This window comes from Sturnus vulgaris, chromosome 14, assembly GCF_052056855.1.
Source record: "Sturnus vulgaris isolate bStuVul1 chromosome 14, bStuVul1.hap1, whole genome shotgun sequence".
Taxonomy (NCBI): Eukaryota; Metazoa; Chordata; class Aves; order Passeriformes; family Sturnidae; genus Sturnus; species Sturnus vulgaris.
The window spans coordinates 11,823,470-11,893,627 of NC_142256.1; the positions used below are offsets into that span (position 1 = coordinate 11,823,470).

Consider the following 70,158-nt stretch of genomic DNA (forward strand, 5'->3'; position numbering starts at 1 on the left):
CACCTTGACTAAATTGGAAAATACGCTTTTTAGAATTTATTTAATCTCTTCCATGATTTTAAATATGTTACTTCCTGTTCTGGATTATTTCATGATGTTGTTGTGAAACACTGGTGGCTGCTGTGTTTATTTCACCATGGATGTGCATTCATTTCACTGAGGGATAAAGCTTGGTAATGGGTAAAAGATTTTGCAATCCTGTACTGGGTGGCTCAATATAAACCTTAATTATCCACCTTACTTGCAACAAAAACATTTTACTGCATTGAAGGTCTTGAAGTTTGGGATGATAATGGGTGGTGATTACACATGGATTTGTTTGTATTATACAGAGGGGAAGTTGGAAAAAAAAAAAACAAGGGAATATAGAGGATAATGCATAGCACGAGCTGAAGTCCACAAACAGTCTAATTGAATGGAAGCACATTAAGTAAATAAGAGGAATAAAGAACAAAGGTAACAGCATGGAAGAGTTTACAGGGACAGGGTGTCCCATTTAAGCCATGCTGCTGGATGAGCAGAGGTCACGCCTGGATGACCGGGTCGCCAACAGTTCCATCCCGATTCAGCCGGGGGTGACACTCGCCGACCCTTCCCTTCCAGCGGGACCTGCCAGCGACGGGGGGAATGCAGGTGAGCCCGAGCTGCCCTGGGACCCGCAGGGCAGAGCACACGGCGGCCCCGAGCGCAGCGGGAGCCGGGAGAGGGGCAGGAACCCCTCCGGGACGGGGCCAGACCTCGGGAACCGTGCCATGAGGCGAAGCATTATTAAAAAACACCGCCCCGCAGCTGAGAGGCACCGGGCCGGCCGCACAAGCCGCGCTGTCCGGGGAGCCGGCACTGCCGCGGGGCCAGGCCGGGCGGGGGAGAAGCGGCACCGAACGCCGCGGTACCGGGGCCAGGCTGGACGGGAGAAACGGCACCGAACGCCGCGGTACAGGGGCCAGGCCAGGGGGGGAAGCGGCACCGAACGCCACGGTACCGGGGCCGCCGGAGCCCGGCGCGCCGGGGCAGCCCCGACATGGCGGCGGGGGCGGGCGGCGGGCGGGGCGGTGACGCGGCGGCGGCGGCCGGTCGGTCCCAGCAGCCCCAGCGCTGCCCGCAGTGACGGGCGGACAAAGGGGCGCCGCGCCAGCCCGCACCAGCGGCCCCGGGCGGGTGAGTCGGGGCGAGGGGCGACAGCGGGCACGGGGCGGGCGGGCGAGCGGAGCGACACCTGCGGCCCGGCCTGCGGGGCCGCGCAGCTCGGGACGGGCCAGGCCTCACGCCCCTGCCCTCCGCAGGCCCTGAGGGAGCGCGGCGGGGCCGGGACGGGCAGCGGGGCGGCGGCCGCGCTCCGAGGCCCCGGCCTGGCGGCGGTTCCCCGCGGGGCCGCGGCTCGCTGTGGGGCCGGGGGTCGCTCCGAGGGGCTGTGACCGGGGCCGGGGTCGGGCCGGGCGGTGCGGTGGGGGCGGTGCGGAGGTGCCGGGCCGGCTGCGGGAGGCGCCGTTATCGCGCAGCTGCCTCAGCCCGTATCGCTGCCGCTCCTCGGTGGAGAACAAAGAGGATCAATTAAGAGTGTGCAATTACGGCCGTGCCCTGCCGGCAGCAGGCACAGCTCGGAACGCCTTTCCTCACGTCGCTCTCCCAGGGAAGAGTGCTCCCCTCTGTTAATCTGAGGCGGTTTGGGGCCACGCAGCGCTAATGAGCACAACACACATTTAAAAATCAGCCAGTTTAGTGCAGAAAACACAAACTTCAAGTGGGGAAATAGAGACTAAAGCACATGTGCCCTTGAATATCTTCTCTAGGATCTTTGTGAGCCTGTAGCAGAATGGATCAGAAGCAATGCACAGTTGTTAATTATTTTTTCACTGCTTTTCATGCCTCTTAGTTGCCTTTAAATATTTCCTTCTATTAGTCACCTTTTCAGCATTTAAAAAAATGTGGTCCTAATAAATCTTGCTGATCAGCATGATCTATGTGTGTGGTCATCCATGCCAATAGTTAATGCTCCAAGACTCTCATTTTACAGCATCCTGGAGATAGTTACTGATGACATTTCTCGTCATCCTGTGAAGGGGTAAACAGTAGCAGTTTTGCAAAGTATCAGTGCAGCTCTGCTGGTTCAAAGGGAACCGTCTGCCTACTGAAATACTTTGCAGAATGTGTGCCTCCATAGATCAGCAAATTGAGGTGAGGTTAACCAACTTGCTCAAGGTCATGGAGTGTCAGTGACAGAGTTAGCAATAATGGAATCCAGCCATCCTGGCTGCTGGCTCTGTGCTCTCATCATTGGGTGGCGCTCCCAAATAATTGCAGGTAGTTTAAACATCGGTTTGCGTAAATGCACGTTGAGGCCTTCAAAACATTTTGGAGAAACAAAATGTTTATGGTGTGCTTCAGGTCCCATGCTGCATTTGCAGGTAGCTTAAAGTGATTGTTCAGCTTGGCATAGGAGGGAATTTTGAAGAAGACTTTGGGGTTTATTTTGTAAATATGCACTCAAAAAGCATCAGTTTTACTGAGTATATAGTGTAGAAAGACTTGTGTAGATTTAGGGGGTAGATCATGAGATGTAACAAAAGTAGATTACACTGTAATTAGTCAACTTTTAAAACAGCAGTGTGGAGACATGACTGTGAAGAGGTTTTCTTCAGAATGAAGTGTTTACTCGATGACATTCTGTAGAGTTATTTGCAGTTATTGTGAAGAAAAACAACCAACAAATGCACTGGGAAGCCATGGTGATGAGTGTGTTGGAAGTTAAAATGGGAACAAAAAAGTTCCTCAGTTGATTTATTTATTCAGCAGATACTTGTTAAGTAAAAACAAATCACAATGGATGTTATTTCTGACCCTGGAGAGCAGTTACGTTTCACTTCGTGTTTTTCTCTGTCAAGTTAAATTTATGAAGAAAGGGATTTCAGAGGAAACACTGGCAGATCTGTGCTATTGTGACACCAGAAGTATATATTTAGTAACTTTAGGGAGGAAAGATCCCTATTGTGCTGAAAAAATACCGGTGACAATTGTTTGTCAGGACTTCAAAGGGCCCTGAGAAGTGAGCTGGCATTGTTCAGGTGTTACCTCTGACAGATCCCTGCTCCTGTGGGAATTTCATCGGTACTGCTGGGAGAAGCCCATCTGTGCAGTGCAAATCGCAGGCCTGAGACCACAGATCCTGGGTTGGGACAGATTTGCTTGTGCTTACCTTTATCTGCAAGTGTTGTGGTGACTGTTGACCACAAAATTTAGTGGTTGTGGTGCAGTGGAGGTGCAGAAGAGCGGCAGCTGAATTTCTGTTCATGAACTGTCTGCGGTATGTGACCTTATTCTCACTGTTAGAGCTGCTGTGGGGTTAATCTGGGCAGAGAGGTTGTGGTGATACAAACTTCCTCTGTAAAAATGTTGGCAGTTTCTCGTTGATGGGAAAGGTGTGCTGTCATCAAGTCTATCAATACTAAACCATCACATCTCCCCAGCATATGTGTGGTTTATCAATCAGTCTTTGGGAAAAGTGCTTTTACTGCTGTCACTTGGTGAGATGTCCCAGCAAGGCGAGTTCTAAGCTAGAACTGTTGTCTTGAAAAGGCTGCTGGTTGCTTTTTTAGGAATCCAGAAATTTATACCCTGAATGACACTGCTGTGTCAGCAAATGTGTCTACTATAGTCCTGCCAGACGTCACTTTTGCAAGTTTGGGTGGTAGCTCCTCATCCAGCCAAGTTAAATAGGAAAAGGAAGCAATAATGGGATATACTTTTTTAAGATTGGTGGCTTTCTGCATGCAGGTTGTGGAATCCTGGGAGTTTTGCACGCTGTTTTCCACAGATGTGTAACAAAAATGAGCCTGTTGATAGGTGTAGTGATCCTTTCCTCCACTGATGCTGAGAATTGTGGGGGTTTGGACCCTGAACACTTGCCATGGACTGAGCTGAAGAAACTGGAGATGTGGGATGAAGCCAGGAATTGGAATGAAACATGTGCAGTGTTTAAATAAAAAAACTAAAGCATCAAAATAATACTGATTATTATAAACAGTACTTGAAAATGTTATTAAACATAGTCAATTAAGTTGTCTAGCAGTAGCTTGCTGTTGGTTTTATGGTAGCTAAAAACATTTATTTGAAAAAAATCCCTTTTGTTAATGTCAAAATTTGCCTGTATTTCTGTTACACATGATGTTCCAAGTTTAGATAGGTATGAGAACCAAAGATTCCAACATATTCTTACTGTGTACTGCATTGAGCTAACTTTGGTAAGAGAAATTTAAATAAATAATTCTTAATCTTCTGCCTATGACAAGCATCAAAAGGTATTTTGTATTCCTACATGCTGGCAGTTTTTCCACATTAGCTTTTCATATAGTCTTTATATGTTTGAATGGAACAATGAAACTCACTTTGCAATCGTGCATGAAGTTGTTCAAGAAATAATACTTACACTTGCTGTACAAAGTCATCCCAGAATTTGTTGATTCTTCTGAAACAAAAGAGATTCACCATAATTCCAAGAAGCACTCAGAACCCAAATTACCACTTAGAGAGTCATTTCTTTTTCTAGACTCTTCTTAATAAGGTAACAGAACATCAGCTTGGAACACTATCATTGGGGATTTGTTTTCAGAATATTATTAGTAGCATTTCAGTGAAGTGGAAACAAACCTGTGCTCTGAAAAGGAACTGGATCATGGGGAAAGACATTCCAGTGAGATCCATGAATTTAAATTCTACAGGGATAATTTGCTATTTTAATAACTAAATGAATAAAATTAAAAGTTTAGTTTGTGAATAAGAATCAGAACCTGTAAATCTGATGGTATGACAGATACACTTTCGTAAACACATCAACGTGTGTCATGTTTCAAGTATGGAATACGTATCTGGTGCTTGGAAATGTGATCATCATGATGTTTATAATGCAGAAACAAGCGTTTGTTTTTGATTGTTCATAATGTTTGGGCTATTTGCTGCTAGAAATTTTAGAAGCTAAATTCTTTAAGGTGCAACTATCCAGTGTATTGAGCTGGAGAACAGCTAAAATGTGCCTTATTTTAAAAAGCTTTAGGGTAAGTGGAAATGACATCTAATGAATCAGTAGAAACTGTTTTGTTATTTTAATATTTTTTGCTATAAAGTTAGACCTCAAAGGACACCTTCAGTTTGATAATTAATCTATAGAAGCTGCAGTAAAATATGACGTTCTTGGGGAGGAGAAAAAGACTTTGTTCTCTCTGTCATGTGTTAAGTCAATGGTATGTGTGCTGAGGAGTCTGGCCTTAATTTTATTTTATGAATTACATTTGAGATTGTTTCTTGGTTGGGTCATAGGTTCTGGTTTTAGTTCTGGAATGTCACTCAAAATAAAACAGAACTCTGGGGGGTGGCAGGGGGAGAATTGTGATTTTGGTTAGAGGTAATGGTGGTAGAGAAACCTGTCATCTCATAATAAAATAGTAAACCCCAAATCTGCTTGGTGTTAGTCATCCCAGTCATTTTTCCATTCATTGCCTGTAACTATCCAGTTGGAACAGGGAGTTTGGTTTAAACAAGACATGAAGGTGTTCCCCATTCCTTTGTTCTGAATCCCTGGGATTTGACATAGCTGGGTGCCTAGGTGAGGAGATTCCTAACTTGTTATACCTCATCCGGGGTGGCCATCCCCATGGAAAGGCTCCTGCCTAAGCAGTGACTCCTGCTGCCTCAGTGTCCTGTCGTTTCCTCATTTCTGCCCTCGTGTTTCTGAGGTGTTGCTGTCCTGAGGCAAGGATGGGATTGATTTTTGCTGTAGTTTGGTTTGTGTTGCAAAGACCCAGCATAAGCAGCCCTGTTCATGGACTGGGCCCCCAAATGCTGCCATGATACACTGGAGAAGTGCTTATCTGTTTATTTTGTAGCAGTTTGTTAAATAGATGGAAACCCAGTGCAAGTGTTTTTTCTATTTCAGTATGTTTGAGGGAACATAAGTAGAGGTAGATTCATAATCAAGCATCATGTTTTATATTTTTGCACCTTTGTTAACTGCCTCTGTTTAGTATAGACTTATGGAAATAATCTTCTTGCCTTTTCTCTTTTTTTCCCCGTTTTTTCCTTTAGAATTGCCAAAATGCTTTGGAATTCTTAAACGATTCAAAAACTGAAGTCTCTGAGGATACAAAATCATAAGAACACAAGAAGCAGCAAGGAGGATTCAGTGCCAATGCAGCAACAAAAAAGACAGCCAGAGTTAGTGGAAGGAAATCTTCCTGTTTTTGTTTTTCCTACAGAACTTATATTTTATGCAGATGACCAGTCAACACACAAGCAGGTGTTGACTCTATATAACCCCTATGAGTTTGCCTTAAAATTCAAAGGTGGGTTTCTTAGGTTAAGTTCTATTTAAGGGTTAGTTGATGATCTTGAACAGTCCAATTATAATTCATGTAACAAATCGTATCTGTGACAAAACCAAACTCTTGTCTCTATACGTATCTGTTGATGAGGCTGGTGATGTATTCATGATTTGTTACCACTCCTGTCCTTTTCCTTGCAGTTCTTTGTACAACTCCAAATAAATATGCAGTGGTGGATGCTACTGGTGCAGTGAAGCCTCAGTGCTGTGTTGATATGTAAGTAGAAGTTGGTTGGGATTTTTCCTAATATACAACATTTTATTAGCTTTATTTCTTTCATTATTTAAGAGGTTGTAAATGACAGCATGCGTGTTATAATATATAAATTGGATAAACATATGTTTTCCTAATTTCCTGTATACCTGTGGCTCTGATTTTTGTTCTTTCCTTCTAAAGCAGAGGTATTACAGTATTGGAGATATGTCCTTTAATTTTGCCTTTTGGCATCAATGAAGTGCCAGTAAATGCATCTTGTAATGGAATTTGTAAACCAGGAGTGAGAATAATATGAGCCTCCTCTGAGCACCTTTCCATTAGAAATAACAAGAAGAACAAAACCCCAAGGGCTGAGATTTGTTTGTGAGAAGCACTTGTTTGCAAATTGGCAAAATGGAAATGTATGCAGTTATACTGAGCACATTTTCCTGGGCCATGTTAATAAAGGTAGTTTTGCCTACCTTTCACCCTGACCACCCATCTCATTCTCAGATCTCTTTATCTCCCCTTTGTCTCTCCTGTCAGGTGTCAGCCCAGTAACTCAGAACAGAAGGAGGCTGCTTAGGTGACCACAGTAATGTACAGGGTCTGTAGGCTGCTGAAAGCTGAAGCAGAGTAGGTGTATAAGCTAAAATAAACCAACTCTTTTTATCTTCTATTTGCCACATTATTTCTGTGCTGATGTACAGATACAGCTGAAGAAAACCTGGAGTACCTAAAAGAGCAGACTGAACTTTTTGAATTGACATTTTCCAAATTGTAAAACACCACCTGGAAACTCTGGCTAACAAATGGCCATATACAGAAACCTTTTGTCAGATAAATAATAACTGTTCTTGGGGAATGGATCTTTATTCCTATAGACTGTTTTCCTTAGGTGCAACTTGAACAATTCCAGGGACTCACCAAATAAGAAGGAAGTTTAGAACATGGAACTAGAAGGTTTCAGTAAGCAGGGGCAACAATGCTAAAAATGGAACTAAACAGGTCAGAATATACCAGTGTACCAGTGAGCTGTTCCATTCTTTAGCAGACATTTACACAAGCTTGGCTACATTTGGTTAAACAAATGGGTTTTATTAAATAAAGGAAGATAAGACATACATGTGTTCCAAGGGGATTTTTTTGTGCAGCAAAACCCCCCATTCCATTCCAGTGGTTGCTGTCTAAGGACAGTGTTTACTGCTAGGATATGAGCAGTACTATGCAAGTGTGGCCATTTGCCAGATAAACAGATATTCTACAGAGCTTCCAATTATGCAATGATCTCTAAAAAGAAACAGGAGAATGTATCTGTTTATAAGGGTCTGCAGAAAATATCTCCATGCTTGGCAGCAGATACATGTTCTCCTAGCACAGTGTTATGTAAAGGTTCTGTTTAGGTTGGTAGTTGGTACCATGGTACTAGGAGTAGGACCACCAATTTAAAAGGAAGTGTTAAAGGAAGAAATCAGAGTTGATCTGCTGTGCTGATATGCTGAGAGCTGTATGAATTAGGATTGTGGGGGGAAAAAGCCTTTTGTTTTAGTGAAGGCAGTTGCCCAGCCAACACTCCACTTGCTGAAAGCCTGTCATAGGAACACTCCTTTGCCTCTGAAGTGACGTAAAACATCACTGCAGCCTCTTGCTGAGGGGATGACTTGGTCTCTGTTTCTGTGTTGAATAGTCTATTCAAACTAGATACCAGTTGCAAGCACTGGCTACGTGCTAATGCTTGTGGATATCTTGATGTGATATAGGTCTTTTAAATGAAGACTGAAAAACAATTTCTTGCAGCATTTTAATGTAAATATTATCACAAAGATCAGTTTATTGAAGCAATTTTAAGACTACTATTCTGTGTTACTAAGGGTACAGTCATTTTTTTTCCCCCTCATGAGATAGCAACTTTTTGATTTGTATGTATGTTCTTCAGATTAGCTGCTGTTATCTTGGAAATTTAGAATAACCTTTCACAAAAAAAACATCTGGAAAAACAGTTGATATCCTTATTTACCCTAAGAGCTGATACCACTTCAAACCCTAAATATTGTAGCTTTTCAATGCTAGATATGTATTCTCATGATGAATCATGAATGCAGAGAGAAGGCAGTTGAGCACAGCACTGCTCAGAGGTCTGTTTTGCTGTTGATCAATGCTATTTTAAAGCTGTGCTTTTTATAGATTCCAAACATGCTCTCAGTGGTGGGTTTCTGATTTTGAGAATCCCTAGCTGACTCTTGTCTGTAGAGGGAATGACTTTTGTTTCTGAGAAAGTAGAATTGTAAAGCTTTGAGCCTGGTTTCCTCAAGAAGCTGGACTGTTGCTTGCCAAACATCTGTCCAACTCCTTTCCTTCCCTCTCCACTCCCATCCCCTCATTTTAAAATCACTGGCCAGCATCAAACAACTTTGATACATGAGGAGGAGGCATCTTTCAGATAATTGATGTTTTGAGGCAAAAATGGGCTTGAGATAAAGACTTTACTGTCCTCTTTGGCCAGGAGCATTAATATTTGGGAATTAAAGCAAACATAAGGAGGGGAGAGAGGAGGTAAGATCAAGTCTTCAAGAACATTGAGTGATGGAAGTGGTAATGGAGGTGTGGATTATTCCAATTTATCTGGAGGAGGGGGGACAGAGGGCAAACCTTGATACAGGATGTGATGTGATACAGGCATGCTTCTTAGTAGTTCATCTGTTTGAAAATATTTTTCTACATCTGTCTGAAAATGTTATTTTTCTACAGTGTGATTCGTCACAGAGACGTTCGGGCTTCTTACTATGGTGTCATAGATAAATTCCGTCTGCAAGTGTCTGAGCAGAGCCAGAGGAAAGCATTAGGGAAAAAGGAGATTATTGCTACTCTGCTTCCATCTGCAAAGGAACAACAACAACAAAAGGAAGAGGAGGAAAAACGAATAAAAGAACACCTGGCTGAAAGTGTCTTTTTTGAGCAGACTTTGTGTCAACCAGGTAGCTGAAACCTTTTACCCCTCCTATGTTCTGAATCGGTTTTGAACAGCTCAAGTGACTAGACTTAAAATATTTCTTAAATATAAACAGAAATAAATTTTAAAATAATTCATTTTATTCACCTGTAAGACTGCTGTCTTTATCACTTGAGGATGACAGTATTCAAGAACCCAAACTGTAGCTATTCTGTTTATGCTGTCTTGATCAATCAAGACCCTTTGCTGCCCTATGTTTGCATGCCATACCTTGGAGAGTGCATCCACTGTTCCTCTGGAGCAGGAGTTCTCCTACAGACAATGGGAATTAATCTGTGGAAGGATGGTGGTTATTTTTTCCCTTGGGCTCTTTCAAAACATGCCCCTTCTGAGTTTGTTCCAAACCCTTAATCCCTCATTTCCTGATGAGCAGAAAATATTGCCAGAACATCTTCTAAAGTGCTCCTTGTTCTGTGCCCTGTCCTTTGTCTGTCCCACAGTAGATGGCTGAAAACTCTGTGTGTTTCATACACACAGTGAGGAAGTGAATCAACAGTCTTGAAAACCTGGGCCAGACAGTTAAATGGAAGGGGTAGGATATAAAGTGTCAAATTGTACCTGAAATGAATCTAAACTGATTATTGAAGGTCTACATTCTTCTTACTTTTACTGATTTATATGAAATGTTCTTGTCATTGTTAGATTTTTCAGGAGAACAAAAATCTATTCCAGAAAATAGCTGAACCTCCTTGAGAGTGTTAATGTTATTAAAATGAATCTGTTTCACTATTTTTACTTAGTTTGTTGACTGCTGAAACACTTTTTATTAAAAAAAAACCCCTTCATAATAGATATTAGTAGGATACACAGTTAAAGCAAACCTGCAAAGGTCTCTGGGCTCACAGAATAAAATGTTCTGTGATAGTTGCTCCAGGACTGAGGGCCTGAGCTATCCTGAGCAATCTGATACTGGTCTTATTCCAAATGCTGTTTCCCTGCTTAAAAACTTTGTTGACTATGTTATATTGCTTACTTACAGAAAAGCAGTAAACAAAGAAACTCCAGTTTTGCATGTAACCTGCAACCTGGAAATAAGAGATTTATAAAATTAAAATACAGCACATATTGCTAGTCACTGAGGATAGGAGGAAGTGGTAAAAACATCGGCTATTTTCCAGTGGGTCTTAAGGATTTGGTTAGAAGTATTCAGCTAACATGTTGACAGCTCTTTTCAAAGATGACACAGTGGGCCTTTGAGTAGGTTCCAGCTGTTAAAGTGCAGGGCAATAAAGACCATGAAGGACTCTTTATTGTCTGTGGTTTGCATTTCCTTATTCTGGTAGTCTGACTGGACTGTCAGAGTGGTTCACTCTCACAGTTTTTAAAGTAAGATTCAAATTTTACTGATTTGTGGCATCTAAACTGACACTGGCTCAGGTGTAGCCTGAGCCTGTAAAGAATGAAGGGAATGTACATTCCTGTGAAGAATGAAGGGGAGCTCATCTGGCCCAAGAGCCTGTGCTCCTGCTGCAGACAGCTTTTGATCAGGAGGTGGGAGCAGTTACCTGCCTGTGCAGGTCTTTTGGGTGCTCTTAACTGATTGATTACTGACACTGAAGGAACATATCGAGGAATGGAGTCAGGATGCACGAGGAAACCTCAAGCATTGCTGAGACATCCAGCTGGCCTGAGTGTGTATATATAGCAACTGGGCCTGGCAGGCTCTGTTTCTCCAGAAGGGAGGGGTTTGGGAAGTCATGTGAAAACAAGTTCCAGCATCAGAACAGGGAGCAGCCTCCTCCACTGCAGAATGCAGAAGGTTTAGAAGGGTGGGTTTAAGAGTTGTCTTCCACCTCCTGCAAACTCCACAGCAAAAAGGAAAATCTGAGGGTATTTCAGCTCCCATGTACTGCAGGCATTTTTGCAGAATACTTAATGTTTATATTATTTAGATCTTCCTTGTAATTGGTGCTGTCTTGCTTTTTCAGAAAACAGAACTGCCTCGTCGGGACCTAGTTTACTCACAGTCTTCCTTGGAGTAGTGTGTGTCGCAGCACTAATGCTACCTACATTGGGGGAAATGGAATCCCTGGTGCCTCTCTACCTCCACTTAAGTGTGAATCAAAAGTTAGTAGCTGCTTATGTTTTAGGTAAGTACTTGGGATTTTATAAACATTTTCCTGCAACATTTATGAGTTTGGAAAACTTCAGCTGCCTCGGCCAGTGGTCTCAGGAAACTGGATGGAGACAAAGCACCACGTTACATTTTGTAGATCCTAATTTGTAGCCATGGTGATAGCAGGGTAAATTAAGTGTTTTAGACCAGATTTGAGTTGATCCCTATTGCACACAGGCCCCTACGTGCTAATTTCAGCTTTATTTGGTGATGGGCCAACAGCAGTCATCTGCCAGCACACCTGAACGGAATGTGCTGTTTCTTACTCTTGCATTGCAATAGTTCCTCTATTGCAGAATGCAGAAGGTGTTATTGTGTTTCTCCCTCCAGCCCCCATGAGCTGCTTTTAACACCTCATTCTCAGTACCTGTTTAACAAGCAGTTGATATGTGTAGCAGTAAGTTGTTGTAAACCCCGAGACCACTACCATCCACAGTTCTTCCTGATCTGTGACTTGCTCCTGTATTAGCTAGCATAGATGAGTTCAACATTTCATTTGTTATGACTATTTCTCTGTAACTATTTCAGATTTGAAGAACAGTCACACTAAACTCAATTCTCCTGTCCCACTACGTGGCAGAAATGAGGATTTAAAGGAAAAGAGCTAGGCAGCTCCAAACTGATAGCTAGAGGTGAGGTAGTGATGGGAAAAGGTGCAAGTTTGTGATGGTTCATGCACACTCTGCTGATTCACAAAGGTCCATCTGCTGAAGTGGTTTGAAATCTCACTTGTGGCTCTTTGCCCAAGCTGATGCTGATGGATTCTCAGATCAGGACCTTGCAGTAATCCTCACTTTGTTTTTATCTCTGCTTTTGAAAATTACTCCAGGTTCTGCTGGCACCACTACAGTTTTAAGCCTTTTGACTTTATACATTTGCAACCACAAACCTGTTTCTAGATTCCCTTTGCAGTTTTGAGAGGTTTTGACTTCTTTGCTGGCAGCGTTTTTAGTGTTTTCATGGAGAGATGCTTTTGTGTGCAGCTCTTGCTCATGTAGAAAGTCAATTGCTCTTGAGAAGTTGAAACACTTTATTCCACAAGGAAGTACAACTCGATTGTGGAGCATTTAATTGGAAAGTGTTATACCACACCAACAGGACTATATGATATTTGAGAAGTATTTGATTTACAGAAATGAGTTAAACCCTTTATTGTCTGGAAGTCCCTGTACAAGTGGTTCTCCAGAAGCCTCTGCTGTTCCTCTGTGATGAGGGAATTGATCCAAGCTAAGGATCCAGCAGCTGTGGGAGCACTGATTGTCTGCACCAATACAGACCTTAATAAATAGCTGAGCTGTAGTTCCTCTTTAAGGGATGAAATGGAAGGCAGTGTTGCAGCTTTGTTCTGTCATGCTCCTGCCTTCACCATCTTCATAAAGTAGCCAAGTTCAATCAGTATGGAGTGGCAGGAGATGAAATAGTCTCAGAAATTCTTTATCCATGGTGAGATCTGTAGGCTTTAGCTGAGCTTTCTGCAGTGAAAGGCTGTTACAGTGACACCATCTGAGCCTGCAAGAAATTGAGATTGCCCAAGAACTGATGAATTGTTATTTTGATGTTGCATAAGGCTGGAATTCAGGGAGCCCCTATGTTCTTCCATCTGCCTCTCTTACCTTGTGCAATATGACCCATTGCTAAGAACTGCAGATTTGTACTTTTTCCTATATCAGCACATAATTAAAACGAACTTTTCAGTGTGTCACGAGTAGGTTTATTAGCCCCTGTTTCCTGTTTTCATCTGGTTTTAATTGTTTTTAACCTCTATCAGAGCAGTCCTTTTTTTCCCTCCCTCTCTAAAGGTCACAACAAAGAGTCTGTTGAAAGCTCCGTCTGCAGACTGACAAGGAAGTTTAACATCTTTGTCTAAAACTGGTCTTTGATCAGTTATTATTCACAAAGCAGAAAAAAAAGCCTTGGAGCCTTCAACTGATCTGCCTTACTGATGATTCAGCATTGGAATGACACTGCCCATAACTGGCCCCCATGAGAAATGGGGTCTGGGTGCTGGTGTTACACTTACTTAAGTCAAAAGTTCAATGTTAAGATTTTCCAGCAGAGAGATCAGTAATTGTTTGGAGTATTTCTGTCTTCTTTGACATTCAGTTATTAAGTGCACCACACGTCAGTGTTGATTTTTGACTATATCAAAATTTGGAGTGATACTTCTAATATTTAAGTGTGTGTATAAATGCATTCTGCATGTATTTATGCACTTTTACCGTGTTTTCTGGCCTGTGACAGGGTAAACTCTTTATTTTAAATGTTTTATTTTGAGTGAAATAGAAGTGTTTAGTTCTTAATTCTTGTCTTTCAGGTCTCATCACCATGGTTATTTTGAGAACATGAGCAATGAGTTCATAGGATGTCAAACACCTTACTGTATATTCACATCATGAATGTGGACTGCCTTTTACTCCCATTTGGCTCATTAAGATGCTAGCAAAACTGTTCAGTGATTTAAGATACCTTCAGAAGTGTAATATATTTTAACTGTGTATAATAAATGAAAGACTCAAAGCACTTTGCAGTGCTTCTGTAACAGACAGCTATGAAATGTTCAGTGATACCTGTGAAAATAATTTGAAAAAAACTTTTATATCTATGCCTACTGTAAAAAATCCTTATTAAAACAACATTTGTTATTTTTAGTCTACGTTCACATCAGTGCGTGATCACTATAAAAGCAAACTGTCTTCTGTAAAAAACCACTCATTTGGTTTGTGGTTGTACCTGCCAAGGCTGGCATGTAACACTTCTGTATATACATACCAGAGGGGTGAGAGTCATGACTGATCATTGAAGAAAATGAAAAATTCCATCAATGGAATTATGAAATAAACCGTGAATTTTAGGTGAAGAAGTAATTCTCAAATTTCTTACTTCATCATTACCAGTGTATCATTGAGTGCTCATTTTCTTACCTGGAGAAATAATTTCTTGCAACAGCCATTTTGTACCACAATTATTAGATAATAAAAACAAATTTCTGTAATCAGATCCCTTCATTTCTTAGGGATGCATGGAAGTGGCATTAATGGAAGCTGAACTCATATTAATACAAAATTCACCATTTTTTCTATTTTAGAGACCAAACTAAGTGAAATAGCAAAATTTCTCTACATCCCTCCTCCCACAGCTACCACAGCGAATTCTATCAGAAACTCCTGCTTAAATGCCAGTTTCATATTTGAGGTGAACATTAATCTTGTTTCATACAACAAGTATTTCCCTTCATATGACATTTCATTGTCGAGATGTTAATTCTAAAAGGGCAGCTATTACTGCATTGGATTCATACAGACAAATCTTTGTTTGTAAGAAGTCTATAGAGTATGCTCTGATATGAATAATAAAGTTTGGAAATCAAACCTTTCCCCCTGCATGTCATGGGTTGCTTTTCTGCTTACACATGGAAATACAAAGAAACCGTGCAAAAAATGTGTTTCTTTAAAAAAAAAAAAAGGAAAAAGAGAAAGAGAAGTTTTTAAAAGTTGTTAACTACTACATTTTTTCTTACATACTGCTACTTCAATTTGATTCTCGGAAGAGCTGAGCTTGTGTCATCCATTGATCAGCATCAGATGATAAAGTCAAACATTAACATTCACTAAGAACAAAAACCAAAAAAGGTTCCCAGCTGCTTTAGAGGGCCGTGTGCCAGGGCCTGCTGCAGGCACAGCACCTCCCTCCAACACTGAGCTCATGGCTGGGTCAGTGTTTTCCTGCCTCTGCAGGCCTCTGTGCTCGTAGCTTCACTGTTCCTCAGTAGCTGCACTGTGAACTCTGATTTTCACCAGGTGCTTTAACCTGCTGCTGCCTGGGGAAAGGTGAGGGAAGGGAGCAGAAGTCGGGGAGATAAAAGTGCCATGTGGTACCTTATCTTAGCACCCAACAGCCAGGCTGAATATTCTGTTGTGCCCAAGCTGATTAAACAAGCCCAACAGAGCCCTTTTCCCCCCTATATCCTGTGGTTCCAGTCATGGACCAGGGTCATGTTTTGCCATGCAGTTGCAGAAGTGAAAATCTCACCTGTAGGAACCCAGAGTCACTGAGTGACTGTAACCAGGTCTGACACCTGCAGCTGCCTCAGTCCTGCAGGACAGCACATGCATGGAGAAGGGAGATCACTGGACACAGATGCCAGCAGTGGTTTTCAAAGAATCTGAAGAGAAATGATTGGGTTAGAAAAACACCTCGACCAAAGAAATCAGGAACAGAAAGTTATCATCAACCAAAAAGACTAAAAGCACTGGACCACTTTGTCAAGGCAACGGAGGAGCAATACACAAAAAAAATAGATTACATGCACAGAGTAACTCAGCAGATGCAGATAAAACTGATGCTTGGGTGAAATAAGGATGACAAGTGTGAATTCTGACTTCTTTCTCCTTCAGGGAGGTTGCAGCACACTGCAGAATCACAGATTTATCCCAGTTTAGGGATGTTTCAGTTCAGCACTGAGGGAGAACATATCAAGTTATGTTACAGCATAGTCATAGCAGGACACCAGTAAAATTTTACCAGGTGGATATGCAAGATCAGGAAGATATTTCCTGATTTTATGCCTATTTATGTACATGCACATACCTCTAGTACTTACATACTAGACTTTGAGAAAACACTGAATGTCTTTGGAAATAAGACCTGAGACACTGAATATACCTCTTAGAAACACCAGGAAAAGTAGTTAAGTGTTCACGTCATTTCCCATTCCTGACTCCTAACACAAACAAACAGTCATTTCCTTGCAATGGGCAAGTGCTTTCAGCAGACAGTTGGGAGGGCTTTGAGATCATCCAGCAGAAACAATCCTGGTGTTTACCCAGCACTTGCTGTGGCACCGATGCCTCAGACGAGCCGTGCTGGCAGCAGAAGTGGGAGTGTCACTCCCAGTCATGGTACATGATCTTCTCTAAGTGTTTGCACTTGTCTGGATCAGAAAATCCTGAGGTGATTGTGTTTCTCTAGAGGAGTGAATCACAGAGTGCTTGAAAACTTGAGTAGACCCAGTGCACCGTTGTTGCAGAGCTCCAGGGACAGAAGGGGCTGCCAGGGAATCAATTAATTGCACCAGAGATCAGCTGATAATGGAGCCCCAGGGAGCAGGGCCACCACCTGGAAACAAGCCAGCCCCTGCAAAGGGAAAAGCTGAGCTGCTGCTGCTGACATGTCTCAGGACATGCCCCAGGAAGACAATGGGGTGTTGCTGTCAGATGGGAACAGTCACTGCTCCTCTTGAAACCATTCCACAGGGATGTTTGCAGCAGCTCCAAGAGCAACCCATGCACAGAACTGTGCCTTCAACAAAAAAAAAGCAGAGAAACCCTGCAATCAGCTAATTAAGAACTGTCAAAGCCAATCATATGTTATTTCATCTTATGCTCATCATATGTACAAGTATCTGACAACCAACAAGCCTAAACTGGAAAGAGGCTGCTGAATAGGTTTGGCAATAAATCATTGTATTTTAGTCCTCATTTAACATATATTTAAGATACCTCGCTTTCCTTCTAACAGCTTTCCTTATAAATGCCAAGTTCCATCGCCCCTTTCTTTTGTCAGGAGTGTGAATCTCACACTTCAAACTTTCACTCAGGCCCACATCAAATTTAAGGACCAAGTCTTAAAAAGCCTCTTTTACAGGAGGCCTTAAAAAATCCCCAAACCTTGAATCATCTTCTCTGCCAGGTGGGTTTTGAGTTGCTGGGTTGGAGCAGCTCAGGTGCTTTCCCCTCTGACCTTGCATGAGCCCCTCTGGGCAGAGAAAAGAAGGGAACCAGGGAACCAAGCATGCAGGGCTGAGCAATCCTGGTACCGACCCTCCTGCCAGCTCTGTGCAGATAGAGGGGACAAGTGACCGTGGAAAACAATGGAAAACGGGTTCTGTCCTGTGTCCCTGGGAAACAGAAGCTCACCTGCTTGCCACAGTGTAGGGAAGGCACCATCTCTCATAGAGCTGGAGGAGAAACAGCCAAAGTTAATAGTGCTGGAGTCTCTTTCCTGCAGGCATAATGTGCTGCCTGAGGAAATTAAATTAAAACTGAAACCACTGAAGGAGAGGGAAGTTCACTGCAGCCAGCAGCCCATCACTCACTTGTTAGTGCCCCACAGGAGCTCGTGAGGACTGGGAAACCAGCACCACGCAGTCAGCAAGAGCCATTTACAGATAACAACCTCAGTGAAAGGAGCCTGGAGAGCAAGAGCATCCTCCAAAAGGAGAGCTGGAGGAATGAACACAGGCAGACAACACTCAGCATCTCAGCTAACGCCGAGTAACGAGTAAAGGGATACACTCGCTCACTTTTGGGTGTATTTTTGTCTTCTTTAGAAGCTCTCCACTGAACGCTAACGAGCTGTTTACTTTGGATAATGAGCTGTAGCTAATGCACGTCAGCTCTAGGAAATCTGCAAAGCTGTATGACCATGCTGACAATATAATGTGGAACTGCATGCAGGCAAAGCGACCACACTGGTCTTCAAAACAGCAGAGACTGCAAAGAAATAATTTAAGCAAGAGCACAACCACAATTACAGCTATGGATGTCTCCTCACTGTGAGGAAAAAGGCTGGTAAGGTCTACCTGAGTGAGTAACAGACATCCTGTAATGGAATTTAAATCCATGTTTCTAGTTTAAAAAAACAAAAGTCATAAAATTTTTCAATAGCAAAATATGATTTATAGTTACAAAATGAGAGTATTGTTCTCTAGAAAACTGCATACTCAGTGGCTTGAGGTATGAACATGAAGGCATTAGATGAACAATTGCTTTGACAAACAAAAAAACACCATCAAGAGACAAAACTGCAGTAGGGCTCTGGAAACCCGTGTTCCATCAACATCACCAAACCCATTAGCGCCTTTCCCTCAGGAATCTGCCAGGAATCTCCACAATCCAAACCCACTGCTGAAGTGAATGCACTTAAAATGAAAGGATGTTGATGTTATTTTTAGCAGGAAGCTTCTTGCAGTGATTTACACTGGCTTGAAAGGCAGCACAGTACCTGATTTCTGTGCCACTAACACTGATGTGTGCTATGCACATGATGGATTTGATTTTTCTCCACACAAAGACAAAAACTAACCAGGTGAACCACATTTCCAAAGATTAGTTCCTGCAGCAAAATCTGCTTCCTCTCGAGCAGCTCTTCCTACCCCGGTTGACATCCAGCAAAATTCTTAAACATTTACATACAATTATTTGTTGTGGAAGGAAATCTTAAAATAGCAAGCATTTTCTAAGGCTCTTACGAAGGAAATAGAAGAATAAGAAACCAAACTAACAGAAGAATTTTAAATCTGATAAATGCCAGATTTGTCTGAGGAATCTTTGTGGCACTGGGGATGTCTCACCAGTTCCTTGAGAGACACAGGGGAGCCAGCACGAAGGCGTGTGAAGGCTTGTTTGGTTTTGGTTTGAATGCACTCGACTCCTCCCCCCTTCTGAAATTTCTGCTCCCAGCCAGCTACTGAAAGTCAAACAAGGTTATTCTCCTTCAGTGGCTTATATTTTTTTTGCCTCCTCTCTCATGCTTGTACCACAAAGCCCCAGTGGTGGAAGCAGTGTCAGTGTGTGTGTGGGGTCTGTGGGATACAGGGTGTCTGCCTTGAGTGCTCCATGCCAGAGGAAAAGAATCTCCTAAGCAAGGCCTGGGCTGGCTGGCAGCTGCTCTCAAGTTGATCAAACAAGGATGCTCCCACCAGATATGCAGAAATGGGAAGGCTCCACTGGTACAGGTAAAATAATCACCCCTAGAAAATGAACCTGAGGTGACAATTTTTACACCCAGTTATTGAAAAGGATTCTTGCCAAGCACTCCTCTCTGTGTCAGTAAGGTTTTAATTACTGTACTGTAGCTGTAAACATTCAGTGTCATTTACAAATATTTTAACTTGTTGCTTCCAGGAGAAGAGGGATCAACTTAAACTCCATCTGCCTGTTGGTGATGAGAAAGGTTGCTTAAAACAGAATAGGAAGAGCTCACACAGTTTAATTATGACTCCTGAAGCTCTCTATTTTAAGTAAATGAGTTACAACTCCAGCATATGCAAGAATACAACAGCATAAAGTGAACATTTCTGAAATGACGACTGCTAAGGGAGGCACAAGCTGTTCCAAAGCTCATGGAGTGCTGGAGGTCCCTCCAGTCACTTCACTGGCAAATCATTGCACAATAGCAGGGCTGGACTCACAAACAGCACCGATACTGGAACCACAGCACACATCTATAAATGGAAATACCTCAGTCTCACCAGACTTTGGAGACTTGTTTTGTTTTTCTGTGGGTTGGTGATCATTTACATTCGAGTTTTCTGAAAAAAGGTGAGAAGAAAGAATTTAAGTTCTTACACTGATCTCAGGAGGACCTTGAGCAGTTGCTCAGCTGAGCATTCAGGTCACCTGCCTGGCTGGCAACACACAGAAGATCCTGCAAGTCAATCTAGCTGAGGCAGAGGCTCATTTTTCCTGGCATTTGTACCTCTCTTCCAGAGGGAAGTATCTATCCCTCTGCTAAATGCAGCAACCACTGAAGGGTTCATTCCAAAAATACAGCCCCCTGAGCACTGGCACGGTTCCTGATGTTCCCTCAGCAACTGTGTCACTCTGGAGAAGGTGGAAGGAAGAACACCCCCCATCACTTGTCAAGGAAGACACAGTGGCCCAAGATCTGATCTAACTGCCAACAAATCCTGCAGGATAATTTTCAACCAGATCAAGCAAGTGCTGAACCCGAGTGGGATTTTTGGAAGGTGCCATTCGTGACAGAATCCCAGAGAGAAGCAGAGGCAATATTAAAAGTATGAGCTACTAGACAAGTTGATTATGTGCATTGTATAACATCCTGATTCCCTGCATCCAGATACATGTTCTGGAGTATAATTGGTTCCAAAAATTTTCATTTCAGTGAAAAAAAGTCCCTATATGTGTCACTGGACTCCAGGGAGAGAAACTGCAGCTTCTTGGCGACTTGGAGATAAAACGCTGAGATGCTTTCCCACAATTTCAATGTAATTTCTGCTTTGCAAAAGCAGGGAAAGGAATGGATACAGATAAATAACTATTTCACTCTCCTCCAACAGCATTAATTGACCCAGAGAGGCTGTGGACTCCCATCCCTAGAACTGTTCAAGGCTGGCTTGGACTGGGCTTGGAGCCACCTGGTCTGGTAGAAGATGTCCCTGCCCACAGCAGGGGGTGGGATGAGATGGTTTTTAAACCTTCCAACCCATTCCATAATTCTGTGATTAACTGCCCTATTAAGGCAAACCACAAAGACTCTTCCCAAGAGTTAAGACCCTCAGTACTTCCCACTAGCCAGCAGAAGCTTCTCTCCTCCCAACTATTTCACTACAACTTCCTTTTGGTACAAAGTAGGGACACATGTAACTCGTATTCAAAAATGTTTGTGTTTATTCTTCTTTCTTCCTAGAGTTGTCACAGACCTGCAAGGCAGCATTGCATGAGGAAAACACGGTAAGTCTGCTGCAGATTTTAATACCTACTTGCATGTTAACTAGACTGGGTGGAAGTAAATTACAATAGATATTCTGATTTTAAAAGAAAGCATTTAATCCAGAAGGAAACAAGAATATGGTTATCTAAAAAAGTGCAGAAACAGCAAAACACATTTATTTTTCCATTTATTGGCACTTATTTGAAAAATAGCATAAATATTCAACAGAAAAGAGACAAGTTGACCCACACTCAGCTATTAAACCCCCCTATACTGACGTCTCTTCTAACAAAGACTGGAAGAGACACCAGGAGGTTAATTCTTAAGAAATAAGCAAGATTTAAAAAAAAAAAAAAAAAAGAGTCTTGCTCTCACCACAGAAGAGTGAACGCACAGCAACTCTTTGGCACAAACCTGAAACTGCAAAGCCAAACTTTGCCTCAGCAGAGAGAGCAAACAGAGCCCGGCACTCCCGTGAGCATCTGCTCGGGGACAAAGGGCAACTGCACTCGGGCAGGGACTGCAACCAGCAGGGTGATTATTACAATAATTTAAGAGGAATGATACCAGAAGTAAACCATGTCGTATCTTAACTAGAACAGAGTCAGACTATTAAATACATTCTATTTTCTCTCTACAATAAGGACACACAGAAATGGGTCACTGGCCCTCAGGTCGCCAGGTCTTTGCACTCCAAGTCATCCCTTTCTCATTTTGATGGCTGCTGTCAGTCAAAACTTCATCCATGTGAATCTTTCACAGCAGAGTTCAGGACAGGTTTTCCTCCCACTTGAGGAACTTTCCATACTTTTCTCACTTTATGACACATTACAAAGATTTAGCGTTTAAAAATAAAACATTTCTCCATTCTTAACCTCTCTGGAGAGAAGGTTTGAAACCACACAGCACAGATACACAGACATGTACAAAGAGGGACTCAGCTGGGAGAGCTCAGCTGCACAACCCCAGTGAGGGTGTCACTGCACAGTCCCAGACAGCTGTCCATAGGGGGGTCTGCAAATTCTCCCTCCTGGCTGGGGAATTTCAGAGTTGAGATCAGGATGTCTCAACACACTGACTTTTCAAGCATCTCTCATTGCCAGATTCCAGACTTCCAATCAGCATCTGAAGTTTTCAACAGCAGAAATGACTTGATGTCATTGCTTGAGGAAGTAACATCAGGAAATAAAACAGATTAAATATGTTTGATGGCCTCAGGCTGTAAAAAGGCATTCAAGATTCCTCACCGTATCTGTCATATATGAGGACAAATACTGACTTAAAATAATGCATCTCTGAAGTACTAAATACTAAAATCTCAGGATTTAATGTATTGTTCCAAACATTATCACTATTTTTCTCTATTAAAAGACCTTTAACAGAGCATCTACTACTTCTATATATGATCTAAACGGGGAAGAAAAAGAAACGAATGCCAGATACAAAGTCCCAGAAGAATGTTCCACACCTAATTTAGATTTAGTCACAACAGCAGTCATGATCATGAATAGAATCCAACATATAAATTTGACAATTCATCAATTTGTTCTTTTCTGACATCCACTGGAACACAGAATTGATTAAGAGCCAATCATAATAGAATACAATAATAGTAATAATAATCAATTTTCCCCCTGCAATATTCTCCCTTTCATATGAAGAAGAAAAAAATATATAAATATCTAACACTCTGGGAATAGAAACAATTAGCAAGCTGCTTCATTGGTTTTAGGCTGAGGACAAATGTGAGTTATCTGCTCCTCCACAGGCAGGGAGGACACAGGCTGCTGGCAAACCAAGTCTTCCACAAGCAGGACACATGTACAGTGTTTGTGACTCATGCCAAGGAGGTCACATCCACTGCAAACCAGCAGCCTGCTGGCTGACGTGAGCACCCAACGTGTCTGCAGCCCAAATGCTTCTGTATTGCAATAAATGTCATACAAATCACTAGAAAGGTGAATTCCTCCTCAAGGAACTGTTCTGGAAGTTTCTTAGAAGTAATGACATTGCTGGAAGTTCCTATGAGGAACAGAATGGGTTACACACAACAGAAAGTCTGGGCCTGTTTCCCGGTGTCCATCAGCAGATTCCTGCTTCTCAGTTCATCGGTAACTTGGCCATGAGATCCACTGGCAAAAATGGAGATCTGGAGTCAGAGAGTGACACTGGAGAGTCTGTGCTGGTGCCAACCTCAGCTGGGGAGTCACAGGAGGAGCCTGCACTGCTCCTGTTGTCATCCAGGGTGTGTGAGGACAGACTGAAAACAGAGAGACACCAGCATGAGAAATGAGGCACTGGCTCAGGGAAGTGCCCAAAACCAGCCCAAACCATCCCAGAGCCATTCTAAACACACAGGTGCATCTCTGAAGGAGCAGCAGGCCCTGTGATCTGAAATACACCTGCAGCTACACACAGTGTCACTTCCAGACTCACACTGGACACTGCCCATTTCCTTCTTTGCTCACCCAGAAGAGGGGCACAGATCAGAAGTTCCAGACTGAACAATCCAATGCCAGCTTTACTCCATCCTCAAAGCCCTGGGCCAGCACAACAGCCAGAGGCCTTTTTGCCAAGAGAGCCAATTATAAATGGTCCATCCTTCATTGTACTACGTATTTCACAGGACACAAATTCATAATTACAGGTAATCTATCATCAGTGATAGCAGCAAAGGGATTTTTTAAAAATTACCATCTCCTATACCAAAAGGTAGCAATTGAACCCACACTACTATCCCCACTCTAATCAGGGTGTGCAAAAAAGATGTGTTTTTAAAGGACCTTTAAAACATCTCTATGCTATTGCTACTCAAAGCTTCTGCATGACTTCAGTACATTAGCTGAGAGGCAAAAAGACAAATACAGTGAACAACCCTTGACAGTTGTGTAGGCACACCCTATGTATGATTAACCTTTTGACTAAAACACTAGATCAAAATCCCTTGCTATTACCAATCACTACAATTTTTAACAAAGTACTTTTTATCTCCTCCCAGCTCCTCTGACCCTCCAGGGAGGGTCAGACAGACTCATGTTCCTCTGTGACTAAGAACAAGGGAAAAGAAGAAAAACCCAGTTTAAAACCAATTCATCCAAAAAGCATCACATTTGATTGCAATTTGAGTCAGACTCCAAGAGCTATCATCCATGAGGTGTCTTTTCCTAAAAATGCTCAACACCCCACATTATCAGTCAGGCCTAGAAACTGCAGAATTGTAGGGAACATTGCTGCCTGTTTACTGTGATAATTTCAGTAACATTATGAGATAGCTCTATTAAAAAAAAAGACAAAAACAAGCACAAAAAAACTTCAAGCACTGTCACTGCTAGGAAAATAAAAAAGAAAAAAGAAAAGAAAAAATATTTGTAATGCTTCTGCTGAAAGGGACAATAAACAGCACAACATTTACCATGCCCCAAGGTCCACCTGATGTGCAGCCTCAGGGGTTAGCATGTTGCTGGATCCTTGGAATAATCTTTTTGGGTGATCTTCCATCTCTGTCACACCTTTGGGAAGAGATATTGGTGATAAAAATTATGACTCATTTAAACTAAAATCTACTTTCAGTGTACTTCTACAGAGCAAAGAGAATAGGGGCTAAAACTCACAATATTTCATATGTAGAACATAGAATTTAGATGCTGAAATTTTAAAGACTGTTTCCTGGAACCATTTTGTCCAAGCTTCAGTACAGTTTAGTGAATAATTAACTAAGGCTTAGATATCAGATATTTATTCTTCAGTAGTGAAGAATAATCTTTTTGTTTCAGTTTATCCAGCTATCAGTTTGCTGACCAGCTCCATCAGAGCAGAGAAGCTGAAAATAAGAAAAAGGAACAAGCTCCAGAATTACCACAAAACTTTTCTATTGACTTTGATTTCCAAACACTCTACAAGAGGAGAGGATAGATATATGCTTAAATAGGCTATGACAGAACTCAGATGAAATGTTTTAAAAGTTGTCTGAGAGCCAGAGGTGCTCTGTAACAAAGGTGAAGCTTGAAGATATAAAAATAGGTGCAATAAAATTTCCAAAAGTTAAACTTGAAGAAAAACGCAGGAAGACAGAGAATAATAAAGCTGTAAGGTCCCAACCAGGCCTGTGCATCAGCTTTGGGTTTTGAAGAGTTATTTTAAATGTACAGTACCTGTGTGCTTCAATTAACCAGGACTTTAAAAGTTTTCTGTTTAAGTTAAATATACCAATAGTTGTATTTCTTATTTTGTTAAGCAGGTTACATCAGATTTTTTGTCACATCTATAAGATCACAGAAATGGGGAGGAATTAGAACAAAACAATTCTTAGCTTTATGGAATTAAAAGCTTTATGGAACAGTAAAATCTAATTTAATGATTTGTCTGTTTCGTTGTATGTAATATGTTCTATTTCTAGTTACTTTTTGACTTATCAGCCAACTGGAAAGAATTATGAAGAAAACTATTATATAACTAACAAGTTGGCCTATTGTATTTGTCAAACCGAAATACTGTACCTTTTCTTTTGATTGATCCAAGAACACTTGGTCGAATGCAGTTAATTGGGCTCTGGCTTCTCCTGCTAAAAGAAGACAAATGCTGCACTGAGATCACCATTAAAAGAAAAAGGGTGAAAAAAGAATCAAAAGATATTCAGAAAGCAAACTACTGGGTAGAAACCAGTAAGAAAATAGGCATTAAAACAGCTTATCCAAAACAAGTCCTTTTTTCCCTTTTTTTTTCCCCTCTGACGATAGGCCAGGAAGCACAGAACTGAGCAGGAAATGTTTAATTACATTATTTCACAACTGGGGCAGTCTAAAAGCTCTCATCCAGGCACTGACTACATCTCAGTTGATAGGATAAACTGTGAGGGCCTAGTAAAATTTAATTGTATGCCCACATCACTCAAAGGAGTAACAAACCCTAAATCTGTTTGTGTTTTCTTTCCCTCAGAATTCAATTACTAAAGATGTGAATGAGAGCAATATAGAGACTACTTGGGAAGACAGATGCCACAATGCAGCCCATTTCCCAATGTTATGACATGATGATTTCAACAAATGTTTTACAACACTGTAAAATCTAAAGTCTACATGAGTATATGAAGTTGTGTTTGTGCTCAGAAATCAATTATGTATACAAAAAATTCTGGTATTTCAAATGCCTACTATGAACAAGCTACTTCTATTTTCTATTATTGATATGATCTGGTGACTTACCTTGAAAATCTCCTTGTTGGGCTTGGGCTGGGACTTGGAGGCAACCCACTGCTGCTCACCAGACTTTGCAAAGATGGTGAGAAACATTGCTGAGAGGAAAAGAGTTTGTGTTATTATAAATACTGTATCACTCCCATGTGGTAACAATTGATGCTTAACTGCAGAGAAATAAACAACTCGGTATCAAATTCAGCAACCAGTGACTGGGTATACTGAGACATCACTTTTTGCTACTGAGAAAAACAGAATTAAATTGGACAGATTCCATTTTCATGCAGATTTATTTCACTGTACTCTAGTTAAACAGACTTATTTGTTTTTTATTAACCACAACATTACAGCTGAATACTCCACAGTAATTCACATCCACAAGATGAGCAGCTGGTATTTTCTGGTTTGGGGTTTAGGGGGTTTTATTTACTCTCTGGTTTCTTGTTTGCAGCTGAGGTAGAAAGGAGCAGGTGGCTTAATCTTTTGCTACTAATTTGGTTGAATTTATTTAGCTCAACTTAAGACAAAACCATTATTACCACGTTTTGCTCACCTTCCCTATTCCTCGTGTAGGTGAAGGAGCTGGAGAAACTGGAACAAAGTCTACTTGCTTTGGTGATAGTGATTTTTCAAAATCATTGTCACTCTGTAAACAGTACACATAATTAATCTTGCAAGCAGGTGCCTTAACAAGAAAAGGACTGATTGGTGTGAAATGCCAAAGTTATCCTCCATCTTAACAATTTTTAGGCAGCCATTTATGAGCTTATGCTTAACAAAAAAAAACCAAAACAAAACAAAAAAGCCTTATATATCAGAATATGGAAGAAAATTTGAATAGGCAGACATCCATGCAATTTCCTTTTGACAAAGCAGCCCAAGGAACCCACATGTACCTTGAACAACTGATAGTTCTATGCCTCATTAGTGTGAAAAATTGCTGATCAAAAGCAGTGCTATACTAGCAACTTAACTGTAGGTCAAACTATCAAAGGAGATGTTGACATGAGAGAGTCTCTAGTGTCCTGATACTGATGATAGAAACACAAATTAAAGCATGAATGCATTACCAGGCTCAAGCTCTCCTCCCATGAGTGGCTCATCTGCATTGCTACTTGCACTTCTCTATAAAGAAGAAAAGAAATGTATTGTCCTGGGCCCACAGATGGCTGCAGTCACTGTTCTGCTTTGTCTTAGTGCTCACCTTTCACGAACGGTTTCCCTGTTCAGCAAATTCATTCCTTCTTCCTAAAAGATTAGCACATGAAGAAGTAAGGTCAAAAAAACCCCCACTTTTTTCCAGCAAATCAGAAAAACTATGGTTTCACTTCACTTTGGCTTGTGGAAAATTTAATTCAGCTCGGTTAAGCAACAATAACTTCAAGTTCTCATCCATGGAAAGGAGTGAGGAGGAGAGGATGAGAAAGAGATGCAGCAGGAGAGACCATCATGTAAGAAGTGCTTATGTGAGCTGGTTGCTTCCCAAGCACCTTTATTTTCATTACTAACCAAGAGAGAGCTACAAAACTGAATAATGATAGTATGAACCAGAAATTCTCCACATGCCAGAACATCTCTATGCAGTCTTGAGCAATATAATTTTACAAAGGGGACACTAGCACAGATAAACCTCAAAAACATGGCTGGGTTCTTACCTTACTCTATGGATTAGTGACTAACTAGACACTTGTCAGCATCTCATTTGCAATACACTGCATTGCACACAATGAATTCAGGATTCAGTGAGGGTTTTTTCTAAAAAAAACTCCATAAAATATTATTAAAACGGATCAAATATATAAAATTAAACTAAGCATTAATACCAAGTACAAACTAGACTCAATCTTCTCTTAAGCAGACACCATTCCTTAAAATTAACTGAATGCTACCCAGTTTGTTCAGTGAATGAATAGGTTCCCTAATTCCAGAGCAGAAGTTCAACTATACACCTTCACAATCCTCATCATAAGTAGGAGGAGTCTAACTTCTTCACCTGTGTGATAATTTGCTCAGATTTGAAAGAGATCAGAAGTGAATCTCACAGGTTTTCAGTGAGTATACAGAACATGGAATTAATTCCATCTAATGAACCTAATGGTCGAATTAGAAAATTACACTGTTTGCTTTAATAAATGGATGGCACAAATATGAATGCAGAAGCATTTTCCAGACGACTGAATTATCAAATTTTACTGCAGGTAACAGAGCAGACCCACAACAGTTAATTCCTTTGCTCTCAGCATATTTCTCATTATATCTCCCTGCTCACTGCAGGAGGGTTGGACCAGATGACCTTTAAAGGTCCCTTTCAACCCAAACTAATTTATGATTCTATGATATTTACATATTCATCCTAAGCTTTTTTATATTGATAAAAAGAGCTGTACAACTGACCTGAGTGCTTCAGAGTCTATTTAAACCAGTAAATTATTTACATAATGAAAGCAAGAAGTTATTTTCTTCAGGATTACTGTGCAACTACCTTAAATAACCGAGGTAGGAAGCAGAAGTGCCTTCCACCACTCAGGCACCATACTCTAAAAATGCTGTCTGAAGCATTAAATTGTTTTCTTAACTTTTGACCCTGTAAAAATCAAGTCTATCCATTGAAAACTAGCCAGCTAAAAGAAAAAAATTTAAAAAAAATAAAGCATCTTCAAGTCAATGTTATAACCATTCCACTGTCAAAAATTGGAAGTATAAAATGAAGGAGACACAAGAGTTTGGGCTTGTTGATTTTAAAGCTGGAGTGTTCATCCTGCAGTGTGCTGGCTGGGAGCAGAGCTATTTGAGCCTGCTCAGATATTCCCCACACCACCCCCCTTCCTGAGTGTTTGCTCTGCTGCCCTTCCCCCTCTGTGCCTGCTGTGACAGCACAAGTACAGGGATCTGGATAAGAAAATTATACAGATGAAAAATAGCCCAGCCAGAAGAGTACAGACTATTTTTCAGCCAAAGTGCTTCCATATCCTGCTCATTTTCTGGCTGCACAAAATTCTTGTGCCAACCCAAGTTAAGGAACACTTTGTTATTGGCCTCGAATATTTATGCTGGCACTGCTGCCAAAAACTTGGTGAAACTTTACCCTAAGGGTTTACATTAAAGGTTTCCTTTCTAAAATGTCCATTTTAAGAATTCTCTCTCTGCTCAAATCTTCTCTTTGCTGTAAGATGCATTTTGCTTCATGAAACGTGGAACTGGGCAGGCAGTTTGAAAATAAAATCTACAGCCAGTTGAAGGGCATTAAACATTGACTGCAAAAAAACCCCAGCCACCTATAAAAAACTCATTTAGAAGAATCTGTGCTTACTTGTTTGATTTGATGAAGACGGCTGCTGGGAATCCGGATAGGAGACGATGGCACAAACTGCAAAACAAAGTCACATACAATTGAAAGTACAGCAGAAGGGAGGGAAAGGTGCCATAGAAATATTAGTAATGTTGCCCCAAACTAAAAATAACCTAATTTAAAAATATATATCACTTATATCATCCTCAGTGTATATCTAACCTACATTACTTACTTGCAGTAACATGTTAATATATATTTCCACATTATACTGCTTTGTAAGCTCACAGATGCTAATTGGTATCAGCCTGGCTTCCATTCCATTTCCAGGCAACTAGAACTGACAGCTTTCCCCACAGAATGGAGCTGCTTTTCACTAGCACACCGTCACCCCGAGTATACATATTGGCATAAATATTTTCCTTTATGTGATTCAGAATATTTATTTTCATTTAAGTGATCCAGAATGCTCTCCAACAGATTCTTTAAAATACAATGCATTGTACAAAAAGGTTCCTGGATTGTTGTCTGCCTATAAATGAGTACTTTGACAGGTGAAAAAAATCAGCTATTAGAAGGTTAACAAAGGGTTAAATGCTTTCTTTATGGTTTCTCGAGAGCTTCACCAATTTGGGTGAAATGAGAGAAGACGTCACTAAAAATGGTCTTCTGTTAATGTTGACAGTTTTGCATCAAGATCTCACTGGAATGCTATGATCTAAAACTGCACACCCAAAACCGAGTAATTTAAAGTGATTATTTTCTCAAACTATAATTTTTTTTCATATATTTCCCATCCCTCACATTGTCAACCCTCAGTTGATTTATGTCATAGCCGTTCAGGGAACAAAAATTCTAAACCAAAGCCTTGAATAGAGGTTTAACTTCTCTGTAAGAAGAAAATCCCTCCAAAAAATAAGGTGTCTTTTCAAAACAGATGTGTTCAGCAAGTAAGGCTTGCATTATTATAGGTGTTTTTATACTTCGTTCATTACAAGGCTTCATCTCTTCACAAAACATTACTAGAGCTCTTCATCATGCTGAGGCTGGAGAACCAACAAACATTCAGTTAACTGTTACTGCACCATCTTCTAAGAAGTGCCACGGAGAATACAAGGATTTTGCTGCCTGACAGGGTAAGTTAACACAGACTACTAATGCTTCATACATCCAGAACCCTCCTTCTAAAAAAACAAACATGAAGACATCACACCCTGCTTCTCACAAAAGAATTCAGCCTATCAGGCTCACACAGAGGATGACTAACATTTGTGCCAGAATTTAGTCATCCTAATATATAATACTAAAGTCTAACAGCTATAATATTTTGATTTGCTACTTTTAAAGTCCAGTTTAGGCCAGCTTTACTATTATACTGGGCTCCCAAAAATCCTGTGCAACTAATAAAAATTCCTCCAAGCTGCACCAGCCAATGCAGACCTTGAGCTGACCTTGATTCTCACACAGAAAAAAGGATTTGGACAATAGTGCATTCCTGCCTATTCACTCTGTCATTCCACAGTAGAAATGCATTTGTTCCACTCATTATATTCTAATTTTATGACTGTGAACCACATACTTTAAGGTTTGACATTAATACAATATGTACAAAAACAGTGGCTTGCAGTATAAAACAAATAATATAAAAAGACAATTAAGTGTTCCTCTGCAGGGTCTGATGCACTAACACAGCTCTGAGGATCCTACATCTTGTTTCCAACAAGTCATCAGCATTGCTTTGTCAGTGTGTAAAACTCACTTTTTGCCTGTTTGCATCCTTTGATTTAATTCTTGTGAAAAGAAACCTCTGTCAATTTCAAAGCACACTTGCTAAACTGAACCCATTTATTAAAATTACACTACTCAAATCTCCAATGCTTTAGGATAGCAAAAAGATTAATAAAAACATTATGAACCATTAGGTATGTCAGGAAAGGGAAGGAATCTTCCCCCTTACTGCAGTGTGTCAGATACTGTGCTCCAGTGCAGGTAAAGTCTCAGCAGTGCCAGGCTGGCAGGAGCCACTGCCCAGGTGAGCAGGGGCTGCCCCTGTGCCTCTGCCCTGCCCTGCAGTGCCCTCTGCCTCCTGCCAGCACAGCCACCTGTGGGGCCACGCTGAACCCAGCAGAGAAATTACCTGAACCCAGCAGAGAAACTACCCGATTTAAAAAAAAAAAAAAAAGAAAAAGAAAAAATTTAACATCAACTTCTGCCGAAATAGCACCTAAACATCTAACCACAGACCCAACTGCTCTGCCTAAGCAACAAAACAAAAACCCCAGCCATGCAAAACAAAGCAAAAAACCACCAAAACATTTACTCACTGGTATCTCCTGGAAAAAAATAAACTGCAGATACTGAGCCTGGTTAACCCTTCCTTGGCAATTACAGGTAGTGTCAGAAAACTGCAGATCAAGCCCCAGCCCAAATGGCACCACTGCCCTTGCAGTTAACATTATAAACCAGCTAAAGTCTGAGATCTGGAGAAGCTACTCCCAAAAACAGATTGTGGAATTCAGCTGAGCAACTGGGACAGCACTGAAGATGGAGTTGATGGTATATGACCTACAGTTAACAGAGATTTTAGCAACTCCCAGTGTTCCCCTGACAGGGAACACCACACAGATTAGACAAACATTAATCAGCTTTTTTCCACGAAGTTTAACAAAATGTAAAATTTAAGCTGTGCTTGTAATACTTGTAATAAAGAAGTTTCAGATGCTTACTGAATCTTTTAACCCTCTTACAGCTTACACTGCAGTGAAACTTGGATTAGTTTTCTTAAATATAAAGAAGTGGGTTTTGAAATACACTCTATCACCTTCTTACATAAAATTTAATTTACAAAAGTAGATGTGATCTAACTCCTTAGAATATCTTTAACATCATAAAACTAAATGTAATTTTTTGCTATAGGAAGAATACCAGGGAAGGTTAGTTAGGGTCCTTGATGCTGAAAGTTTAATTCTATCACAAAATCATTTATCTGTGGGTAATGCTGGTTTAAGACCACAGAAGGATGAGAATCTCTAAGATCCTTTCCAGTTCCATCCTCCCTGCCATATTCAATAGAACCATAACCCAGGTAACTCAAAGGAGCATTTCAAAGCAGAAAGGGCACTGATCTAGCAGTCAGTGAGGAACTTGATTTTTAGTGTAAGTACAATTTCATGTATTTTGTCAGCACCTGATCAGCTGGGAGTGAAGAAGAAGAACACTTTTTAATAACATGAATGTGAGGAGAATGGTTAGGAACATCATCCCATGAAGATGGAAACACTGGTTAAGTCCAGGAGACTGCAACACTTATGAGTGGCAGGCAGAAGAGCAGCCCGTCAGTGAATTAGCTCCAGCTTCCCAGCAGTTCTGGGCAAGGCATCCTGAATTAGCATCTTTTTAGCCCAACAATTGAGGATCTTTAGGAGGATACACAATAAACTGAGCTTTTGCCTTTGTTTTCTTCTCTTCTTGCCTGACCACAAGCACAAACAGATTTACACTAAGCTGCCACCCTAAAAATATGAAGAAAGAGATTTGATTAAGAAATCTTGACCATAACACTTTCTTTTCAGTTTTTTCATCCCAGCAGGAGAAAGGCTTTTCCACCAATTTTTTTTTCATATAACTATTCTGGTTATGTTACAGATACAATCTTTGCTGAAGTATTTGTCTGCACTTTTTTCTTAAGCATCAGAAATCATTTAAGACACTGATAACTGCTAACAGTACAGTTATTTAATTAGTTTTCTTAGCAAGCCACCTTTCTTACTCTACTTTGGAACACCTATTTTACAAGCAAAGTTATGATCACAATGAAATACAAGCGTTCTCCAAGCCAAATGATCTGTAAGTAACATTTCATTATAGCTACAGCATGTTAATGTCATGCTCTAGAGCCTTATTTCTGAAAGCAATGTGGTATTAGTTTCACAGACTGCAATCTAATTTTGTTTATTCCTGTTTGCACACTTGTGCTTGGCACCTGTTGGGGTTGGTGCAGGAGTTTTCTTACCAGGCTGTGCCGATTCATGACCGTGGTGCTGTTCCTGCGGGTGCGCAGGACGCTGCCCTGGAACACCTGGGAGTTATCGCTGCGAAAAGAAACATTTGTCAAATGCAAAAGCCATTTCCTCCCGAGCCAAAACAGCACCTCTTCATAGCAGCTCAGTTGCAAGTGCTGTGACAGCTCCCCTGTCGAGACAAAGCACTCCAGAGACAGGTAGGTAAGGACTCTTTTAGATTTTTGGCAGAGTGCAAATCATCTCGTTCATCCTCCAATTCCCAGCTACTTCAATTAATGATTCCAGTTAATCATTTTGTGTCTTCAGAATAACTGAAGAATTGTTTAGACTGTGGGGATTTATTATGTTTGGAATGGCTGCTGCTTGTATAGTGCTTCAAATGTCATTCAACACAACAAATGTATAAATGGCTGGTAAGCAGTAACTGAAACCAGCTTCATCCCACAGAAAAAACAGAATTTAAAAAATACAGCATCTTGATAAATCTTATCACTACAAACATATAATATCTTCTGAACATTTTTCTAGGAAAAGTTAAATTAAACTTACAGCAAACCCAGTTTTTAAGGCCCCACAGCAGTGTATCCCTTGAATTGGTATAGGATTATTTATTTGACACAAAATGAATTTCTTTCTCAAGGCAATTTTAGTTCTATTGATTCCTAAAGCAAGTTTTACTGGTCATGTCATCACCAGTGTTATCAACAGCCAATGATCAGCACTTAATAAATGCGACCGCAGAAATAAACTAAATTTTATGGTTGCTAGAAAAAAAATATTGAGCCATAACCCTACAATCCCCATGCCCAAAAATCAGTGAGGAACTGCATAGGTAAACAAATCCAAATGTAAGACTGTAATTAGATTCGAATTACAAGAATTCACATTGTATCTTTTTTTTTTTTCCAGCTGCTAACTTGGGATGAACAAAAGCCCCCCACAAATACAATTTCTTAAAAACTAACCTGACCAACAGCCCTACCTCGCTGTAAGTACTGATAATCCTACTGCACTTTCATGAAACACCATTGTCAGAATCCTCTAGTTTAAAACACACCAGTTAGACACATAAGTTTTAGACAGCTTTTATGTAGCTGTAAATAAAAAACAAATAAAGCTTATACTGTGAAATAAAAGCCAACAGCAATTGGCATAAGCACTGTACTTTCTGCCAAGAAAAATGCATAGACTCTCCTTCTCCAAAATGTCAAGTACATAGGACCAGACATCATTTACAATTTTCCAAGAAGTTTCACTCAGCTCACACCCACAAGACATCAAACAGCTGCCATTTGACAGAGGTGGAAGAGGAGAAATTGAAGGGATCCATGACATGATGTTTGGAGATGAGTTTTGGCTGAGGCCAACAGCCACAATTCTTTTCAGTGTAAGTGTACTGGTTGGCATGCAAACACAAGACAAACAGCACATCCTGAAATCCAGGGTCTGAGTCAAGAAAACAGGTTGGAACAATCCTGTTCCACTTCACCATAGCCTGAGTCCAATAGTCAGTGCTAACCAGCAGAGAGGGAGAGAAAAAAGACCTACAAATAATCCTATCTTTAATCTCCCTGGAAAAAATACCAGAACTGGTCAGATCTCAGACTTACTTTTCACAGAAAACAGAAGTTCCCATTAAAAATCAATTTTATTTGGCACAAAATCAAGAATTAAAAGTTTTGTGAAATATAACTTTTGTGATCTAAAATACTTACATATTAAGTATGTAACTCTTCTCTGGATCTATGGCAACTCATTTTCCAAGTTCCTTACTAAAAAATAAAGTCTAAACAGGAGGCAGAGGAGAAAAAGCAAGCTGTGTAAGAGCAAGAGCTTTTGTTTCAGTTTACCCAACAAAGCCATTCTGGGAAAAACTGAAGTTTCTTGCCAAGAGCTGCAATCTTGCAAAAACAGTATTCTGCTGGAAAATTCCAAACTAACAGGCAAACCACTGCAACCACCTCAGATTAGTTCAATGGTATTTCAGTTTTATTTGTATGAACACCTAACTCATAGTGTATGCACAGTGTCAAGGCAAGAGCTCAGGCTTACCCTTCTATCTGCCCAAATCCTGAACTAAATAATTTGTTTGGTTTTTTGGGTTTTTTTTAAGAGTCAATTTACAAAAGGCTGAGATTATAAAAACATCTTGTCTCAGTTATACAATTAGTTTACCTGCTCAGAAACCTCCCGGGGGGAGCTGCCATACACAACCCTTCCATACTGCATCAAAATGTAAAATGGAGTTGTTGCATTGTGATTATGTAAAAGAATCAAAATTACATTCACTTAATATTAAATCACGATGTAATAGACAAGAAGTAGTATTTTGTCTGAACTGTCAGACACTGTTTTAATCATTTTGGTAAAAGAGGTATATGAGATATGCTCATCACTTGATATGCAGTTCCTTACAGAAACAGAAAAAATCAATCCACCAGGAAGTACTTATCAAGTAATACACTACAGTTTATGAAACTTACTGTCAGTATGAGCTCCCAAAATACCAAGAGCAGCACATGGACCACCTCGCAGTTGGATGGAAACCACACCATGTAGCAGATGGGGCATCCCCAAACTCCTCAAGAGCCCAGAGAAAAGAAACAGCCCTTCGGGTTATAAACTTATCCAAACAAAACCCTACCTGTCTGAAAGCTTTCACCTGCCCCTTGCCTGCCACTGCCACTTTCTGTCCTGTCGGCTGAAGAGAGCCAGACCTGGCGAACACCCAGCCCTCCTGCAAGCGGACCTGCCACAGGCTGGTGGCAACATCCAAGCACAACTGTCTACACAACACATTGTATTTCCCCCAGTAATGCATACTACAGAAATTAGTATCACCCAGGAAAATTCCTGGACACCTGACACACTGTTTTACCCTAAATGTAAAACTTACGTCAAGGTCCCGTGAAATGACCTTCCTGACCAAATTTGCCTGATTGCTCCGAAAGCATGTAATCATACAGAGAGCAGTGATTTATTTTGTTCAGACGTGATCCATTACAGAAATCATCGCGATTGTTATTCGATGTATAAGAACAGCCACAACTCTGACGTTGCGGACGGTGTTTCTGTGCAACACACAGCAGACCTCGGTGAAAACAAAGCGTTTCAGTAAAACCGAAGCTCGTCTTCCCGGGCTTCCTCGCACCCCTCCATACGGGGAAGGAACAGGATATGTTCCCTAAATCCCTCCCAGCCTGGGACAGCGCTCAGGAGCCCACTTTTCCCCGTGGCGCCGCGGAGCATCCCCAGAGTCCCCGCACGGCCGGGCCGGGCCGGGAGCCCCCCGGGCCCCTCACCTGAGCCCGTGGATGAGCGGGGCGCTGTTCGACCGCCTCAGGCCGCCGCCGTCGCCCGGGGCCGCGGCGCTCCCCGGCGGCAGCTCCAGGTCCAGCTCCATCTTCTCCTGAGCCATCGCGGCGGCTCCGGCTCCTCCCGCTCCGCCCATCCGCGGCCTCAGGCCGCCGTTGCCCCGGCCCTGCCGAACCCACGGGCGAGGGGGCGGCCGCGGCAGCGAAGCCGCATCCCGGGGCTCCAGGGGCGGCCCGTGCCCGCTGTTCCCGCTGATTCCCGCAGCCCCCGCGGCCCCACGGGCCCCGGGCCGCTCTCCCCGCCCGGCCCCAGCGCAGGCGGGCCCGGCCGCAGGGCGCAGGCGCAGCGCTCCGGCCGGGCCGCTCGGGCACAGCTCTGGCAGATTTGAGGTGTCCGGAGTGTGTTTGTTCTCCACAGCTCTGGCAGATTGAGGTGTCCGGGCTGTGCTCGTCCTCTGGAGCTCTGGCAGATTTGAGGTGTTCGGGCTGTGCTCGTTCTCTGGAGCTCTGGCTGATTGAGGTGTCCTGAGTGTGCTCATTCTCCAGAACTGGCAGATTTGAGGTGTCCGGGCTGTGCTCATTCTCCACAGCTCTGGCAGATTTGAGGTGTCCCGGGTGTGCTCATTCTCCACAGCTCTGGCAGATTTGAGGTGTCCCGGGTGTGCTCATTCTCCACAGCTCTGGCAGATTTGAGGTGTCCGGGCTGTGCTCATTCTCTGGAGCTCTGGCAGATTGAGGTGTCCGGGGTGTGCTCATTCTCCAGAGCTCTCTCACCGAGGGCCACAGCACTGATCACTACCTAGTGAAAATATCGCCTCTGAGTTCACACCAAGCTGTTGTTGCTTGCAGAAATACCAGTGAATGGTTCTGTGCAGGCCCAGACAGTGCTAGGAATAAAGAGTAAAACCAAACCTTTTCAAAATACTTTAATATCTACTTGTGGCACTAGTTTATACCTAGAGAAGGTTGTGGTGAAATAGGTTGGAAGATCAATGCAGCACTGCCTGGTGGACAGTGCTGAGGCTCCTAACCCTTGGGAAGAAGTGGGGAATCTGGTTTGCCTTAACGGGGCATTGTCTGTAGAGTCATGGAATGGTTTGGATTAGAAGGGACATTAAAAATCATTTTGATCCAACCCCCTGCCATGGAGAGGGACACTATCCCGGGTTGCTCCAAGCCCCATCCAACCCGGCCTTGGACACTTCCAGGGATCCAGGAGCAGCCACAGCTTCTCTGTACAACCTGTGCCAGGGCCTCACCACCCTCCCAGGGGAGAACTTCCTCCTAATAGCCAACCTAAACCCACTTGCTTTTGATTTGAAGCCATCCCCTCTTTTCCTGTCAACCCAGGCCCTTGTAAATAATCTCTCTCCATCTTTCTTGTAAATTTCCTTTGGGTACTGGAAGGCCTCAGTTAGGTCACCCCAAAGCTTCTCTTCTCCAGGCTGAACATTCCCAGTTGTCAGCCTTTCCTCATGAGAGAGGTGCTCCATCTCTTCATCTGTTTATAGTGAGAGTTTCAGGCAGTCTTTAGGAACAGAAATAACCAGAGAAAGAGAGTAGATTATAAAGAGCTAGAACATTTTATCATGGGCTCCATGCTTACTGATTTACCTAGGGCTGATGGCATTTTGTGACTGTAGCTGTGTTTATTTCACCCTCAGGGGTATTTCCCTGACACTCTTAAATACCCTCCCATCATCACTCACTTCATGCCCACCAGTCCCTCTGTATCACTGTACTCACATATTTCACTCTCAGTCTCTGTTCCCCTCTATGAATATCCATCCTTCACCTGTGTCCTCCCAAGGCTCTGTTTAACGTGTTCTCTCTTTTCTTAACCCCTCTTGCTGTGGTGCTGTTTATCTAACTCAACAACTTGTGATTTCCTCATTTCCATCATTCTGTTCCACAGCACAACTCTCCCAGAGGCACCTCCTCTTTGTCTCATTACCCTCCTCAGCCCTTTGGGGGCCACCCTGACAGTCCCTACTTTTGTTTGTACATATATTCCAATTAAATTCTCTTGGCTACAGTAAATCCTGGTCAGAGAGTAGGATGATGTGCCTGGCACTGGAAAATTTGAGGGCATGGAGCAGATGTTTTTGAGCTCTCAGCCACATTTTGGATATTGTTGACTTTTTCCTTAACAGAATCCTGGTACATGGCATCTGAAGCTGTTTGCTGCCCTTAGTGGAAAGGACATAATACAATAACTCCACAATAAAAATAAATAGCAGAATCCACATAGTTTAGTGCTGTAGTCAGATCCTGCAGGTGGCTTTTGTATTAAGAGAACCAGCATATTTGTGAGCAGATTTCAATTCAGAACTAGAAGTTCTGCTAGGAACTTTCACCTGAATTGCCTTTTAGGCAATTCTAGCCATGGAAAATGAAGGTATGGAAGGTATTCCAGGTGCTTGTGCTGAAGCACCAGACAAGAAGAATGGTGCAGGTTCTGTAAAAGTGTTGTATTGCTTTTAGAGAATGGGGGCAGTGAAAGGTGATTAACAGTATATTCCTTTCAGAGCTGCAGATCCTAATTTTCCAGTGAATCAGACTGGTCGTAATTATTACAAATTAAGCAAAATTATTTGGATATTTATGTTCTCAGTCTTTGAAGGAGATGGCAATTCTGTATGACCTCACAGAAGGTTGTTATCAGCTATGATAGGCCATAGTGTAAGGGGCACCAGACTGTGGAAGGTATTTTTCCTCTGCAGTAATACAAAATAAGGATTTTTTTTGTCTGGGTTTTTCAATACAAATACATATTAAAAAATCCCATAAATATTTAAAGTGTAATCTTATGGGTCTTTTAACTCAACTCCATGCATCTTTGTGCATGTCAGCACAAAGTTCTTCATTTATAGTATTCTTTCAGTGAAAGAAATGTAAGCATCAACAACAGTTGATGAGACACAGAGTCCCCAAATGTAGAAAAATGGAATATGCTCAAGTCGATCTTGACTAACCAAAAGGCAAGAAGGTACCATAATCAATACTACGGGATAGAAACAAGAGTTTTAATCAGTTATCTAGAAGCATCTACCTTCAACTGTTTTAAAGTAAGAGAATAATTCATCTAGCCGTGTTCACAACTAAGGTAGTTGAAATGTTGAAAAATCCTAACTTTTCTATCTTGACAGTTTCAACACCTAGCACTCTGGCAAAAGAACTGTTTTATCCCAGGAGAAAATGAAGACCTTTTAGAATTTGGTGCTGGGAAAGAACCTGAAGCCCTCTGCTTGTAAGAGACAAATACGTGTGATGCAACTGTTATTGCAGAAAAATACTGCAAAATAATCACAAACTTTGATGCTTTAATCACTCGGAGTGGGTTTACCGAGGTCAGTCCAAAAACTGAGTACAATCAAGAACTAGGATCAGTTCTCATAACGAATTTTACACCAGATTTCTGAAAGCTGAGCAGACTCTCATTGCAGTCAAAGCCCTGGTACGTTCTTCAGCAGCTAGGGAAGGCTGGGGAGAACACTGGAAAAACCGGCGAGACTTATGTACGAGAGGTCCTAATCTTGAAGAAGGTTGTACAACGTTTTCTCCACTAAATCGGGAAAAAGGCGCCGGGTTTGTGGCCGGGGTGGGACTCGAACCCGGATCTTCCTTCGGGCCACGCCCCCGCGGCGCGCGCGTCCTAGCGACCGTTGCGGCGTTTCAAACGCACACACGCTCCTCCCACAGCCAATCAGCGCGCTCACCGCCCCCGGGGGCTGTCGGGAGCGCTCCCGCCGCCAAAGCAGTGCCGGGGTGCGGAGCCATCGCGCATGCGCTTTGCGAAGCGGGCGGTGCTGCCTGGGCCCCGGTCCCTGCGCATGCGCAGTGCGCGGCGGCGGCGGGCGCGGAGCGCGGTCGGCACCGAGGGAAGCACCGGGAGCAGCGGGAGCGCTCCCACCGCCACCGCGGGCAGCAGCACCGGCAGCAGCCACTGGAGGAATTGGCCGTCCCCGGGCCGCCCCCGGGATGCGGCGCTGCTGCGGCCGCCCCCCCCGCCGGGCCCGGCGCGCCCCCGGGCTGAGCCCGCGGCGCCGCCCGCGGGGCCTGTAGGGCCGGGGCAGCGGCGGCCCGAGGAGCCGCGGCGGCCGCCGGCAGTGAATGGGCGCCGCGGCGAGGCGGGAGGAGCCGGAGCCGCCGCCGCCGCGATGGCTCAGGAGAAGATGGAGCTGGACCTGGAGCTGCCGCCGGGGAGCGCCGCGGCCCCGGGCGACGGCGGCGGCCTGAGGCGGTCGAACAGCGCCCCGCTCATCCACGGGCTCAGGTGAGGGGCCCGGGGCGCTCGGCTCATCGAGCCTTGGGGTCGCCGCTGCCCTCCTGGGACAGGCCCGGCGCCCCCTCAGCGGCCTGTGGATCGTGTCCCTTGTCCCGCGGGGCCGGGATCGCCAGTGTCCCCTTGTCACCCCTCGGCTCACGGAAGGTGCTCCCAGCGACAGCAGCGCTCCTGTTCAAATAAAATGATGGTTTTAGCGCTCTGGAGGGTGCAGCGCGTGTCACAGCACTGTGGAGCTTTAAGTAAAGGGCACCCAAAAAAGTCGGTCATAAAACTTTGTTTTCTCCCCCTGCAGTGACAACTCCCAGGTGTTTCAGCCTTACGTGTTGCGGACTCGCAGGAACAGCACAACAGTTATGAGCCGTCATGGAATGGTGAGGAATCTTAAGCATGTCATGTTTACACACGAGAAGGAATAATTGGAGTAGAGAATTGAAGTTAAACTTAACTTGTATTTGCACTAAGTATCATAGCAAGCTTCCAAGCTGCAGAATAAGCATTTTTTCACCTCTAAGTGCGATCTATAATGAAATAATACTGGTGTGTTGACTGTGTGTCCCCAAGAAGACAAGAGTAGTTGACGTTATATGTGACTCCCCATATTAAGTCCAGTTTTAAAGTTAATTTAAGCCTGACTGTGTGTTGGAAGAGTAAAATGCTGTCAGAATTAAAAGTCTTTAAAGGGTGCTTTGTTGTGAAAATGGATGAGGGAGTCCCAGTTCTTTGTTGACCTGTTTGACAAAGTGCTTTTTTTTCACAAAGGCAGAACACTAGACCTCAGAAAATCACTGAAAGAGGAGGAATTTATTTGTTGCCCTCTGTTATCAAAGTTTGGTAGTGTACACTTCTGCAGTTGTTTAACTTTTCAAAGATGTTGCATTTCTTTCTTTCTACCCTTTCCTTGTCAGGTGAGGGATTCATGTGCTCCTTCCACTGAATTTTTTCTGTCTTGAATGAGGGTAGTGAAGATTAAATATTGCTTTTTCTCAAAACCTCAAAGTCCTGACATAAGTTTCCTCTGTGTCCTCTGTTCAGGAAAGGTGACAGAGATTTTTAATTCAAAGTCTTCTGTTGTGAGGTTTCTTACGAATCCAGAATTTTGGAGCACATCAGAAGGTGTGACAGTGGACACATGGCCATCCTGAGTGGGAACCATTTATATCTTAGAGTTCCAGAGGAATTAGCTGCATAAAAGCACTGAGATTTCTCCTTTACAATAGCCAGCAGGTTGAGTAAGGTGTCCTACAGGAGTTTGTCATATCCTGGGCAGTGGGGAATTGTGTAATGATCACAGTTTCATTTGTAGTGTCTCCCTTGTCTAAATGGCATCTGTAGCTATTTGTGTACTTGAGATGCTGAGCAGTATCTGCCTGCAAGTCAGATCCGTGCCACTTGCTGAGTGATACAAGGAATTTGTAAGTGGTAAAACAAGTCTTTTCTCTTGAAGGTCAGTGTTTGCTTTTTTGCAACATTGTTTGAGTCATCTACATGTAGCTGTGCAGCTCATTTGCACTCTCTAAGAGTGTAGTTGATGGTAAATAGTGTATATGCAAGCAGTTATGTGTGATTTAATCATTGTGGCTGTCAACTTTTTTCCAGTTCTTGTCATCATCTCCTATCCGTATTCCTAGCAGCCGACTTCATCAGATCAGAAGGGTAAGTGGAGTTTTTATCTGTGTATTCAGTAACAGAATGAAAAGTACTGTATGATACTGAAGTACTTGCACAGGTTTCTTTCCTATTGAGTTTTTCAAGTGCTAAAGAAAACTGAATATTTCTCAAGACTTAATTTCAACAAGGAAGTGGCCTTACAAGGCTTATTGTTGTGTTTAAGCTACCTTGCATTTTAGAAGTATTTAATTTAAGTGAAGCAGTGAGCTGGACTGGTAGCTGTCCTGTCGTTCTGTAGTGGTTCTGTTCATATTTCAATCCTGATGGCAAATAATGGAATAATGAGTATTATTTCAAGTACCTGTGTTGAATCAAATGTTATGGAAAAACTTACGACGTTTATCTCTTACAGGAGGAAGGAGTGGATTTAATGAACAGAGAAGCAGCACATGAAAGGTGAGTGTTACTGAAAGAAGGTGCTAAAATAGCCAGAGTTATCCTCTTTGTAACTACTGATGGGGTTTTTTGTATTCTAGGGAAGTGCAGACAGCAATGCAGATAAGCCAGTCATGGGAGGAAAGCTTGAGCCTGGTAATCTTTTTATAGATGTTTCCTATTTAATTCTACTTTTACACTCAAATGTCGAATTTAAGGGAAAGAGAGGAATTAACTGTGAAAATAATATAAGAAGAATTTAAGCTCATCTGCTTTAGCTATTATGTGGTTTTGACCCAATGACTTTCCATTAGAAGGTTGTGCCTTGGGTTTCGAGGTAATGCCCTGTGCCTGTGTTAAGTCTGAAACCTTGTATTCACAGAGCGACAATGACTTGGACAAGTCTGAGAAATCTTTTTCCCCAAAGAGAATAGACTTCATTCCAGTTTCTCCTGCACCTTCACCTACAAGAGGAATAGGAAAGGTATGATAAGTGAAATACCAAGCTGAGACAATTATTTCAGAATTCTAGACCAAGCTGAACTGTCAAGATGTGTAACTTCACAAATTGTTCATAGATTAAAAAACCCCTGAACAACACAACCGAACAAGCACCAAAAAAGCCAAATTCATATTTTGTTGGTTTCTTAGAATCAAGTGGTTGCCATCTGGGAGCCTGCAGAGTTTAAGCAGTGAAACACTGGATGTTTTCAGTTACTGCTGTTTTTGCAGTGTTAAGGGTGGGTTGGGGTTCTGCTTCTAGGGAAGCTGGAAGAGGTAATGAAAATATTCATGGACAGAATCTCCAGGCATGGAAGTGGGGGGATTTTGGGGAAGAAGCACCAAAATTGGACTGCAAATCTGTCTGGTGAGAGATGAAAATGTGTCCCATCAGTATGGAAAGGAAGGCACAAATGCAGTCTGAAGGAGGACTTGGATGGGTTGAACTTGTACTGAAAACTGATGGCAGATGCCAGAGAAAGAGGTGGCTGTTAGATAAACTACTTTTCCAGTGAGGATTGGAAAACTGAAATGTAGCACAGAGAAACTGGCATCTGTCTTTAAAGATGGGCTGCTTGACCTTGTTTGCACCCTCTTGTGTGATTCTGCTTTTGTACAAAAAAAGAGCAATCTGTGTGCTCCTGTCAGATTGGTGCATGTAGCAGCCACGAATGAGTGCTGGGTAAATGTGTTCATGGGAAAACACTCATGCTTACAGTGGAATTCTGACTGTAAAGCACTAGCAGGTAACTTGATAGAAGGATTTTTGTGTTTAGCTAGAAGCATTCATGAGCTAAGCTCAAATTAGCTGCAGAATCACAGAGCTGAATATCCTGTTTTACTCTGGAATATTGTCAGTTTTCAGGTCAGATGTATTTTGAGTAAACTCAACTTGTTTGTTTAACAAGCCCCTTGAAAGAAGTAAGTTCTGAGTACTCTACTGCTGTTTCTAAATGTACCAAAGAACAGAAACAATTCTCTTAGAGAACAGTGTTTATTTCAATTTTACTTCTCTTGTGGGTTTCAGTTTTAGCTTAATCTGAGCAGAATTGCATGAGTCAGTGTGTTTTTGTAAATTAAGTTCTAATACTTGTAAGATTATATTTGATAATCTATGTAATCTGTCACTAACTTTTCTTTAAGAATATAAATGGAATAGATGAGGGGATGTTTGTTTTGGAGGGTGGTGTGTAACGTCTGAATATTTTAAAGGAAATTCTGAACTGTTTTCGTTTGAACTTTCTTCCTGCAGCAATGTTTTTCACCATCATTGCAAATGTTTGTGAGCAGCAATGGATTACCTCCAAGCCCTATTCCCAGTCCAACAAGGCGATTCTGCAAGTAAGTGATGAATGTCTGTTGTGCTAACATTGTAATTTAAGCCAAAGATTAATTAAAGTTGATGTTTAGGCATTAAAATGGACTTCAGGTTTTTGCAACTGCCAAAGTATTGCCACATAAAAATGAAAGTTTGACATTTACCAATGGCAGTTTTATGTGTTTGCTCTTATAGAGCATGTGTCAGCTTTAAACTAGACTTGGTGACTTGAGGGGAAGTTCTTGGGTATTTCAAATTAACTCTGTCAGCAGATTAGTTTTATATAAATACGCTACAAAATTCAGAAAAGGATTGAAATGAGGATGTGATTCACTAACGGAAGGAGAAAACCTTAGAAAATCTACCACAGCTTTGTGTGGCAGATAATCTGCTCTAATGGGCAGCCCTTATTTGTTATCTATGTGTTTAGATTCCACAAGAATTCCAGTTGTGCAGGAATAGTTTTGAAGAATGCTTCGTATGCTGAGGTTGTGTTGATTTGATGCAAATTGGAACCTTTCTAGGCCTGACTCTCAGTATTCTTTCTTCAGCAGGAGGAGTCAAAGTCCAATCAACTGCATCAGGCCCAGTGTTCTTGGCCCCATTAAAAGAAAAGGTATGTGTATTTACTGTACCAGATGTTTTAATATGGATATAGTTTTCTAGCTGGATACATACTTTTGTTATTCTGTAAATATAATGCACTTGTATCCACAGTGAACTGGAATTTGCCAGGCATAACTCAAAAATACGATGTAAAGTAGCTAGACTAAAACACAGGAATGAAAAACTTAAAAAACAGCTACTGCTTGACAGAGGCAAACATTATTATATATCAAATTAAATGTCAGAGCTTACAAATGCTCCACAACATTCCTACAAGTACCACTGAACAGTGCACACCCTTCAGATCATCTTAGGAATGTTGCTTATCATGCAGTATCTTCTAAACTTAGTACTGAATGTTTGTTTTCACTCTGAAAGTTCAGAAGGTGAGTGTTTAGAGAAATAGAATAGATCTGTGCCCTTTCCTCCTGAAGGGGGAAAATGCATTCTTTCCTGGAACTGTTCCATGTTAGAGATTTTCAAGTAACATCCCCAAACAAATCTCCATAGTAGAACTGTAAGAATGAGATATTCTTAAAGTGTGCCTTTAGCTGTGCTTATCCTGTTTAATTTTTTTTTTTTTTTAACTTAGACATTCTTAACTGCACCAAAAATGTCCTTTTGTTTTACAAGATTTACATTTAGGCTTTTAGAAAAGTTACTGTTTGTTGTTTAGCTTTTTTTTTCTTTTTAGTACTGCTTGTCCTGTCAGATAAAGAATATTATCTAACTGATACTGATTTGACAAAGGAGAGAGACAAGTTTTCTCATAGATGTCAGTTCAATCTTTGCTTTTATTTTCTGTGAATTTTAGAGGCACTAAAATGGAACAAAAGTTTATTTAGCTAAATGATCAATAAGAAATAAATATCCACACTTACACTTTACACAAATTGTAAAAGCAGTGCAGGTAGAGAGACAGGATTTCCTCACCAAATCCATGTGCTCCCATGGAGCATCTTTTACAAAGTGGAGATAAGAGTTTTCCTCTTCTTACGTGAAGAATTTTTCAAAATGCTGCTTAATTTTGAAACATCTAAACCATTTAAATGAACTTACTTTCTTTTCCGAAATACGTTGTCCTGTTTTTTTCTGAATTTTAGCAGTAGATTTATAGTAGGAGAAGGAAAGCCATGAACTGAAGAACTTTTCCCCACCATAGGGAATTAATACTGGTGGACTGCAATGTGTTGTAGCAGTGCAGATTTGTTTCTGTGAAATTTAAGGGGCAAAAGTATTACCAAGTTGGTGTTTTGTTCATTTTTCCACAAGACCAAGTATTTTAGAAATGTTTTTTCCCTGTTCTGCTTCCTAGAAGCAATTATTCCTTGCTTTAAGACAGGAATGTATCCCTATGGGCTGAAGAAAATGAAGGTTTTGGAAGTTACCAGTCTTCTATAAAATGTAGCAGTGTGATTCTATTGCAGAATGTATAGACTGGTTTGCTATAATGCTTAACCTCTCTCAGGTTTTCAAACTGACTCTGCAGCTAGTGCAAAGTGTTGGTAAAAGCCAGAAAAATTAGTACCATTTCATGCTTTTTTTTTCCCCCCAAAGTAAGAATGAAAATATACTGTAGGTGATATGGTTTTCTTTTTTTTTTTTTTTTTATTTTCAATTTCATAATATTTCCAAATGTCTCTTTTAGAGCAGCTATTACTGAGCCAGCTCATTCTCACAGCAGATTATACTCAACAGATTACATCAATTTTCCCCATCATATTTAGTCTGTTAATGTCTGTAGTTGGTTACAGGTACAAAAAAAAAATCTGATCCACAATGAGTAAGTGGAAATGCTTCCATGTGACAGATTTATTCCATTCAGCTTGCCTGTAAAAGTATGCCCATGCATCAGATTTCATTGTAAGAGGAGGGTGAAACTGAGCCCAGCTGTCATTCTTATTTTCATAATCACTAAAAATTTTAAACTTCATATTTTGACTTACATCAGTTACCTCAGCTGTTTACTTAAAATTAAGTCACAGTAATTAGTTTGCTTTAGATTATTTTGTCTGATTTCAGTGCAAGTAACAAGTTTGATGTCTTTGAGATCACTGTAGCCTCTCAGATACTGCTGAAGTTTTACCTAAGGATGGACTGGATGGTCTAACAACAATTGTCATCAAATTAATGTCTTAGCCAGGTGCTTGGTTGGCTGAATTAGAGAACTTATGTTACAAATGCAACCTTGGAATGTTGTAGGTCAACCCTCTCTTTTACAGCAGACAAATATTAAATAGGTATTCCAGAGACTCAAGTGAGTTTGATTATTTGTGCTGTTTTCCTTAGGTGAAATGGAAACTGAAAGTCAGCCAAAGAGACTTTTCCAAGGAACAACCAACATGCTTTCTCCAGATGTTACACATCTGACAGATCTCAGTTCATGGTAAAATATTACATGTGCCCTGAAATGCCAAAACAGGGAATGTGCATTTATCACAAGCTTTCTAGGGTTTTTTTTTTAGGATGTGTATTAATGGGAGCTGTCCTGTGGTAGTGTCCTGTGACAATGGTCCTTCTCCTTTGACCAATTCTTCCTGAGCAGACTCTAGCCTAGATTTTGTGTATCAAAGCTTTTACACTGAATATAATTGTTACAAACAAACCCCTGTAAATTCATGTGTAAAGTTGCTTTGCTTCATCATTACAATATGTTGTAGGGAGTGTCTGTGTCACTTCACTGAATGCTTAGAAAATGTGTATGGCTACTTAATTGTTTTTGTCCCTAAGTTCATGATTTTTAGAGTTAAGTCACTTTTTTTTATTACAATCATACCAAGTTTTTTTGTGTTGAGTCAGATACTAAATATTCAAAAATATCAACTGTTATTACTGTAATTTCAGTTTACCTACAGACTTGAAACTGCCTAGGTGTTTTTTTTCCATGTTGCTTCCCCCTAAACTGCAAAAGCATCAATTTTACGTGCTCTCTGGGATCTTGTATCTAGACTTCAAAATCCACACACAGGAATTCTGTAGGAAAAATAGGTCTCAATCTTGTTTTGAGTAGTGCCATGTTAAAGAGCATACCAACTAATTAATGACATATTTTCTTCATTGCTGATTAATTTATTATTTTTCCTTTATTATAAGCTTTTAAGGTTTTATACTTACTTGTTGTCACCTCCTTTCTACGTCTGATTAAAATCAGCTTCATCATTTATTCTGCATGTTAAAAAATCCCAACAATTCTGCTCCCCGTTCCCATGAGGAGCATGAATATCTCTAACATGCTAGAGAAAACAAGGAGTTTTCAGGGCTGCCAGTCTTGCAGTAAAGACTGAGTGGTAGTATAGGTCTCCTACAAGTCCTGTCCAAGGGGGAAGCACATCAGCTTTGTTCAGAGCCTTGTGTCCCTGCACTAAAGGACCTTTTTCCCTTTCCCCAGCCTGTCCTCGGATATTCTCGACGGGAGTAGCAGCAGTGTTGGCTCTTCCTCTGATTCCCTGACTAAAGGCAGCATCACCACGGAGTCTCCAGTGACATGCTCCAACTCCTGCTCCTCATTCATTCTGATGGATGACTTCTCACCCAAGTGACTTTACCGAGTCCTGAGTCAGTGTCTGGCTGTGCTGTCCCCCTTTCTCGTACAGAGAAATGAACTCTGATCCTTGAACCATTCATATGAGGTTTATTAAAAGAAAAAATTGTTGTTACTGTAATCCTTGGCTACTTTCCAGTGATTTTTTTTTTTTAATTTATCCATTTAATGGACATTGTAGACCATATTAATGTCTGGTTTTGCGAATTTATTTTTAAACAAGATGTCTGCTGGTATTATACTAACTTTTGCTTTCAGGAACTTGCATACACTTTTTGATTCCAGGAATAGGTATCTACCTACTAGTGTTGCAATTTTTAGGAATGTACTTCTATCATTATCATGGTCACTATGTCTAGGGAAATAACTTGGTTTGGAAGGATTTGAAAATACTAATTTATTCTCTGGCACTTCTACTATTGAGTAAAATTATTGCTTTTTTTTTTTTTAAGTCACTAGCCTCAAATTCCTTTATGGAAGGGAGAAAAAATATTTTATTTTCTTAGTGCTGCTAGTCATTTTTATGAATTCATTTGCAGAAGACCACATTGGGTGTGGAAATCTCACTCTATCACATTAAACTAAAAACCCCACAGCAAAATAACTAATGACTGTCACTTTTGCCATCAGTGAAGAAATAATAGTACTCTACAAACATGATTAAATTAGCTGCATAGTTCTCTTCCCAGAACATTTGTCCTACAGATTGTATGAAATAAGGTCATTATTCAGCAAGATATGGCCAGGAAAAATTAATCCACACCTCGATTGAAGACATACAGTGCAGATAACTAAGTTAATTAAACTACTGTGTAGGAGAACCGTGTATGGCACCGTCGATGTCTCCTGTGGCATTGAGGTCATAAGTATTTTTGTGCCTTAGGGGACATTGTTACAAAATTATGGAATGTAAACCAGAGGGGTGGGTGGGGAAAGTCCTTTGTGTACAGCTTGTTTATAGAGTGCTTACCCAAATCTGTCGGCGGTGCTGCTTCCCTCAGTGTTCCTTTCCGAGGTGTGGAGGTGCTGGGGCAGCCCCAGCTCCCAGGGGCAGCCAAGGTGAGACCCTTTGCAGCTGCTCTGGGCAGAGTTTGTCCCTTTCTTGGTCATGAGCAGAGCAAACAGCTCAGCAAACATTCTATTCCTAAGGAAAGGCTTTGGATTGGATATGAGCTCTGCAAATTCTGCTTGGTGAAGGAGTTCTCTTTGAGCTATGAGTAGTCTTGATACAGTACCTTGGTCAGTCTGAGGTAGGAACAGATATTTTACTTTTTAAAGACTATAACGGGGCAAAATAAATCCGTTTGTAATCTACTGTGTTATGCTATTTATTATTTATAACTCTGTAAAAAGTCTGTGGTGATGAATTATAGTATTTTTTTATGATTGAATAAGTTTTTTATGTTCAGTAATTGCTGGCTGGTTTGTATTTAATACGCAACATTGTCTGCCAGAATCATAAGCTTCCATTTTTGAATGTTTGTAACATAAATGCTTTTGTTACCTAAAAGTACAACTTGTGATCTTTCTGAAAGAAAATAGCACTGAATTTAAAGTAAGATTATGTGCTTTAGATGTGAGCACAATCTCTGGCAATACTGTCTGGCTAAAAAGGGGAGGGGGAGAACCATAGTTTTTTCTGTTCTGAAGAAGCTGTTGGGTATCCAGAAGACATGTACATACCAGATTATTTTTAAAAGTGTTTCCATTAAATTGTAAGAAGTACCAGAATGGGCCAACAGTGGCACTATTATTTGTATGATCATTTCCACCTGTGGAGCATTAGTTCCCCACTTCAAATAAATGTGCATATTGTAAAATATTGTCCATTGGTGCCATTTTTAAATGAGCTCTACAGTATTGAATGTTAATTTTGTTTGTATATGCACAGTGCTATTTCTTGAATTTTTGATGTCTTAAGTCGCTTAATTATTTTTTTTTTTATTCATGCCTGTATCTTCTCTGCCTTCTTGATGCTTAAAGAGGGCTGCTTTTCCATTTGCAAAATATTGATAAACAGTCTGTGATAAAATCCAACCCCATCACCTGTGCCCCGGTTCCCTTCTACCGTGCTTTTACTGGTACTGTGATTTGGAAATCTGAACAAGGGGTGGCAGGAGGGGGCAACCTATTGCATGCTTTCTTAAACCTGAGAAGAGCATAGCTATTGCTTAATTTTGGCTGATTTACCTGTACAATTGATGTATTCCAGATTTGTTTGTTAGTGGAGAGTCCTATCTGAGTGCTGGCCTCTGTAAACATTCGAATGTAAGCTGCATAAAGCGAGCGCACAAATAGTCACTCTTGTTCCAGCAGTTTTTTGTAGTGTTCTGGCTATTCCCCACTCTTGGAAGGTCTTGTGAAAGACATTGCTCTTTTATAAAATATAAACATAATGCACACACTCGCTGTGTCTCTTGTTTCAGAATTAATGGATGTCCCCGTGTGATAGGCCCAGTTCTCTTCCAAGCTCCTAACAGAAGTTGTTCATTTTGAAACAAAGTTTTCCAATATGCTGATTATTGATACATGCACTTAACTGCATTTGAGTTGCCACTGCTTAGAGGGTTCATTGATACTGTAGCATGCTCTGTCTAAAACTGACTAAAAGTTTCATTTCTGGCTTTGTTACCTGCCTTGTCTGAGGGAATTAGATACCAGTTGGGAAAGAAGGCCAGCTGGTGCTGGTAGTCAGCTTTCATGTGTAACTATTGACATTTAACAAGTATTTTTTATGACTTCACCAGACTTATTTCTGCTGAATTCCCATGATGAGTGTCTGAGAATTCCTGTCTTTCCCCCACTTCCTTCTTTTTATAAGGGATCATTAGTGCATATCTGTTGCTGAGAATCGTAGTGATGAGTTTCCTTTAATGCTGTAATAGTTGAGAACTAGAATAAAATACCTGTGTAATTCAAGCAGCATTTTAGAGGGACTATTTTTAACATGTTAATTAGCACAGCATTGCAGCAATGGTCTTTGTACAGCTCATTGACCAGCACTGCCTTTAGATCATATCCAGAGCACTCTGGATCCTCATTTCATGGGCTTAAAATGCTGGAAGGATTTTACCAATGGTTTAGAAAAATGTGTGTGTCAGCTGTGGAACTCTGTATGTTTTGATAATATCAAGTGTTCTGCATCAGGAAATGGATCACAGTGTGCATGTTTCAGTCTCCTTCATTGAATTTCAAATTGGAGGATCATGGGCCCAAAAGCCTGTATTTAAGGGGCTGTTTTTCTGACTGTATGTGATTAAATACTTTCTCCTACAATGAAAGTAATTAAACTGTCAGTGGGTGAGGATGTAAATCTGAGTCCTGCAGACTTTATTGGAAAACTCATTCTTGAAAGGCTCGAGGAATTCTATACTGCATAAAAACACAAAAGTGGGATTTTTTAAAAAAATATTTTGTAAGTCATGATAAAAATAGGGAATTCATTTTAACAACTCAAAATGCTAAAAACATTTTAAATGCAAGGCTTTAGCTTGGCATGTTTCCCCAAACATGTCCACATTGGGGGCTGTTTGCAGAGGTGAACTTGAGCAGGCTCAGGCAGATTTGGAACTGAGGTTCTGGTGGACAAACACAATAGACTGGCCTAGGGAAATTATTTTTTGCAAATATTCACATTCTTATCTGTAGACCCTGCTAATACATTGTGTGACAACAAAGATGAGAACTTGTTTTTCCTGGAAGGAATTTAATCAGCATATAATTTTCCTGGTTACTTCATAATAAAAAAGCTTTGCATTAACATGAGTTCAAGAATTTCATGAAGTCATAGGCCTGTTGCATTCGCTTTTTGGAGTAAAGGCCAAGGAATATTTTTGGAGCTACACAAACTGCCCCTTGTATTCCAAGGCTATTACATGAATGGCAGCTGTCCATAGTAGATGGAAAGGAACTTTGCCTATTCTTGACTACTTCAGTCTCTCTTGAGGATTGTTAAATAATCCTTAGCAAATTCAGTGTAAGGTGGGTCACTGGGGGTACCAGAAGACCCAGTGAGAAGGAAGTAGTGACTTGCTCCCTTAACTATAGAGTTGTAGCCTTGAGTTAATCTTACCCAGCTAATTTTCAAAGGAAAAATGCATTTTTCAGACACCTGAGACTTTTCATGGGAGTCTGCCCTGTTCAGACTTAGAGGAAAAGGCTTCTTGTGGGCAAGTCTAAGGCTGTTTTGCTTAATCCACTCCAAAAAGAGGGAACTGTGCTTGACCATCAAAATTGGAGTAGCATTGTCTCAGTTCCAGCTGGTTTTGAGGAGAGCAGGGATTTGGTGTTTGGGTTTCCTTAGGGGCTGGTTATCTAATTCCCAAAGGTCCCAACCCACACCATTGTTATCAGACTAAAATCAGAAATAGATCTTTTTTAGGGCAAGTCTGTTTTCTGAGGGAGTAATTATGCTGCAGAGCTGGTTTAAGGGTGACATCCAGAGTTTGCTTCCTGCTGCAGGCACAGGGCTGCTGTTCCTATAAATGCAAAGGCACAGAAGCCACTGTAAAGTGTCCCTGCACCTCAAGGCTATCCCTTTATCCCTTTATCCCTTCAGAGTGGACTGGGCACTTGGCGGAAGTCTCTTGTTTCAATCCAAACCCTTTTTGCATTCAAGCTGTTTTTTATTACTTGCTCTTAGATCTTAAAACCTTTTGGTTTGAGTCTTGCCTCTGATTAGCATGCCAGGACCAGCATTTTCTTTTTAAACCTGAAGCAGTTTGGTTTGTTGTTCTAGCATTATAAAGTTTGGAGGTGAGTTCTTGCTATTAACAAAGAATGCATGTTAGCTTGGATGATCACAAAAGGTTGTGGGGTTTTAAAAGAAATGAGACCTGAAAACACAGAATAAAGAAATGCCTATTTTTAGTGAACCAATTTGGCTGGTTTGATACCAGGTTCTTTCTCTAAACACAGGCAAGAGTCTTTTGAGTGTATTTTTAGTAGCAGCAACAAAACCCAATGTGCTTCCACCACCAAAGTCTTCTTACTGTAAAGTAATAATTTATTACTGAAAGACCACAAGTTTTGTTCATCTCTAACCAGCCAGGCCAGGGCTCTCTCAGTCTGCCTAAGTTTGCAGTAACAGTCCCTGTGATTCAAGAGGCCAGTCAGTGACACCAGGCTGTCAAGCAGTTCCTGTCTGTCCAAAAAGCTTCATCTTACACTATAAGAGTTCTAACACTCTTGTTCTTCCTTAGCTTATTTCTGAGGGCCATAAAGTTTTATTGCCTTTTATACAAACACTCTTATTATTTACTCTTAATTACTATAGGTTGCTTATCTTACTGAATAACTGTGGTAAAATGCCTGGTGGACTCTTGGCTGTCTTTCATCTTAGGGTATAACAGAGTTTGATATTTTTGATTATTTTTCGGATAATGCAATGTTTTCTGGAAAAATTATCCATTGTGTTTTGATTCTGCAAGATGTTTGGATATAGTTTATGCAGAAGTAAGTCCTTTTTGACAACATGAGTTAAATGAATCTTGGAGACAATGGCATGGGATTATTTTTTCAGAAGATGAGTAGCTTAACCCCTGAATTACCTAACAAAACCTCCCGCATTCTGCCACCACTTGTGAACTACCACCAAAGTTGAGCAAGTTGGCAGAAGCTCCCATCTATTATTTGTATTTGGATAGTTTATAACGCAGATTACGAAAACCCTATTGTGCTAGAACAAAAATATTTTCCTTCCTCCAAATAATTTGCAATTTAAATTTGTCATGAAAACTGTAATCATTTATCAATGCAACGTGGGATCAACAGTTTTTTCAGTATGCAAAAGTTAGGGTTTGTGATAGGCAAGTTGGAAGCAGGTGGTATTAAAAACTGTGGGCCTGAGTAAAATAAAGAATGTAATGGAAGTTAACTAGTCCAGAATCTAAATACAAATGTTGGATCTAGCCTCTGACAAAGCTCCTAAAATTCTGGAAAAATTCAGCTACTGCCATGAACTTAACAACCCTCTCTCAACACTAGTTAATGTCAACACTTCCCTATTTATGACCAGAATCTCCAAGAATTTGGAAGAAAAATAAATGTGAAAAAGGGGGAGCTAGAATAAAAATGCCTCTGTGCCTATGATGTATGAGTGTTGGTTTGAAAAATGTTACAAAGTACAGTGATTTGGGACAAATGTGCTTTGAATGAGAGTTGAAGATGTGCTATGTAGAGTACGTGTAACATCTTGTTCGTGTGCAAGAACAGACTGTGAAAGAAACAGCTTTGTGTGGGAGAAGGAACATCAAAGGCCCTGAAAGAGTTAGTGCTGTAATAGGAAACATTTGCCTTTGAGGACTCTCTTTGCTTCTGATCACTTCTTATTTTTTCCTCTTTTTTTCACCCTCCTGTATTAAAACGCAGCAGCTGAGCAATGAGAGGAGCATGGGTAGGGTGAGCTGGATGGGCAGCAAGGAGGGGAATGGAGGGAAGCTGGATTTGTATGGGATTGCACAGCTTCCCTCCTGCCCCCTTCACCTGGAGCTTGCATCAGCCTTAAAGGCTGTGGTTGTGTTTGCTGGACAACCAAAACAGGGCTGGAAGCTCAGCTTTGTGTCTTTAGCTGAAAAGTTAATGCACAAGATTATCAGCTTCTGTCAAACATGTCCTAGATGTGGGCAAAACTCTTCCTGGGAGCAAAGAGGGAATGAGAGGGAAATTCAAGATGTGGCAGTGGGACAAAGGTGCCTGTGCTGGTTTGAAAGCAAAATCAGTGAGAGGCTCCAAGTCAGAAATACAATTTGATAGGAAAAAAGAGAAAGAATAAAATACATGCAATAGTACTAAAGAAAACCACTGACAGAGTCAGAACACAACCTGACACCCCCCTAGTTAGGGTGGTGGTAGCAGTCAGGATGAAGTGGTCTTGTTGGAGCAGTGATCCTGTAGAAATGTCTGGTAGCTCTTGTCCTCTGGAACCCAGTGGGTGAGGGCTGCCTTGGTGTTCCAAATCTCAGATTTTGTCCAGGTAGGAAAGGCTTGGCTTCTCCCCCTGGCTGGAGCATCTCCCATTGGGATGATGTAATTTTATCAGTCATAAACTGGGGCTGAATGGATCATTAACAGGAGACATCTCCCTGGAGGAAGGATGGGTATGGAAAAGATAAAAAACACTGTCCCAGCTGGTTTTAACAGATGGTGATAGAATACAGACTTTCGGGCACATCTTTATGTTGTAACCTAGGACAGTGCCCCAGAAGCTCTGGGCACTGTGGGAGTGCTGGTGGGACGAGGGACTGCAGATAAAGCACCATAAGTGAGCAGGGGGAGGAATGTGACCCAGCAGGAAGGATATGGCCCAGCAGCAGGCTGGTGCACACTCTGGCTGTGGAGAACACGAGGATTTTCCTGCAGAGTGTCGGGGTTATCCCTGCTGCCAACAGAAGGCTCTTACTGGGGGAGAAAGGCTGTGGTACAGCTGGATGCAGGCAGCAGTCACATCCTACAGCCTGCGCCTCTCTGGCGGGCTTTTTGGGGAAGTAAATCAGAAGAAAAGCAAAAATAAAAAGAAAAGCAGAACTTTTTCAGCCTTGCTTTACATGAGCATCAAAGAGCATGGAGCATGAAGGACTCAGAGCCAGCTGCAGTGCCAGAGAACAGAGCATCCCTGACTGCACTGGGAGTTTTGGACGAGCCGGGGGAGGTTTGTGGGATCGGGATGGCCACGGGATGGCGTCTCGTGGCTTGCAAAGCACAGGGCGGTGTTTGGTGAGCAGCGGTGACACTGCCTGAAGTGCTCTGGGCTGCGCTGACCCTGCGGCTCCTGCTGCTAGGAGCTTCTAATGTTTTCTTCCTTTTCACTTGCAAGGTAACCTCTTCCTTTCAGAGTCAACACTAACTTCCCAGAGTGAGGGTTTGGCCTTCATGCTAATAACCTTAAAGCTGATTAAAATAAAGGTTCTCTGTGGCTGTAAGGATAATGCAATCCTGTGCTAAGAGGGGACTTGGATCAAATTTACTGACAACCTGAAATGAATGAGGAGGCCCTGCTCACAGCGAGAGAGCTTTCCTAGGAGTACATTGCACGTTGGCTGTTTTCCCAGCTCCGTGGAGCCTTTCAGGAGCCTGCTGAAAGTGGCACATTTTGGTTGGGTTTAGGGGATTGCAGTGTACAAGCTGGGGTTTTTCCCAAGTGCTGATGCTGCAATGTTCCCATCAGATGCACGCAGGAAGCATCTTCCTGTTATTTCTGAGAGGGCACACACAGACCTGGATCTTGGAGAATGTGCAGCTCTGTAACCTGCAGCACACAGGGAATGTCTGCCTGCATGGAGAGTGTCCAGCCACGGAGCCCTGCCCTGGTGCCCTGTCCAGGTGAGTGCTCAGGTAAGGCTGCCAGATTGGGTCTCTGTTGCTGCTTTTGACAGAGATTAGGTTATTCCCTGAAAATCAAGGTGTAAAACAGAGCAGCACCAGCTCTGGGCTGTGTGTGAGAGCTGTCTGCAGGGTCACAGGGCTGGGATGGTCCAACTGCTGCCCTCCAGCTCTGTGACCTTACCCAGGCTGGGAAGGAGCTGGGGGAGGGTGGGGAGCCTCATGATCTTCCCAAAGGGCTTTGGGATCCCTCCACAGCGAGTGCTGTGCTGAGGCTGAGCACTGTCAGAGCTGCTGCTGCTGGGAATTCTGGTTTGGCCCCTGGATCCGTGGCTGGCCTTGTTGTGCCTGGGCTGCACGTAGTTTTGACTGGAGCTGGGAGCGGTTTCTCTGCTCTTTCATAGTTTGCCTTCTCCTTCGCACGTCTCCAGCAGGAAGTGCAGATTCAGCAGGCATTGTATGCCTCAGCAGCCTGCCAGCTGCCTTGCTCAAGCTAATTCACAATTCAAGTCACTCCTGATAAGTTTGCAAACAATGTGCAGTGATTTCTGAGCTAGATAGCAGCTGAGCCGAACTCCTCCACTTCCAGCCTGTCAGCTGGACAAAGCTCTGCACTTATCTTGAGAAGCTCATGGGTCAAACGTGGCCTCAATATTTTGTGCTTCTGTGATGTTTCATAAGCTTCTTATTTGTTTAGGAGTAGCTTTGAGAGTCATCATTATTATTGAAGCCCTCGAGTGTGTGGAGACACAGAGAGGGCATATGGTTAGTGTTGGTTGAATATGAGTTGGAAATTGAACCCAGGATTTCTGACTTGCAGTTTAGTTCTTTGATCACTGGATAATTGTGTTACCCCCTTTACGACACACTGGAATAGCCTGGGAATTTCACTGAGAATAACTCCAGTGAAAACAAGAGCAACATTTTTTTTCTTCAGCTAACTTAATGTGGCAGCCACTGGAAGTGTGTGCTCTGAGGAACTGGCCCAGAGGAAGCGACTCTGCACTCGTGGCTCATCAGCCCTGGCAGGAAACAGCAGGTCAAAGTTAGAAGGAACTTACTTAAAAGCTAATGAGTGAGTGGTGTAGCAAGCACTGCAAGAAAGCAGGGCTCGACAGTCAGTGGGGGAGCTTGGGGTTCTCTGTCTCTGTCCTTATTCCACTTCCTCTCTTCTTGTTCACTTCTGTTTAACCAGAGAGATGCCAAGGTGATGATCTGTCAGATGAGATTTTGTAGGTGAGACTGTGCCCTCTCCTGATCTGAGCACAGCTCCCTCTGGAAAATGGGGCTAGTGCAGAGAACACACTGTTTAATCTCCCTCAGTATGTTTTTATGAAATTAAATTAAATCCTCATGACTTTATATCTCAGCTTGGCAGATACTGGTTTTTTTCAGACGTGTAAGGTCAGTAGTCACAAATGTAGCAGCCTAGAACTGCAGGGTTTGAACCATTCTGTACAAAAAATGGTACAGTACAGTGGCAGAAACAGGAATATATATTGCTCCTGCCAGATGATAGCAGAGTTTTTTCCCTAGGTAGGCTTTGGGAAGCCCTCCTTGGTGTACTTTCCAAAGGGCACGAGGTCACATCACAAGTAGACTCATATTTTGGAGTATATTTGTCTCTGTGCCATGAGTTGGGTTGGGTTTTTTTGACTCCTCCTTTAGTATTGGAGTTGAAAATTCATGTTGGAGAAATGTGAAAGCAATTGGGCCTAATCCATTCCTGTTGTTACTCCTTTTGTTTTCACTGGAGTTACTCCAAGGTTGAATTCAGCATATGATGAACAACTTGTTCTCCAAAGCTGGAACTTAGGGGAGAAGGTTTTAGGGATGATCACACAACTCTGGGGCTCCTCTCAAACAGCTGAAGCTCCCACAAGAGGGACACTATTTGGTGAGTTCAGATTATTGAATTTTGTACAGCGTTCTAGTAATAAGCCCTCTAGTCATAATAAGACATTATTATCCCTTAGAAGAATTACTTGAGTAAAACCCAACTGCTTGCTTAGATTAGATAGAAAAATCCTGCTGATCTCACTTACCAATCAGCTGCACAAACACCAACCTTGAGCAAGCACAAATGGTTCTGAGCCTGGTAATCCTTGTCCTGCTCGCTGTCCTCTCACCTTCTCTGGGACCAGCCCCTCCAGGGTTGCTGCCTGTGAAATGTTCACTGCTCTTCGTGCACTGATCATCTCAGCTGCAAGAAAGTCTCCAAAGAGGTTACAAGCCCTAATTCTGTCTTGGTTAGACGGAAAAAGGAGGATGCTACAAGCTGTGGAGAAGCTGAGTGTTACTAGCTGAGGACTAGGTGCTGTTTATTTGAGTGTGTGTGTGTTTGTTGTTTGTTTTTTTTTCTTCCAGGATCAAGGATATTGCTGTTATGAACTAAGATGAAACTCTTCACAAATTTGCAAGATGAACCAGTCCTCACTGCTGGTAAATTCTTTCTGTGTTCCTGTGAGCTGTTGGAGGGGTCATGGCAGAGGCAAGATCCCTATGGTAAAATTAAGCTTTTCCTTCTTGGAGAAATAACCATTACTGCCTCTCTGGCTTACTCAGTTTCATTTACTTTCTAAACAACTTAGATTACAAAGGGTTCCAGGAGAGGTGCAGTGCTTCCAAAGAAAAGGCCTGGATGACTTTCTCCAGTTTAAGAGAGTCTTGTGAAAGTTGTGCTTCCTGCCCTTGCCCAGAGAAGAGGATTTATAACAGATGCTTCTGCAGCCTGCATTCTGTGATTTGGAAGGTGGAGGATGCACCAATCTTGCTGTGCTGGGGAGGCCAGGGCAGCTTTCTGCTGAACTACACAAGTCCTGGCTGACAAATAGAAAATCCCAGAGCCCAGCTGACATGGAGATTTCCTTCCTGCACTGGCTTTGGTGTGTTGGGGCACATCTCCTCAGCAGCTTTGCTCAGGCAGTTTCCAGTGCCACAGCCATGGCACGTCCTTGGTCTTGCTGAGGTTGAACACTTCTCTGCTACCCTTTGGTTTTCTCTTTCCTCCTCCTCTACTTTACTTCTGACCTGGGGCAGGGGATGCCAGCTGCCCTCCCTGCTGCTGCTCCTTCCAGACTGTGTCTGTTTTCAGTGATCCAAGCTGAGATTTGTACCCACACAGCCCTGACTACCAGGGATGGTACAGAATGTGCTGGGAATAGAAACAGCATTACAGGAAAGGGCATTTATAGTGCTTATTACACTTAATGAGGGCTAGAGGAAGTGCTTCCTTAAAGCCTCAGCTGATGCACAGGGTGAAATACTTTCTTCAGCAGTTAGGAAGTGGCAAGGAAGAACCCCTCACTTTTAAAACCAAAATAAAACAACTTGACCTGTTTCTCTCCACAGCAGAAAACGCATCACTAATAAACTTGTTGGGATAATGGTCAATGAGATGCTGTTTCACTTAGATCTGAGGAGATTTTATGGAGAAGGCAGAAAATTTGATGTATTCTACAGAGTTACTGACCCCAAGGTCCGTGGAACAAACACTAGGTAGCCAAGAAAAACAGAAAGAAGAGTTAAAATCTTACAAACCACAACTTGGAGGGATTGTCACACCAAACTTTGGTTGAAGTTCCCATGGCAAAGGGGATCTTTGCTCCTACAGTTTATCCACCATGCTGTCCCAAGAGGTAATCACTTCCCCAAGTTTACTTGGCCATCAAGGGGGCTGTGATTTGGACCAAGACTTGAACACTAAACCACGCATGTTTTGGCTCAGCTGAAGCACAGGGCAGGAGATTTTCCCTTCCACGGCTGTAGTTCTGCAGGACAACACCCAAACACAATATAAATGTCTGGATTCATGCAACAGGGATTTGACACAGTTCAAAGGTGGGATGTGCTCAGCCTCTTTGTGTGCAAATCTGGCCTTCCCTGAGAGCCCAGCACCAGGTAAGACTGAGGGCTTTTGCCTCCAGCCCTTCTGAGCTCTTATTTTGTCTCTTATTTGGGCCTTTGCTTCACTTCCCTTCAAGCACTTGGCTCTAGGAATTGGTGCATCTCGTCTTTCACTTTGAAACTCTCTGTTCCTACTAGCCACTGAGTCACCTGGGAATTGCAGATCCTAAGAGTTTGGAAGCTACAAGATATAAAAAAAAAAAGCCTTAAAAAACTGCATTGTCTTAATTCCCAAAGGAGGTGGATTGTAACTTGTGTCCTTGAATACTCTGCTTAGGTGCTCAGCCCATTTCTCTTGTAAACCAAAATTTTATTTATTTTGCCATATGAAATATTTGCCCAGGAACTTCCTTCTATCCCCAGGTTAGTAGTAACACCTGAGGAGAAAGACTGACTGTTTCTTAAAAATCTATCAAGTCTGGGTAAAGGACACAGACAAGCAGCCTGGTGTGGGGAGTTGGTAGGGGTGTTTTGGATGAATTATTACATGATCTCACACTGTACTCATTTGATTCAGGCATGAACTTTCCTGAAGCAGGGAATTTTGACTTCTGGGTTCAGCTGTGAGAGCTGAATATCACTTTCCAGATGGGCATCCACACTTCTTGAAGAAAACCCCAGTTCAATCTTGGCCATCAAGGCACAGGATATTTTCCTTGGTGCTGTTCCAGAGCTCCATGAATGCTCCATGTCCCAGAGAGGTTGGGATTTGTCTGGGGGCTGTTGGTCAGACCTGTCTGCAGAGGCCACTGGACCTGGGAGCATCGAGGGGCACATCAGGGCCAGGCCCTGGCGAGTGCTGTGGATTTTATCTTTCTTTTGTTCCCTTTAATTTTGCTGTAGTGCATGGCTCTACTTCAGGACTTCCAAGGGCTGCTTCTCTCATCTCCCCAGCAGGATTCCTGCCGCTGGAAATCATGAGGGCTTGGACCAGCTATCAGCTTTATCAGGAAAGCTTCTTTCCGGCCAAGGCAGTAAGAGCTTTGCTAAGCGGGAATCTTGGGTTGAAGCTGCTCTTCTCATATTTCACAGATGGCCTCAATGAATGATTTACTAGGAGAGTAAAAGATTAGCCAGATTCCTCCAACTGCATCTCAAGTCGTATAAAGCACTTGGTTTTGCCGGAGCGTGGGTAATTCCCGTTTCTTTAGCCTCGTTAGAGTGTTTTACAGTGACTAATTACCCCGCACTCCCTTTTCTGGGAATCAGGTGTCGCCTGGGGAGGGATCCACGCTCCTCGCACGAGCCTCGCCCGTGCCCTGGAGCTCCACACGGGCAGGGACCCAGCAGCCCTGAGATGTGCTGCCTCCAGCTGGAATTTACTGCAGAGGATCGTGTCCTTCTGGGAGAGAGATGGTGAAGGGAATACTTCGAATATGCAATGAGGTGTTCCCATAAAATTATCAAAAGCTTTGCTGAATCTTCCTGTGGAGAAAACCATCACTACAGAGTTCAAGTGAACAGTGGTTTGGGAAGGGCAAAACCTCAAGCTTTAATATTTTAACTAGTCTCCAGGGCTTGGATGAGCTCTTCTGGGGGAAAGGAGATTACCCCACGTTTGCCTGTTACAGAGTTTCTCACATTTTTCTCCTTTACACTTGGCAACTAGAACTCTGTGTCTGTCTCTCTATGGCAATTTCTACAGGATCTGGCTGTTTTAAAAGACTGCAGCACTGATTTAAACATCCAAATTGGAAAAGCAGGGTTTAAAGTGGACCAATTTTTTACCTTAGAGTGTGACTTACTAAAGATCTTCGTTAAATTATTTACAAGGGATCTCACAAGATGAACAGATCTTTGCATGTAATCATTTGTATTATTTCCATTGTGCTTTTTTCCCCCTGCCCACTAAATCAAAACACAACTGTGAGTTCAGTAGAGGGCTTGCAGGGAGGGATGGCCCATTGGTGTCGATATATGAAGTGTACATGCCATAAAGCCTAAAGCAGTATTGGCATGTGCTGATCTCCTGTGAACAATCTTTGATTTACAGCTATCAGAGATGAGAGCTCTGGGGCTCGCTGGGGGAATCAACCCCTAGCAGAAATGCTTAAAATACTTGGAGTTCAGCCAAGAGGCTAAGAAAAGAGGGGTTTGTATCTTCCTTTCTCTCTGCTGTGATCTCCTCTCCTACAGCACTTAAAGCTGTGCAAGAAACAGGGATGAGAAGAAACAGCCCAGGCACCTTCATCCCCAGAAGTCACTGAAGATCCACATTCTGCCCCAGAAGTACAAGCATAATAAAACTTGCTACTTTTCTGATTTTTGCATCACTATTTGGACAGAGAAACTGGGGCTGAACCTACACCCTGACAGTTCCTCTTGGTTGAACCTGTGGCATAAAGGAGTCCCCCTGGTAAAACTCCCCCACTGCAGCTCTTCAGGGCTAAAATTTTGCCACAAGTTACAGCAGGGTGAGGGAAGAGTTATAAAAAGTACAGGAACACAAAATTCTGTCTTCTTCTCAGTGAAGGCAGAAATAAAACATGTGTGCACATTTCCAGGACAGAACACTCTCTGCCACCAGTTGTGTCTCATATAAATGAGTTGTGCATCTGCATTTGTTGCACAATTTTTCAAGCCTATCAGTCAGCAGAGCAGAGCTTTATTTTGAGATGGCTGTGTCCTCCCCACGATCCAACTGGCCTGTAGGAGCAGAATATTAACACCAAACATCACTTTAAAAGCAAATGGCATCCTTTGATGTTTAAATATAAAAAAGGACAGCCTGTGTTTATGAAGGCAACACCAAATCTCAGGGGATTACTCACCATGGCAATTTTTTGAGGATATTAAGTCACTCATACAGATTTTATCCATAGGCTGCCAGACCAGGAGGATCCCTGGGGTTGCCTGAATGTGATCTCCCACCAGTGACCATCGAAGGTCTTGGAGCCCTGCAAGTCCTCATCAAAGACTGAGACTCCACTTCTCATTGCCAAGCAGATGGGGCCGTTGATCATGGTTTGAAAAGGCACTGTCAAAAGATGGAGAAATTAACAGGAAGAATTCCAAGTCATGAGAAAAGACTGTGAAATACTGAATTTCCTTAATTTTTTAATATCTCTCTCACTATTTTCAGATGTAAGATCATTGTGCCAGATCAAATGGACACCTGGGACCCCGATGTCATAGTCAGAAAAGGTGCTGGGCTGTGATTCCAGGATTCCAGCTTTTTGCTGTACATCCCACCACATGTGTCAGCAATGATGGGACAGCTCTGCAGTATTCTGCTAGAAAACTTTCCTCTTGCAATTCTGTCTTGCTTTTTATTCTATTCCTCCTGTTATTCTATTCCTCCTGTCACTGCCAATGCAGCAGTGGATCTGCTCCTGCAGAAGGGGTTGTTGTCCCTGTGCCTGCCCTTGTCCATGCACAGATTTAAGATACCCCTGTGCAAAGGCAAACAGGAACTGGAAAAAGCAATAAGCAAAAAATTGAAACAAAAATATATTTGTGAGATTACTTAAAATGCATCTTCCTTACTATTTTGTGAAGCTTCTGCCTGACACCGACTTGAGGGCAGGGATAAGAAAGGAAACAGCTGTGATCCCCTTTTGGAGAGTTTGCTCTTATTCATCCCCTTAGTTGTATCCCAATGTAAATAACCTTTCAGATCACTTTACAAAGCGATTGCTAAGTGGGACTGAGGAGAAGGTATTCTGTAATGTAATAATTTCTGTCTTTTCTCTTCATTTTTTTTCCTGCTTGGTCATAGAGAGGAAATGTGGCTGGTTGTTAATTTGAAAGCATTTGTAGTGGTGAAGGCATAATTGATATGAAAGTTCACAGGACTCTGACAACTGCCAATGTATTGAGGCTTGCAGATGAAAAAATGAAAGCTGCCTGTAAAGGATTCCCATTTGTCATGGAAACTCCACAATACCCCAGCTGCTTGCCTGGGATCTGTATCTCGTATGTAAGGCACCAGAACAGACATGTGCTCTATTGTACAAAAAGTACAACCCCACAGAGACAGGTAAATCATTCTTTATAAGGGAAAAACATCATCTAGAATAAGTTTTCTGTAAAAGATGATTTTCAGGGTTTGCTTGCTATCCACCATAATCAAAAATGTGGCTTAAAGTATATAAATTACAGTCTTCTATATTCTAATGCCCTAGTACCTCCTCTGGAGATGGATTTGGTGGTGCTGCAAGTGTGGCTGGAGAGCTGGTGGGGTCTGGTTTGGCAAGGACCTCTCCTGTTGTTGAGCACAAAAGTGAAACAGGTGGCAAAATTTTCCTGGGAGATGCTGGGTCTGGAGTTTTTCCTTCCCTCAAGCCACTCTGTGCTTTACTTTGCTCCCCATATAAAATAATTTAGTGAGGTTTCATTTGAAAATTAGAATGAAAAAAAACCTAACAGTCCAGGGCTGAAGCTTTACCAAGCAGCTGGAAATTAGGAAAGGCTAAGCTGTGATGCAAAGGTAACACAAATTTCATGCAAGGGGTGAACTTCTGGAAAATCTCCCTCTGGTCATTTCGGGGTGTGTTTATTTTTCATGGGGTATCTTTGCAAGGGTTTCAAACACATCCTTGGACTTCAGTGTGACCGGGCTGCCACAAAAGGTCCCTCAAAACACCAGGGGTATTTCTATGAAGTTCAGGGAGGAGAAATAATCCCCCTCAAGCTCCACATGAGCCTCCTTTTTGGTGTATTTTTAGCAATGGTTCCTTTTAGTTCAGTCTGTGTCAGGAAATTCTGTACTGAGCGTCCCACTGTGCCACGCTGCGTCACAAGGGCAAAGCACCTCTGCATGGAAGGGTTTATCTAACATTAATTTCCTTAACTTGGGCAGGCCCAGAGATTTCCTCCCATCTTTTCTCCTTCTCTCCACTTTTTGGTGATTGCTTCAAATAACCAAACCAAGGAAGACAGCAAACCTTGTAGAACAGGGGTGATAAAATTGTGAAAATAAAACGGCAAGATTAACCCAATTGCAGGCTTAGTGTGCACAGACATAGGAAAGTGAAAGAATACCGAAGGAAACTTTCAAAACTTTGTTTCTTTGCCAGAGCTCAATCTCCAGACACTAATTTAGCTGTGCAAGTAATGCATTTAAATGTGTTCCTTTGTTAAGCAATATATTCCCCGTGGAGCAGCTCTGGAGCAGCTGTTAGCTGCAGGCGCTCGGCAGGCTGAGGTCTCTGGGTCAGGAGCTCTCATCCTCCACCAGCACAGCCCCCTGCACTGCCCCACACACCCCTCGCCTGTCCTCAGGCAAGGTGAGCTCCAGGTTCCAAAGGGCTGCAGCTCAGCCGCTGGCAGAGGCTGCGGGCAGCTCGAGTTTGCTGCTCTGCCAGAGGGAGATGATGTGTCCGGAGGCTCAGCACTGTCCCCTGTCACAGCTTTGCTGGAAACAGCGCTGACTTGGCTGTGAGGAGCAGTGCCTGACTGCTGCACGCTCGCTGCAACTCACATAACCTGCTGCTCCCATGCATTCAAACACAAACACTTCATTTTCTTCAACTTGGTCTTCCTTTTCCAGTGCCTTCAGGCTCACAGAGTGCCCGTGGCCAGCTGAGACACCAGGGCTGAAGAAGAACAACCTTGACTTTGTTGCCGCTAAAGAGAGAGATTATATTTAATGTAAAAGTTATTGTCTTGGGCAGCCTTCATCTCACCAGTGCACAATTCCAGAATGCTTTAAATTAAGTCTGGAGGCTAAAAGTGTGTTAGTCATTGCCCATACATCTTGGGGGAAGCAGGGCTCTCTAAAGTTATTGTAAGCATTAGGCATCTGGTTTATGTTTATAATGATTTATTCAGCAATGGGAGACAGGTAAGGAACTATCATGAAAGACAAACTAGAAAAGATTGAGTTTTTCAAAGCTCTGAAGCCATTGTTAAATCAAAGTTGTCTGACTTCAAAAGGAATATATAACTTGATTAGATTCTTTAAACAATGTACAATGCTCACAAAGTTGGCAGCTATTATTGCAGGCAGAGTTGGTAGCACAGCCTGCTCTGGAGGTTCATGTCCCTTCTAAGTACAAGATCCTGTTCTTATGTTCTTATGTCATGACTCTGGCTTTTGGGGGTTTTTTTTAGAAAAAAAATTCAGCCAAGTACTTCAACGGCCTGCGAGAGCCAGGGAAGAATACATTATTTTTTTCAGTGTTAGAATAATTCAGGAAATCCTTTCTTTGGAAAGATCTAATGCTTCCATACTTTGAAAGGGGGACTTGAAATCCCATGTCGGAAGATAGGCTTTGTGTTAAGAGGGCGTGCTGCCATTGCCATAAGGGTCTGGCCACAGGTTTTTCAGTTTTATGAGACTCTGAAGAAGTCACTTGGTGTCTGTGCAGCAGGGCTTTGCAAGGGCTTAGCTAAGATTAGAGAAGAGTCCTGCTCATGTCTCCTCATGCCTGGCCCTCACTGGCCTGTGCCATTGGTGGAATTGGTCTTTCCCACAGCAGCTCCTGTGCAGCAGGACGTGGGGAGGAACAGCCCCATCCTCTGCAGTGCTGACATGCTGGAGCAGGGGTGGGGACTGTGCCTGGAAGAAGGAGCCGGTGGGACAGGGCAGGTTGGGAAGGATGGGCTGAGAGTTTGTGGTTCCTGGCCTGTTTGATCCCCTCTCCCAGCCTGGTGGGTATTCCCTTCCTGTCCTGCCAGAAAAGACACTCACAAGCAATAATCCTCATTCCCTCCAGGCACGGATCAGGCAGGGAACACTCCTCTGGCTGCAGCTGCCCCAGGCTGTGGAGCTCCCACCTCCAGGGCAGGAGGGCAGCCCAGGCCCTCCTGGGATGTTGGTGAAAGCTGTGTCTGGAGATCCTCAGCTCCTTGCTGAACATGGTTGTTCACCTCACCCACTTTTGGGATCAAAGATGCTGTTCTGCCTTGCAGCTGATGCACTTAGCAGGTTCAGTCTCCATAGTGGCAATCCCAAGCTGCTGGACAGGGGCTTCTCCATTTCCTGTGACACAGAATGGATGAATCCTTGTCATCACTCTGTTCTCTGCCTTGTTCCAGACTAACGTGCCTTCCTGCTGAGGAGCCACAGTGAAGGGGCACACGGGGCTGGGCAGACAGATGTGCCAGCTGCCAGAGCAGCCTGGAGATTTCCAGTGCCTACTCTTTGCCTGCAGGATGAAAAGCAGGTCTGTGCAACAATAACTGCATGCAGGCAGTTTTTTCCATTCTCCAAACACCTCTTGACCCAAGGGATGACCCCCACCTTGGGTCTGCCACTCTGCTGAGGAAAAATTCAATAAAATGTTATGGATTTGGTGGGGGGAAAGACTGCTCATGGAGAATTTACCAGGGCTCTGCTATAAACTCAGCATGCCTGTGCCTCCAGGTTCAGCCAGCCCTGGGCAGAGTCATCTGTCAGACCTGCAGCCATCCCACAATGGGAATAAACAAACCATGTTTTGCATGGTTGCCCTTCACCTGAGGTGAACCCTACACCCATCCCATTGCTCTTTGTCCTGACCAAGGACCTCATAGATATCCCTGGGCTGGGGGAGGGCACAGCTCACCCTGAATGCCTCTGAGTGACATCCTGCTGTGGGACACATGCTGTGTGAGGACCAAACCAACACTTGGTGTGGGGAGTTCATGGAGCTGCTGGAAGAAAGCCAACATCCCATTCCTGGTCAAGTTAGAAAAATGTCCCAGCACTGGATCCACCCAGCTCAGCTAGAGCAGGGCGGCTTGGCCAGACAACAGGCCTGGCTCTCTCTCCAAAGTGGATGAATGCCAAAGGGGATTTTTAATTTCCAGATGCTTTTAAAATAAAAATAAAGCCTCTGCTGTAAACTGGCTTTGAATGGAGCCTCCCCTTCAGCTAAATAGCTGACTGATATGGGTGAACCGACTGGGCAATAAAACCTTTCACTGCAATCTGGTGCATGGTGAGCCCTGGCCAGCCCTGTGCTGAGGTCTGCAGCTGGTCAGGGCTCCCTGCAGAGCTGGGGGTCCCTGGGAGCCAACCTTCCCCATGGAGCCAGCCCTCCCCATGGAACCTGCCCTCCCCATGGAGCCAGCCCTCCCCACCACCAGTCAGGCAGACACACTCCCAGAGCCCTCTGGCTACAGATAAAAATCTTTATGCACTCTTGATTTCTGTTTTGTTCTTTTTTTGGGGGGCGGGTGAGGGAATGCTTTGCAAGAAAAAAGTTGGCAATAGTAGAATGGGAATGAAAAGATTTTGTGGGAGTGTTGTCCTCAAAAGGCATGTGCATGTGGCACTTGGGGATGTGGTTCAGCAGGGAACACAGTGGTGCTGGGTTAATAATTGGACTGGATGGTCTAAGAGGGTTTTCCATCCTAAACCACTCTATGATTCTATCCTGGGGGGCAGGAGTGGTGGCAGGGTGACATTGCAGGACCCTGCACACCTTCATGGGGATCAGGACACAGATGTTTCTAAGCCAGCCCAGGGTGAATCCCTCCACAAGCAACCCAAACCTGGTAGCTGCCAACCAGCATAACAAGACTGGTGAATGAATTTCCAGTGTCCCTGCTGTGTTCCAGGGCCCTGGGAGCTGGGGCAATTCCTCCACAGCCGCCAAAACCCAATTTTACCTGCCCACTAGAGATTTGGGTATCCCCAGCCTGCATGGAGGTGGCTGTTTCATGTGACCTTATTTCTGCAGGGCAGCTGGGGGGTGCTTTATGAACCCATCCTGTCTCATGTGCTGTGGCTATCAAAATATAAAGG

General features: G+C 42.5%; 3 protein-coding genes, 1 long non-coding RNA gene and 1 other non-coding gene across 14 annotated transcripts; 4 read left to right on the plus strand and 1 right to left on the minus strand.

The window, feature by feature from the left end:
- The first annotated feature begins 1,046 nt into the window (after positions 1-1,046).
- On the plus strand, positions 1,047-15,066 carry MOSPD1 (motile sperm domain containing 1). The gene is made up of 6 exons (XM_014887432.2): positions 1,047-1,158; positions 6,076-6,332; positions 6,512-6,587; positions 9,315-9,541; positions 11,505-11,666; positions 14,007-15,066. The coding sequence occupies exons 2-6, from the start codon at positions 6,179-6,181 to the stop codon at positions 14,036-14,038; spliced, it is 651 nt and encodes a 216-aa protein (XP_014742918.1). The 5' UTR covers positions 1,047-1,158; positions 6,076-6,178; the 3' UTR covers positions 14,039-15,066.
- Positions 15,067-21,079: 6,013 nt separating this feature from the next.
- On the minus strand, positions 21,080-37,293 carry LOC106859857 (P2R1A-PPP2R2A-interacting phosphatase regulator 1). Of its 4 annotated transcripts, none has more exons than XM_014887403.2 (10): positions 36,951-37,293; positions 33,639-33,717; positions 29,648-29,704; positions 27,542-27,585; positions 27,408-27,462; positions 26,891-26,983; positions 26,347-26,435; positions 25,642-25,703; positions 24,558-24,654; positions 21,080-23,405 (listed from the first exon to the last, which is right to left on the minus strand). In XM_014887403.2, exons 1-10 carry the CDS (start codon positions 37,097-37,099, stop codon positions 23,246-23,248), a joined length of 885 nt encoding a protein of 294 aa, XP_014742889.2. In that variant the 5' UTR covers positions 37,100-37,293; the 3' UTR covers positions 21,080-23,245. The 4 variants fall into 4 exon arrangements, with proteins under 4 accessions (XP_014742889.2, XP_088029266.1, XP_014742878.2 ...); XM_088173140.1 differs by having other exon boundaries at positions 24,558-24,669; XM_014887392.2 differs by having other exon boundaries at positions 25,642-25,706.
- A 3,704-nt stretch (positions 37,294-40,997) lies between these two features.
- PABIR2 (PABIR family member 2) lies at positions 40,998-51,663 on the plus strand. Its single transcript, XM_014887381.2, has 10 exons — positions 40,998-41,238; positions 41,543-41,621; positions 42,847-42,903; positions 43,271-43,314; positions 43,395-43,449; positions 43,676-43,777; positions 45,047-45,135; positions 45,664-45,728; positions 48,008-48,104; positions 49,107-51,663. Exons 1-10 carry the CDS (start codon positions 41,123-41,125, stop codon positions 49,255-49,257), a joined length of 855 nt encoding a protein of 284 aa, XP_014742867.1. The 5' UTR covers positions 40,998-41,122; the 3' UTR covers positions 49,258-51,663.
- Positions 48,884-49,027, plus strand: LOC148222147 (small nucleolar RNA U109). Its single transcript, XR_015806935.1, has one exon. It is a non-coding gene; the product is annotated as a small nucleolar RNA U109 (small nucleolar RNA).
- A 5,090-nt stretch (positions 51,664-56,753) lies between the features above and the next one.
- LOC148222148 (uncharacterized) lies at positions 56,754-65,600 on the plus strand. 7 transcript variants are annotated; one of them, XR_015806741.1, is made up of 4 exons: positions 56,754-56,907; positions 57,424-57,578; positions 59,946-60,020; positions 60,930-65,600. It is a non-coding gene; the product is annotated as an uncharacterized LOC148222148 (long non-coding RNA). The 7 variants fall into 7 exon arrangements; XR_015806746.1 differs by lacking the exon at positions 56,754-56,907 and adding exons at positions 56,926-57,072; positions 58,516-58,617 and having other exon boundaries at positions 57,424-57,590; positions 59,946-65,600; XR_015806744.1 differs by lacking the exon at positions 56,754-56,907 and adding exons at positions 56,943-57,072; positions 58,516-59,475 and having other exon boundaries at positions 57,424-57,590; positions 59,946-65,600.
- Positions 65,601-70,158: the final 4,558 nt, after the last annotated feature.

Excerpts from the sequence above, each read along its gene's own strand:
- PABIR2 (XM_014887381.2), top strand. The coding sequence starts at position 41,123 with ATGGCTCAGGAGAAGATGGAGCTGGACCTGGAGCTGCCGCCGGGGAGC. Across the intron at positions 41,622-42,846 it reads TTATGAGCCGTCATGGAATG|TTCTTGTCATCATCTCCTAT; the intron begins GTGAGGAATCTT and ends ACTTTTTTCCAG. Across the intron at positions 43,315-43,394 it reads AGAGAAGCAGCACATGAAAG|GGAAGTGCAGACAGCAATGC; the intron begins GTGAGTGTTACT and ends TTTGTATTCTAG.
- LOC106859857 (XM_088173139.1), bottom strand. The coding sequence starts at position 37,099 with ATGGGCGGAGCGGGAGGAGCCGGAGCCGCCGCGATGGCTCAGGAGAAG. Across the intron at positions 27,586-29,647 it reads GTCTTCATCAAATCAAACAA|GAAGAAGGAATGAATTTGCT; the intron begins GTAAGCACAGAT and ends CTAATCTTTTAG. Across the intron at positions 26,436-26,890 it reads CTACACGAGGAATAGGGAAG|CAATGTTTCTCACCATCTTT; the intron begins GTGAGCAAAACG and ends TTTTCCTCTCAG.
- MOSPD1 (XM_014887432.2), top strand. The coding sequence starts at position 6,179 with ATGCAGCAACAAAAAAGACAGCCAGAGTTAGTGGAAGGAAATCTTCCT. Across the intron at positions 6,333-6,511 it reads GTTTGCCTTAAAATTCAAAG|TTCTTTGTACAACTCCAAAT; the intron begins GTGGGTTTCTTA and ends TTTTCCTTGCAG. Across the intron at positions 9,542-11,504 it reads GCAGACTTTGTGTCAACCAG|AAAACAGAACTGCCTCGTCG; the intron begins GTAGCTGAAACC and ends TTGCTTTTTCAG.